The sequence below is a fragment of the Lactuca virosa genome, chromosome 2 (assembly GCF_052849685.1).
Source record: "Lactuca virosa cultivar CGN04683 chromosome 2, Lactuca_virosa_CGN04683_v6, whole genome shotgun sequence".
Classification (NCBI taxonomy): domain Eukaryota; kingdom Viridiplantae; phylum Streptophyta; class Magnoliopsida; order Asterales; family Asteraceae; genus Lactuca; species Lactuca virosa.
In genome coordinates, this window is record NC_136427.1 from 75,962,193 (window position 1) to 76,034,281 (window position 72,089).

At 35.2% G+C, this 72,089-nt stretch overlaps 1 protein-coding gene across 1 annotated transcript; it reads left to right on the top strand.

The window, feature by feature from the left end:
- Nucleotides 1-31,664: 31,664 nt before the first annotated feature.
- Nucleotides 31,665-33,893, top strand: LOC145159186 (dof zinc finger protein DOF2.1-like). The gene is made up of 2 exons (XM_079078120.1): nt 31,665-32,067; nt 32,628-33,893. The coding sequence occupies exons 1-2, from the start codon at nt 32,002-32,004 to the stop codon at nt 33,657-33,659; spliced, it is 1,098 nt and encodes a 365-aa protein (XP_078934246.1). The 5' UTR covers nt 31,665-32,001; the 3' UTR covers nt 33,660-33,893.
- The last annotated feature ends 38,196 nt before the right edge of the window (nt 33,894-72,089 follow it).

Consider the following 72,089-nt stretch of genomic DNA (forward strand, 5'->3'; position numbering starts at 1 on the left):
CCCATCTCCATTTCATAAATCCAATCCATTACTGCCACATGCATTAGCTTTCTGGAAAGGCTTGGCGGTTGGGATGCCGTGAAGTCTTCATACTTGCATCCATCACAATCAACATCTTCTTCGATATTGTACTTTCTACTCCTTTGTGGTTCAGCCTGTCTAACGGCTCTACTACAGTTTCCTTCTTATGATTATTCCTTATTCAACTTAGATGGCACAACTGGTATAGTAAGTTCATCTTACTCTCCCAAAGTAGTTGTCTTGTCTCCTCTATTTTTTTGGTCTAGCATGGTTCGCATCATTTTCTGAACTCCTGCCAACGTGATAGGTTCGGGAGCAGGTGCAATGACTAGTGCATGCCCATTCATATGCTTAGGCTCAAGCTGTCGACTTCTGTTGACATTTCCTATTCCGCCACAGGTCTTCACCATAACGATCTGTACACTAGAATAATCATTCAGGGTACGCGAGTTTATTATGATAGAGAAGATTTTAGTTATGTTTAGACGCATAATCCTCCTTATCACTCCAAAAAGGTATATGTCAATTCTAATACTGTAATTACATGTTTAAAAGCTTGAACGCATAAAATTTCTTTATCCAAGTTATGGTCGGCAATAGGCCTTTCATTTAAGTAATAGAAGTTTGGCAACCTAAGACATGCTATAATATAAATCATTTAGCACATAAGAGCAAATTAGACATCTCATCCTAAAGTAAGCTAGTGCTAGTGTCAATTCAAGTATACTACCTAAAATAAAATAGATATCCATCTCATAATCATTGCTTAGCATTTTAAGTTTAAGTCTAGAAATTCTCAAAATTCCTAGTTCGCTTAAACTAATGTTTTGATACCAACTATGTCATCCTCAGTTTTATGGTCAGAAAACACCTTTTTATTAATGCTTATTTTAAAACGAAGTTTATTTATAAATGTGGAATTTGTCCCATAAAAAGTATTTCCGAAAAAATGTTTTTTTCATTGATTATTAAAAACTTTGGGATGTGATAACTGATACAAAAAAACATAAGCATAAGCAGAATCATTATTGTCCTTATAATATTTAATGGCCTACGTTTCCTTTAATCTTTCATCAGATCCAAACATCAAATACCTTCGTATTGATACCTATGACACAAAGAAATTGAGTGGGTCAGGTTGGGAAACCTGGTGAATACACAGGGGTTTCAACCTATAATAATATGGTTAATATGTTTAATTATCAAATAGTTAGCCTGATTAACCATCCCCATTTTTCTTTTATTTTTATTCTTAGGGGTCTATCCTAAGGATCATCATAGTCATTGTCCTTGCCATTTAGGGTCGGAGTTGGGTGTACCAACTCTAACCGCCTTTTACCCATGGGAAATTGGTTTGCTTCTTCTTAACGCTTCCATTCTAAATAGCAAATATAGGAGCGTTAAAGTCGAGTTTCTATGCAAGGCCATGTTAGGATTAGAGGTTCTCAACATGGTATGTAACTCCATGATGGATCCTTCCAAGTTATTCATATAGAATCAGAATGAACCGATTTCATGTACATGTCAACTAGCTGGTTATGTTACCCATAGTCAACTCCTAACATTATGAAATTCTATGTTGCTTTGATTTGCAATGTATAGAGTACACTTGACATGTGTTCTTTCTAACAGCTAAAATTGAATAACATGCGGAACCTTAGGAAGAGATTCAAGGAAAAACCTTTCTTTTCGTTCATGCGAACTACTCTCAAACTACGAATTTAGACAAGACTGATCACTCCTATTAGCCTATCCTTTTAGAGGATTTATAACAGTAAAATTTTAGTGGACAATTTTCATTTATAGACATAATTCAATAAAGTTCCATTCTAGTTTTTTTATATGTAATCGTTAGAAAAATAACAATCCAATTCACTAAAATAATTTAAATAAGGATATGATCTATATTTCACTCCAAGATGTGAAAAGGTTTGTTGTAATCACACCAAGAAGCTATTTAGGTTGGCAAACTATTTGCCAGATTCAATTTTCTAAAACTCCTAGACCAGTTGAGATTTATTGACATATGTCACTAGAATGTTAATCTTTTTCCATGCTCATTTAACATTCATGACTGGTTTGACGAGGATCATGAATTCAGATGGTAAATCAACCATGCAATGTCATCGTGATATCCAACCCAAGTTATGCTTCAGTTATTACAAATATTCACCACTTATTTATAATCCAACCAATGTATTTACCTATGTTAAAAGATTATAACGAAGTTTTTCTTTTCATTGGTAACGTGAGATTTCAAAAAAATGGATTTTGTTTAGTTCAGTTGAAACATTTTAACTTGATATTTTGACAAACATTCAAATTTTAGCCATTTTTATAAAACTTTATGAAAGCCTTTTACTTTGTCAACTTTTAACGGTTTGCGTTTCTAATTTTATAAGATAACCATGTAGAATAAAATAAACACAAAACATACAATCACAATCATATTGCAAGTAACGATACCACCAACCTTGATCCTATACACCTCCCATATGAGCCATAAAATGAGGGACTAGTCCTATTAAGGACAAAGAGACACTTCAAATCTCCCACTCGAACAACCACCAATTCTTGATGTTAGAAAGAGCATCATGGGACTCCAAACTCCTCCGTCCTTCTGTTGATCTTCGGTCTTCAGTAAGTTACAAAATTTTCTATTCTAATACAAATTTACTAAACTACTACAATTTAAAAAGAAAATTACATATTACAAACAACAAAATGAATACATAAAGGTCACAAAGACCAAAAGCACAACAAAAAAAATAACATATAGGTCAAGTAGAGTTTAGGTGTATTAGATCCATACAATTCAAATCATATAATTATCTGAACTTGGATTGCACCTTTTAGACTAAATTAACAATCATAAAGTTCAAAGCAAGCTGACATCCACTAGTACAAAAATGACTTACAGACACACTATAAAAGTGTGACCATATTCGAATAGTGACATTTTATTTTTTCACTGAAACTGTGACGGAAGGTAACACCTTCGTATGGGTCTTATGGTCACTTTAAAATGTAGTGTCCGTATGATATGAAAAAATTTGGCCGTATTATAAAAATGTGACAACTGGGTAGGGAATTTTGTTCCTAAAATCAATCATTTTATCCAATATTTTGGCGTTAAACTGTCAGTAGACATATTTATTTAGTAAATACAGTGACTGTATATCACCAACTTGCGACTTGCATGTTGTTTTAGTGTGTTTTTTTTCTAATATATTGTCACACGGTTTAAAGTTTATTAAGACTATTGGGTATCTTTTGCAAACATGTACTTATGGTGAGCATGATCATGTTCGCTAAATGGGCACATGTAATTAATTCCATAAGTGGTGATTTGCTAATATTTAGTCACAAAAACAATCAATTTTGGTGACTATTACCTATCTTATAGAGACACACAATCAAGTGAAACACGATCATAAGTATTACAAAGACACACATTTTATTAACAATAAGGACTATTGGGTATCGTATAAAGACTATTGGGTATCTTTTAAAAACATGTAATTACGGTGAACATCACCATGTTCGCTAAATAGCCACATGTAATTAATTTCACAAGTGACGATTCGTTAATAATTAGTCATAAAAACAATCAATTATGATATTTATTTTCCACATCAATTTTTTTATGTTGTTATTGTTTAACTTATAGTCACAAAAACTTTAGAAAAACATGATTTTAAAACAATTGTAGACTCATAATTACTTTAGATTATAGCTATTATTATACGTTTAGCCACATGTCAAAAAATGATGTAAAGTCACTATTGTATAATTTTAGAGACATTGAAAAACTATAAAACATAGCCAAATTTATATTAAAGCCACAATAATTCAATTTTTATTGTTACTTTTTTTATATTGTAGACACATCAAAAGAGTATAAATTAAAGTAACCAAACCCGACAATATGAAACAATATCAAAATTTAGAATTTTATATTTTAATTATTGAAATCCAAATCCATACATTAAATTGGTAATTAAACTACCAAAAAATTGTACTAATAGCAAGTATTAAAATATGGTAAATAAAGCAAAAACATCATAAACCAAAAACTAGACATAACTAGACATTCATCTTGTTGTTACTGCTCCTTGTCTTCTAGGGTATCAGATGATATATTAGTTGGTTTCCGTTTCTTTAAGTTTTGAAGTTCATGGTCTTGAGGTGATATCAAATTTGGTACCTATACCAACAACATTGAAACAAAAAATGAGTTCATTAAAAACTTAGTAAACTAGTTTATGAAGGAAAAAAGTGTAATGCACAAAGAAGTGAACATAAACAAACCTTTGAATTGGCTTTGACAAGGTGTTTTGGCCATGGAACAAAAATTTTATATGTCTGCCCAACTGTTTTGAATTATGCAGTTTCATGGGGTAAAAATGAATCTTTTTTTACCAATTCATCAATGGACACTTTATAGAAATCATATTGTAGAGGAACTCCATGAATGAATTGTCTTTCTGATGATAAGTGAACGGTACCACGAGCAACGATGTTCCTTTTATCCGGATATGATAGACTACACTTGATTGGCTACAATGATATGTAATATTAGAATCATAAAAAAAGAGAGAAATATATAATCAACATGTTAAAAAACACTGACATGGTGAAGATATTTTTTTGGTGAAACTATTGGTATCTCAGGATTGATAGTGGAAGTCTTAGACTCAACAACTTTTCTAGTGGCTTTTGTATTTGCCTAATATAAAGATTTAAGACATATATGTAAAATTATATTTTAATATAAAATAGAAATTAAAATTAATGAAAACTTTAAAGTTAGTATGTACTGGTGTTGTAGATTTCAGGGAAGGCAATTGTGTATCGGGAGTTGCAGTCGTAGATTTAGTTTGAACTGTTTTCTTGGTGGGTTTTGCAATTACCTAAATAAGTTAAAGTCCCAAATGAAAAAGCAGAAATTAGTACAAAAAATATAGCAATGATGATCTTGTGAGGTGATGACATACTGGTGTTAAGGGTTCTGATGGTTCCTTCTTTGTGAGAGTATCAGGAGTTTCACTACTTTCAGCAGTCTTGTCAATTGAAATACCCTAGAAAATACAACGAAAAAAGGAAAATATATATAAGAAATGCAATTTACAAGTAACATTGCCATTTGATGTTGTTTATAAGATGACTTACAAGTGTTTGAGGCAGATTTGGAAAGTCGGCTCTTTTTGCAGTAAGATGAGCCAAAACTAGTTTTAGTGTTTGATCTTGCTCATTAACCATTGTAGACAAAGCCTTGAGTTCAACATCTTTTTTCTCAAGATCAAGTTTTCCATTCTGAAGTGCAAATTTAAGATCTTTAATTTCCTCCTTAGATGATCCTTTGCTGCGAGGAACATTGAAATGTCTGTTGTAAGTGACTCCCGTGCCGACACCCTTTAAAAATCTTCCCTTTTGCTTGCCAAAAATTAAGGTCATGGAATTCATGCCCGGTTCAAAATTTAGGTATCCATCTTTTATATGCTTTTCATGTTCCATCTAGCATACAAAATATGATTAATTATTGTCCTAAAAAAACTGATTCAAATCCTTAAAATAAAAGTAAGAAAAAAAGTTTAGTGAAGTTACTAGTTTATCCGCCATGAGTTTAACATTTCATCTTTAAATTCTCCTTCTTTACTTTCACGTCCTTTACACCACATAATTGACCTTGAGGGCATTTATTCTTTTGAAATCACTTTCTCTTCAATCTTGATAAAAAAAAATTTATAAACAATATAAAGCAAAATCCAGTTAACTACATTGCTATGAAGTTACTATAATCGGATCATATAGCTAAAGACCAAGCTCACCAACTTCCTTCTTAGAGTCGTATACCCCCCTCATCCCATGCGATGAGCGTACTTTGACATCTTTCGCACTTTGATAGTCCTTTGTGACACAACCTGTAAAAAAAAGGATTTATCAAGAACTTTTTTGTAAGTTAATGATAAATAAATGAAGAGGTTTTGGAAAAAAAAATGTAACATTAAACTCTTCAGATTGCGTATATGTCATGAATTTGTTCCAGTCATCTTTTTTCAGTAATTAGTGTATGATAACGAACGAGGATTTTTGCAAGCTTTTCAGGACTGCTTAGATGTGGCTTGATGTAATCTGCATATAATTTCCTTTTGAAGTTTTGTAGAAGGATACCAAGCCTGTTCATCACAAACTGTTTTCCAGTTTCATCAGCTTCAAAAAAGCGCTAAAATAAAAAATAATAACATGTTAGTAATACATGATTTACAAATATAATATTAGATGTAGTTAATAATAGTGAAAATAGTATTTACTGTAATCTCTTCCCATAGTTTCTCCTTCACTTCCGAGGTTACTTTCTTCCAACCTAAAGCACTTAATCTCACTTTCTCCCGGACATGATCTCTCAAATATATAACGAACAATGCATTATGCTTATCAGAAAACTTACCCAATTCATCAAACTTTACACGTTTTTTTTTGCCACCATAATTGACATAGTCAGTCTTAAATTTTGGCAATCGAGTCATTCCCCTCTTTCTATTTGATCTTGTAGGAATTGGGTTTTGGATATCTTCATCAGAATCTAAAATGCTATTATAGTCAATGTTGTGTCCTTCCCTATCTTCGGTTTTTGAATCATACACTTGTGTTCCATCATCTTGCTCATATTCCAGATCATACTCGGGCATATCTTCATGTTGTTGGTTGTTCATCTCCATGATTCTTTGGTTGACATGAAACATAGTAAACAATTTTTATTAGTGGTATGTTAAATGATACGGTATGAGTAACTTATATTGCCGACAAATTTTTCACAAAGGCATTTCATCGAACACTTGGTGTGCAACAACCACAATAATATGAAGAATGAAATATTTTTTGTTATTTATGTATAATACACCAATCAATACAATCAAGAACATTGGCAGTTGACACAAATAGTATACTTACAGTGGAATTCGTGCAAAATGTGTACCGACTGTTGTGAATTGATCAATTGAGAAACAATAAAATTCTGGAATAAATCAATGTGATTTAAAGAGTAGAGAATCAGTACGCCATAAATGGAGGTTTGTTACCAAAATTACCAAAAATTCCTTGATCCCATGGATTGATCTTCACAGTTTTGGCAGTGAGATGGATGAAAACTTTCCGCCTTGATTTGGAGCTAAAACATGATATGGAAATATGTTTGCCTTCCATTGTAATTGCGTAATTTCCTTAACATAATCAAATCTTTTCAAGTTTTTGATTTGACCCTATACCAAGGGAACCGTAAAACCATTTGGAAAGATGGACTTCTGGCAATTGAAACCTTATAAATGCGGGTTTTTTTTAAATATAAATATTACATATTTGGTCCTTGTATATTAATAATTTTACTTTAAGATACAATTATATGAGTATTGAAAATAAAAAATATGTAACATTTATATATATATATATATATATATATATATACACACACACACACTTTAACATCCAACCCCAATTCACCCGTACCACTAACCTATCCAGCTCTAACCCATACAGCTAACTCATAGATCCAACCCTAATTCAGACGTACCACTAACCTACCCAGCTGTAACTGGTCCATACAACTAACTCATACATCCAACCCCAATTCTTTCGTACCACTAACCTACCCAACTCTAACCCATATAGCTAACTCATAGATCCAACCCTAATTCACCCATACCACTAACCTACCAAGCTCTAACCAGCCCATACAGCTAATAATAAGTTATGAGGTTTGGGTTTGAGTCAATGGCTCTATATAAGTCACACGATTGACTATTCAGCAAACGATATTTTGATGAAGATTGTTCTTTAAATTTATACCTAAACTAATACAAAAAGAATGACCATTACATAATTATAGTCACACATTCAATGACCATACTATAATTATACTGATCAGACATTATATTTATTCTAACTAGATTTACTTATAGACACACATAATAATTGTACACATAACCAAATGCAACTTACACTCATAATATTTGTTTTTTTTCATAGCCAATTCATCATATTTTGTCACACATAATAAAAGGCACATAACCATAAACCACTAAAATTAACTTGTTTTCTTGCTTTTACTTAGTCATTGCTAAACACCACCCAATGGACATATAAATACTTAATGTGACCATATGTATCTCCTGTTAGCTACATTGGATTTCATGTGTCAAAATAGCACCATGATATAGAAACATATACAATTTTCTCATGTCACCAGATATCTATGTATTGTCTCTTATATAAAAAGCATCATAATGTTAATCTATAAATGTGGCTAATAGTGAAATATGGCCACAATCTTCGAGTGTCACTAATAATTGTCACAGTTGGTATAATTAACCGTGGTTTTGTTTATCTATACAATGGACACACAAACTAATGTAAATGTATCCAAAAACAATCTCTAAATTTTTTTAGTAACCTTTTTAATAAAGAGTGTGACATATCGTTTTTCGAAAAGTGTCACCGCAGGTCATTTTTGTACTAGTGATACTACTGTTTCTATGATCACACATGCGAGAGATCATCCAAAAAATAATGCCAATATTTTGTTATGAATTAATAGTGAATATTAAACAATTAAAATAGAAAACAAAATGATATAAAACTTTTGTAAAATCAACATATTTGCATGAGATTCGAGTCAGATGTATTAGTGTGACCAAAACATACTAAAAAAAGAACAATGAAAATATGTATCAATGAACAGTGATCAATACGCCGCATAGGAGAGCTGTACATGATGCATCCCACTAACGCAATCGTGATATGTCCATTAGGGTATATGACATTACGCTGCTTATTTTCCGCACATGAGGACCATACGCCCCGTGTAATCGCAAAAACCCAAAAAAAACATAATTCATTTTCAGTATAAATCTAAGCCACTTAAATGAGTTTAAATTTTTTTAATGATGTAGTGTAATCTGATTACTAACATATAAATTGGTTAAGACAAACATAACAAAAATCTAAGTACAATAGATATGAACAACTGGCTCTTATACCATTGTTGGGTTACAAAGGATCTAAGGCGCCATAAAGGCGCACAACGGAAGCAATAAATGCAATAACCTCATAATCCAGAATGGGAACCATGTTCTACCATATCTATTGCCCTAAAATAAACAAGAAGAATCTAGAACACATACCCTTGTAGTTCCATGTAACCTTTGTAAATCTAGAACTCCTCTTCCATAGTCGCATTGTGACATCCCGCAATTTTCAGAACTGATTAAAACTTTTTATTTACTCTTTAATAATTGAGATGCGAAAATTCCCAGTTATATAAAACATATTAAGATAACAAAAGTTATTTCGTTATATTGAATTCCAAGGATGTCATCGTTCATATCGAAATATAGATCACAGTGTAAATATATAAAAGGTCCTAAAATACTATAACATGCTCATCTCTTATTTCACTGGGCATCGTAACTAAGCTTCAACAGTCTTACATCTGCTACCTGTGATGCACATAAAATGAGTGGGTCAGGTTTGTGAAACCTAGTGAGATGCATAGGGTTTTTAAGCCCGTAATAATTTAATGATAATAATTCATAGTATCATTCCTATAAAACAATCATTGACAAATAATATAAGTATATAAAATCTGACATAAATATCCATAAGACATTCTACCAACCCTACTGGTTCTCACAAATCATAATTCAACGATTATTTGGAGGAATCATCCTACCTAATAACCCGTTTGAGTATTTGGTTGACTACATAGCAAGGGGAGTCCATGGACAGTGTAAGTAATATAAAGGCAACCTACGTTCAGAGTTATTGATAAATATATTCTCTATGTTTGTGGGTTATAAGTCCATACCAGCAACGTAATAAACTAGAGTGCCTAGAATAGTCAAGTGTTATCATATACTTTGGTCGATGACCGAGACATACCTAACGGTTGTTTGATCTGGACCCACCCTCTCTGGTCACCCAAGAAAGAGGAGAAATAATACACTCTTCTTTGATCTCACACTCTACCCTCAGAATGAGTCCTAATCAATGTCCAACTTACTTAGAACTAAGTACCTTTTATAAGTCCGTAACTAACCTAGACTATATCTAAAGGCAATTCTGATTCCGAAATAGTTCTTAATAAGCGGTACTATTATAAGTATACAAGTGGCACCGAGTATAATTAAAGAAATAAACATTTAATAAATACTTTTATTAGTTGATGCTCTTGAAAGTAGCTATGCACTCACCCGATAAAAGTAGGTGTCTCGAGGTTAGGGCAGCGCTTCGCCATAACACTTCTCAACGACCTAAACATATAAAGTACTAACTCTTAGTCTAGTTTCATAATCTTGGCGACTATATAATGATATCCTAGATTCCTCAACAACCTAATGTCTACATTAAGATCTATAAAGTAAGGAATAACCAGGTAGAATCATATCGGAGGTAGGGTCCGTCTGGTATATATAGTGTACTGTTTGGAAATCCTACTTTAAACACCTCACTAAATTCAGCCCATACATTACTCCCGTAAGTAGATTAATTAGTATAATGACTTGGAATCACTGATAAATGTTAATTATAGGTTCATGATAATGACTATGACTATAATTAAAAGTTACACTTAAAATAAAATAAGCGTAGCTTAACTTACAGAGTAATCTAGAGAGAACTGGGCATTATGCGGGAAGAACTCTGACTTGGGGCATCTATTCACCGGCTATATGACACCCACGACTTCGCTAAAGTATCCGGGTGTGACAACCGAGAGGTTTCCATCACTGACCTCCATTAGGAAAGAGTATGAAAAACAATAGATGTAATAGCTTAGTATTGGTTAAAAACGTCTATTAGGCTAAAAAATTTGCGTCTGAAAAGTTGTACCGTTTTCTAAACTGGTTAACATACTTGAATAGCACTCGTTAACGTGATCTCAAGGATATAAGATTCGTAAAAATCTGACTCCAAAGGATAGAGTTATGGATTTTATAGAAATAAAAATCAACTGCGTAATTAAAATTAATTACGTCAAAATGGTACTTAGAGATTGGTTGAGTTTTGACTAAAGTGCAAAAAAGAGTTTTGTAGTACTCGTTAAGATATAAACGTTATGACAAAGAGTGCCGAAAACGGAATCCATATGAGAGAGAGAGAGAGATATGATTTTTCAAAAATTATTTATTTTTACCCCCATTAGGCACAAAAATGAAAGTCAAAACGAGCTAAAACAATCTAAAGGAGAGTGGTAGTACCCATTGAGATCATCACATAGATATAGAGAGGGCGTAGAAAGAGTTATGATTTTTACAAAATCATTTCGTGCGCACGAGGTGCGTGTTTATGCCTTTCGCACACCTATCACTGGATTCGAGTAGATTGCGAGTGACATGGCCAATTTGGGAAGTGACATGTGGCCTTCTCTAGATGGAGCCACGATGATCATGTGCGACACACGCATATATTTGTACCGCGTGCACCTCAAATCCGTGACTGTAAATAGAGGCTATGCAGAACTCCTTTCTCAAGCATTCAATCATCACTCACTCTCTCTATCACGAAGCTACTACCTTTGGAGCGGTCCCTAAAGTCCCGAGCCTGATTCAACCCTACATCAAAGGTCTCAAGCGATTAGGGTTAGTTTACGGCCCTAGTTTCACTATTTTAAATGTTTTATGTAGGGAATAAATGCTTATCAAATGGTTTTATAAAAATATATTTATATTTATAAATATCAATCGCTTTATAAAGCTTAAAGCCTTAGGATAACGTAGCTATAGATACTATGACTAGTTGAAAGCTATGATATTTTGCCTAAGAGTTATGATGTCTGATAGTCTAGGAAGAGATAATACCTAGATGTTATAATGACCATATCCCTAGGATAACATAGTACCTAGAAGTTATGCTGGTCAAATATAGGGATATGCACTGTACCTAATCGTTACTCTGCCCAAATATCCAGTTATCAAATTAACCATAATTAATGTATATATGTATGATATATATATATATATATATATATATATATATATATATATATATATATATGCACACACACACACACAAAATAATTATAAGATCAAAAGATATAATTATCAAATATAAAATAAAAGGTGTTTATATTAGGATAATTATAGGAAAGATAAAGGATAAAATATAAATGATAAAAGATAAAATACCTAAGGTTGATGCGTTAGTGAGCTCTAAATATTCATCCAATGGCCTTGATTATATTTGGCTTCCTCGGTACCTATAATCGTTAATATTGCGAGAGCTAGAATGATATGTATAGATCCATGTGGGGATTGACAACCCCACCTACGATTGCTAGCTACAATCCTCACATGATAAGTTTCTTATTAATCATTATTTGACGTCCAATGTAGCGTCGTGGTGGGGAAATTATTATTCAAACAATGTCGATTATGGGGGCTCATGGTAATACATTACAAACACCTTAGAGATCCGACGAGCATTAGGGACGCATTAGAGTGGTAGATAAAATACGTTAGGATTGTTAGATATCCTGCAAAGATAGAAAATTAGAGTTAATAAAATATCGTAAAAGATAATAAGATATGATCGTTAGATAACCTAAAAAGATAGTAAGTTAGGGTTAATAAAATACTTTAGGAAATGTTTTTCTAAAACGAAAAAGGATTCTTAAATTAATACAACCAAATAAAAGCCGAAAACTATAAAAACATGTGCACTCACCAACATTATGTTGACATTTTCAAAATACATGTGTTCTCAGGGAGATGAGTGTGGAGGATGGTCGTGCCGAGGTGGAGGAGATTTTCAAGGAAGCTTGCTGGAGTTTAGTTCTGTTTGTTTATCTTTTGTAGTAATGTTTAGGATGTGTTCTTGACTTTTAAACATTGTATCACAAACAATTTATAATAAATAAAAATTAGTGTTTGTGATATACTTTTGTGTTACATTTTATATACATCTGTGTGCCTTTATCAATTTCCCCACATTCGCACCGCCTGACGTTTCCGCCGCTTGCTAGAGTGTGACATCGAGAAGTAGAGAGTAAAAGGGCTAAAAGGCTACAAGATAACCTAGAGAGAATCAGAGAAGTGGTATGAAGAAAATACTGAAAATTATGTCTATAGATGAAAAATGAGTGCACACCGCGCCCTTTACCCATGCACGTTGTGTATGCGGTTGACCATGAACAAGTGTCGTCCAATCGCTGGTGCCACATATCGCATTTCTGTGGAGCATCAGAAGCGTGTCGCGATCCTGGCCATTGTGCGCGGCTGTACGAGGAATTTTTTTTCCTTAAAAAATTCTTAACTTGCTCATATGAGCTCCGTTTTTGACGGGTCTTATATCTACACGTAGTTATCGTCGAGATCTACAACTTTTGTTTAGACTCCGTCGGCTAATTTTAAATTTATTTTTAAAGTTTTATTTTTACAGGCTTAGAGTGTTAAAGTCTTTGTAAAAATTATAAGTCCCTCAAAAGATATCCCTTCTTGAATGTCTTTATATTGATGGATAGGTATGGACAACATCTTCAATTTTGGTTTAGATTGTTTTTCCAAACATTCAACCGTTCTAAATTTCGATATCAGTGTTGCACACTGTTGCGTTGAATTTTAGAAAGATCATAACTTTATCATATGAAGTCTGATTTGGACGTTCTCTATATGCACGCTCTCGGTTTAACGACTACTACAAATTTCATTTAGATCAGTTAGGATAATAAAAGCGATCTTTCTTCGATTTACTATTTTGCGACATTCGTAGCCGTATTAGATTTGACGTGAAACTTTAACGTACCATAACTTCTTCGTTCTAAGTCGGATTCGAACATTCCTCATATGTCCAGAATCCTTATTACGTATTCTATAACTTAGGTTAAGATTATTTGTCCAAAATAATATCTTATTTTCGACGCGTATTTTAATCTTATTTATTTTATTATTACATACTTATATAATTTGCATAGAATATCGTATAAAACACATAAGCACATAAATATATGAATAATCATTTCTTATTCTTTCATAAAATTATTACAATAGTTGATCAAATTGATTATATTCTATGACTAATATAGCATGAAACACGGGCGTTACACACACCCAAGGAACATATCAACAACATCGGACGTCACTCCGACCAACAAAAACCTTGTACGCAGAGCACAAAACTGATCTGTCGACGAACTGTTTTGTGCTAGTAAGAAGGTGCTCCATGCCATTCGTGATTTTTAGGGATTTTATGTTTAGGTGAAGGCTACCCAATTATTGGGAGAATTTGTAAAAAAATCAGCATCTAATCCAACATATGACCGTCTATTAATAGGGAAGGGTTTTTGAACACTTAGGGATAATTACTTGGTCACTAAGTAATTATCCTAAAAAGATTTGACTTTCAAATCCATACACTTAAAACCCCATCTACAAGTTTCCTATTAATTAATTAACAAACTAGACCCCAGTAATGTTATTGTGTCATTAACAAAAATTAGCAAATAATGACACATAATTAAACCATGGATTCTTGTGTCATTAACAAAAATTAGCAAATAACGACATAGTATAATAGATAAGCATCAGTCTTTTTATCCCTTATCCATACTCTACTGTTAGGAAAGTTGAGTGAGTCGAATTTTAGTTGAGAATCCATGGTTGAAGCTTCCAGCAAGGGATCTGAATGAGACTCAAGGGATTTAACACCTAGAAGGGGAAATATGGTATCCTCCTCCTCCTCCTCCTCCTTCTTCTTCTTCTCAAGTTCTTTAGTTCAATAATCGTAGATATTGAAAAAAATTGTTAGAAATTGCTTCATATCACTAAAAATTAGTATAATGCTGTAGTGAGTATTATGATTATGATTTCAAGCTCATTGTGTTGAATCTATGGTAGAAATCATAAAATTGAAATTTATAAGGTCAAACCCTAGTTGGGTGATTTTAGAGTTAATGGAATGATAATTTTATATCATCAAATTAGTGACTTGGTGATGATGGATTAAGATTGAGTTCTTAATGGAATGATTTATGTTAATAAGAACTTAATATGTTTACTGAATTGGGATTGAATGTATTATAATTTAAACCCAAAAAACCCTAATTCGTTTCAGTATAAATCTAGCTATTTAAAATAGTTTATACCTTTTAAATAATCGATCTAATCATATTACAAACATGCAAACTAGTTTAACACATATAGAATGAAAATATATGTATAATAGACATGTACAAGTGGCTCTTATACCACTGTTCGGTTAGAAGGGATCTAAGAGGCCATAAAGGCGTACAATGGAAGAAAAAAAACAATAACCTCATAAGACAAAACTGGATCCATGTTCAATCATATCTATTGGACCTAAGGTAAACAAGAGGACTCTACAAACACATACCTTGTAGTCCCTTATAGCCTTCTTGAATCTAAAACTCATTTTTCATAGTCACACCCAAGGAACATATCAGTAACTTCTGACATCACCCCCAACAAACGAAAACCTTGAATGTAGAGCACATAACAAATCTTTCGACGAACCGTGTCAGGCTAGTAAGAGGGCACTCCATGTCGTTCGTGATTTTGGGGGATTCAGGATTTGGGAGGAGGCTACCGAATTTTGGGTAGGATTTGTAAAAAAAACTTATCGTGTAATTTGGACTATGACCCCTCTATTTACAGGGAATGTTTTTTTTTAACTTTTAGTGATAATTACTTGGTCACTAATTAATTGTCATAAAAAGATTTGACTTTCAATTCCTACAATTTAAACCTCGTCTACAAGGTTCTTATTAAATAATTAAACCTTTAATTAATTTACAAACTAGACTCCAATAATATTCTTGTGTCATTAAAAAAAATAAGCAATTAATGACACATAATTAATCCATATATTCTTGTATCATTAAGAAAAATAAGCAACTAATGGCAAGTATAAAATATAAGGATCGGTCTTTTTATCCCTTATCCATACTCTACAATTAGGAAAGTTGAGAGAGGAAAATTTTAGGTGACAATCCATGGTTAAAGCTTCCACCAAGGGATTTGAAGGAGACTCAATGGATTTAACATCTAAAGGGTGAAACGAGGTATCCTCCTCTTCCTTCTTCTTCTCAAGTTCTTTAGTTCAACAATGGCAAATATTGAAAGAAATTGTTAGAAATTGTTTCGTATAACTAAAATCATTATTATAATTTTGTAGTGAATGTTATGATTATGCTTTCAAGCTCATTGTGTTGAATCTATGGTAGCAATCATATAATTGAATTTATAAGTTCAAACCCTAGGTAGGTGGTTTTATAGTTAATGTAATGATAATTTTATATAATCAAATGAGTGAGTTTGTTAAGGATGGATTAAGATTAAGTTCTTAACAAAATTAGTTATGTTAATAAGAACTTAATATGTTGATTGAATAGGGATTGAATGCATTCTAGTCATGAGCACAAGTGAAGAACAAGAATAGTAATTAGTTTTCACTAACTACCTAAGGTGAGTACATGAGCATTTTAAATAGTACATAGCAAAGCAAGTCTTGTTATATGAATTTGTTTGATGTAAATTATTTGATATTTGAAGTATTATGTTCATACATGAAATGAATTAAGGGAAATGCTAGCAATTTACTATAAAAGTTTTAGAATGCCATATGTTTGTTGAATGGTTGTTAATTCTATGTGTTATGTTATGAATGAATTCAAGGTTAAGAAAAATATATGGACATGTCCCTGTAACGGGACGAATAAGACACTAATGGGTTGGCGTTGGATTAAGGTGCTTAAGTTCCTAACTAAATTGTTATAACTTTATGGAATAAATCCTTTTCGGGTTGCCCTCAAAAGTTAAAAATAGCTATAAATGATTTTGTGAGGAAGATAAAATGATTTGTTAATATATTATCTTATTAATATATTAATTAAAAATAGTTAATAATTAATTATTAATTAATTATGGATCATAATTAATCTGAAATTAATTCGCGATTAATTGGAATTAACTAAAGGTGCTAGGGGAGAATTGTAATTGTTTAATAGTTGAACGAAAGGTAATTCTAGAATGATCCATATCATGGACGGTTTTATGGGAAGTCTAGAATGGTACTAGAATTATCTTGGTAGCTGATAAAAAGAGATTTGAACTGTGGATTAAATCTTAATATTTAATTTTTCAAATTTGGATTTATCTACAAGTTACTTAAACTATAAATAGGACCCTTAAGGCACCAAATTTCGTTCATAACCTTCATGGAATGATGAAATATAAATTTCATCATTGTCTCCACTTTCCTTGTCGATTTCAAGTATTCTAGTGTTTTGAGTGTGAGCTGTTAGAGGGTTCACATTATTGGCGCTTGCTTTCCAAGACTTTGAAGATCAAAGGAGTTTGACATATTAGATTATGGTATGTATTCTAATCTAATATTTTCGATTTCATTAGGTTCGAAACTTTGTTTCATAAAGTATGTTGCTATAATAGTTAAAATGTCATAAGTGTTTATGTGAAATTCTGCAAGTACATTGTTTTGTAACCTAAAAAACCCATCAGTGATATTAAAGCATAGGATTTTCAGTTATAAGTGCATAACGATGAAACTGGAAAACAAAAAAGAAAGAAATCTGTTCTTTTGCAGAGCACGACACGTATGTAGAAGGACGCGATTCATCCTAGAGTAAATTTTATTTCCAAAAAACTTTCCTTTTTCAAGTTTGTAGGATAATTATTAGTTTTTAATATTATTTTAAATGGTTGAAATTTGATTATTAAAACTAGATAATTAAGATATCATAATTTGAAAATAGGAAAGTTTTAAAAAAGTAATTATCCAATTATGAGATAATTAGATAATGGAATTATCTTTAATATGATTTAATATAAATTAATTAATAGTTTAGTTAAATGATAAATGATAAATATGAAATCCAAATGGTTTAAAAGATTAATTAATTAAATTTAAATTTTGGATTTTTAAAGGTTTTAAAATACATCCTACATATATATAAAAGTTATAATATTATATATAACGTGTAATGTCAGTCAAATCGAGAGCATGACACATTCACGAGGCCATGCTATAAGAGAGGCATAAGAAAATAACGTATAAAATTACCATTGAATGGGTGTCCTTTTCACCTACCGCTTCTTTGTGTGGTGGAGAGTCGTTATCCGAAAGGGTGTGATAGGACAATAATCACATTAAAAGTATAATGTTAAAGTTCTAGAACATTCTATAAAAATATCACTCTAGCTAATTTAGGAAAAATATGAATCTGTATGTTAAACCATGAAAATTCATGTTATTTCTTTGAGACTCGTTAGTGGAGCATTTGTGGTTAACCGACACACAAATGTCGGACTACAAAGTGAAATTGATGGTACATTCTCGAAATTCATGATTGTTGATGGAGCGTGTGTGGTTAACCGACACGCCAATGTGAGATCTTAAACAATATCGAGGATTTCATGCGGGTTTTCATGGTTATTCACAACTTGTTTGTGACCCTCGGAATCCCAAATCAAAAAGTCTAGTAGTTTCATTGTGATTGAAATTGGTAAAATGCTTCACCTACCTAAAATAGTTTCGTGATGTGACTACGATATCACTCTTCATAATACGAATCGTATTTTTGGATCCTAGCCTTAATTTAAAATTAGGTTAATAATTAAGGATTGAATCTACTTATTTAAACTTTCTCTCTTAGATTAGAAGAAAATCCTTTCCCACTTCATTGTGCACTTTAAAATATTTATCTTCTCTTAGTTCACTATTGGGAATAGCTCATTTGCTATGGAATCTTCCTTAATTTCTAGATGGGGAAAGATGTCCATGATGAGCATCTCCCTCAAATCAATAATACATCAACTTTGAAGAAGTTGTTATTCCCATAATCAAGTAGATTTGTCAGAAGTGTCTCTTGCATCATTATGTCTATGTCCTCAATGTTCCAAAATGATTGTTGTGAACATGTGAGCATATGAGATGAATTTGCAATTGTTTCACTCAGAAGGCAATGCAAGGGTGCTTCTTGAACCTTCTACAAACTGAGGAAGCTGGAAATGAATTAGATTTCTCATCCAATTTTAGTTATCAACTTTTTGAATGTTCTTGGAAAAAGGAGGAAACATTCAAATCCTAAATGAAAAGGAACAGTTTCGTCCAAAACTTCCCAGTATGAAGGAATAGAATTGGTATGTCCTCAAATCCATGCAACCATGATTCAGAATAGGAACGTTCCAATTAATGGAAAGATAAGGATCATAGAAAACGAAGTTGCCCTAAGTACTTTGAAGGTATTGGAGATGGTAAAGTCCAATGTTTGACTCTACATCAAGTAATGGAATGATCAAGCTCCAAATACATCTAAATCATGGTTCCTTGATGCATGATGTGGTAGTCACATTTGGATGGCATTGTAGGATCTAAAGGAAGGAAGGAAACTTAAGCATCAAGAGATAAATCTAATCATCAATAGAAATTTTTTTGCATGTTTCGATGATTGAGGATTTTGAGCTTGTGCTTAGTAATGGAGTTAGGATAAAACTATTTATTTGATATTATTCTTTAGAAATGTGTAGAAACCAAATTCCGTCTTATGTGTTGTATAAACATAAATATCAATTTTCATTTGATAATGGAAAAGTGATAATTCTAGTATAAAGGTGGTTGTTTTATGTTTAAAACATCACCTTGCAATTGGAATTCATGAAATTGTAGTTTTTGTAGTGATAACTTTAGTATTGATTCCTCTAATAGTTTAGATATGATCATGCTTGTGGCATACTTTCCTTGACCATATAAGTAAGGATCACATCACCAAGCTCAATCTGAGTCGAACTTAGAATCATTCGAACTTGAGTTGGATGATATATGCGAGTCGTGTATGTTGGCAAGACGACTTAGTCAACTTTTACATGGACACATAACAGAGACAAAGGATTGTTGGATCTTGTACATGCTAATGTATGTGGAGCCATCAGATCCACCACAAAGGACGACATATACCACTACATCATATGTATTTATAGTTTCAGTAGACATGGTTATGTCTATATGATTAAGCACAAGTCTAACGCTTTGAAAAGTTTCAAAGGGTAACAAAATAGGGAATCAATTGATCATGAAGATAAAGGGTCCTTAATCTAAAAGGAAAGAAAAATGCCTTAGTATCGAGTTCAATGTTCATCATAGAGATTTTGGAATAGTTTCCTAATTGGATCCTCTACGAACATCGCAATATAATGGTGTTGCTGAAAAAGATAATCAAATGTTATATGGTTCGATATATGATGAGTCGTGCTTCCCTACCATTCACATTTCTAGGGAATTTACACTTAAAAAATTGAGCATTTGTGAACCTTGTAACCGACTAATTCTGTTTTGAATACACCTCATGAAATTTGGAGTTAGAAAGTTCCATCATATTTAGGTCTGGTGTTGTGAGGTATTTTATTAGATGATCTACCAATGACCAAATTGAATCGAGATCTGAGAAGTGTTACATTGTTGGGTATTCACTTGAGAATTTTTATATTTGTTGCTTTTAGCTCAGAAAGAATTGTTCCTTAAGAGAAAGAATATATATATATATATATATATATATATATATATACATATATATATATATATATATATATATATATATATATATATATATCATGAAGTCAGTGGGAGTCATATTGATCTTGGAGAAATTCAAGGTATGACAAACAATGAACCTATAGTTGGCACTAGCTCTCAAACTGAGGTTGAAATACTAGTTGAGTCAGATGACATTGCCTTACCTCTTCACAAGATCTAGTATAACTATAACACCTCCTAAGTTTTAGGAGTTTCATATAACTATGGAAGGAGATATGTTACTTAGTAATAAAATACTAATCAATTCGGACATGTCTAATAACTACTAGGAAAAAATGGCGGGACCTTGGGCTGCTAGTGAGAAGATTCTAAGGATAGAGAAATTCATTCCATGAAGGATAACTAAGTTTGAAATTGGTTGATCCAATGCATAGTCTTATGATAATGGGTTAGAATACGATCTTTGTTATGAAGAATAACATGGATAGGAATGTACATACATTAAAAGCTTGTATGGTAGAAATGGATTTCGCTCAAACTCAAGAAACTGATTTGGAGGAAATCCAAATTTCATTATTGTCTTATCTCTCCTTGTCGGTTTCAAGTGTTCTAGGGTTTGATGTGTGAGCCATTAGAGATGTTCACATTATTGGTTCTTGTTTTCCATGTACCCATAAGTTTTTATGTTAAATTCCGTAAGTACGTTGTTTTGTAACCTAAAAAACCTATCAGTTGGTACCTCCCATCATGAAGTAGCTTTCGACGGGTATAGACTCGCTATCGACAAATAATATTATCTCTTCTATGCCAGTAAAGAGCCAATTATGAATTGGCGAGTGGTATGAACTCCCTATATGTACAGGTAATACACAAATGGTGGTGTTGATTTTTTTTTATGAAATGTTGAAGTTGTTATGAAATGTTTTGAAAGACTACTTTAAATTATCTTTCTGAGTCTAAACCCAAGTATCTCATGAGTCTTTTGACATACATATTTTATTTTGTTGAATTGTTATGTACTCGGGACTAAGAGATAATGAATAGGAGCTCATATGTAGTAAGGATATTTTTCAAGATTTAGAACAGTCTTGGTTATACATATCCCCTTACCTTATGCTATGGCTGCGATTATATTTTGTTACATTGAAGTTTATAAGCTCTGATAAACTATTGAAAGTTTTTGTAGAACCATATTATGAACATGACTCCTTTTCATGTTAAATGAATAATCATAATATTTTACTCGTTTTATATATACAAGTGTTATAGATTTATTTTTCATTTATGGTGTTCAACCAATTAGAATAATGTATAACTTGTAAATACGAGTAAGGGATATGTGAAGTATATTAAGTGTGAATGGTTAGGCGTTAAATAGGTTTTGAGAAACCATTTTTAGCACATATGGTCATGTGGTGAGGAAGATGGAAGGTAGAAGAGTTAGGCCGATGTATATGTTCTATATTAGAGGTTGGAGGAGGGGATGAGAGGTGACGATTAAAATGGTTTTGGGTTTTCTATAAAATAAAAATAGATATACTAGGATGGGGATGGTACAGACCATAGGACGAAAGAGGAGTAGGTAAATAAGGTTAAGTATATTGGACAAGGTTCGTCAATGATATCAAGCAACTCACAGGAAGGATGACAAAACAGAAGGGAATAATGTTTCATAAAAAGCAATATGGCATGATATTATGATTTTACAAGTAGTAGAAAGAACTAGGAAATGATAAAAGCTGACATGAGGGTGCATGTTGATATTAAGATGAATGATGGACTTCCTAAATTCTTAATAGAGAATGTGTTGGAAGATAGAAATGTAAAATTAATTTAAACTTGTGATATGGCATAACAGAATGGTGAAGTTAAGACTATATGAGTATAGTGTGTATACAATATTATGGGTACATATCAGTATAAACACATGATACTCATTGTAGCTTGATCAAATCATAAAGTTCTATGAGAATCAAGTTTGGAATGAGAAAGAAACTATTGGGATAGTATTTCCCCCTGAAAATTACTTTCAAAGATGGTATGAATTTCCCTAATGACTATTATGGGATTAGATCTCCCATGGTACACAAATAATAGTAGTTAACTAGTTGGTCTAAAGGTCCACATGAAGACTAATTACAAACCTTACCGAGATGATTGTTCTCTAGTAAGGATTAATGTCTTATGTATATGACTTTACTAGGGGATTTACTTTCCCAATATTGCAAAGCATTTTGGGATACTTAATGTGATTGATTTGTTTCGGATGTGATTTATAAGACCTTGTCTGGATGTTTTCTAGCAATGGTCAGTGTATTAATTCATAGAATATAACCAAGGTTATATGTGATAATGAGAAAAATTACGATATCCCAAGGAAGGATAGGAGACAAGTCTACATGGTACTATATATCCTTTATAAGGTAAAAGTCAAAGGATACCTTAATGAATTCATTTATCTTATCATTTGAAAAAGTTTTATAGGGTATCATTCTGTTTGATGAACCCTAAGGCTGATCGGTAAGTAACCGAATCATTATATGTATGATATTTAAAAAATTATGTAAAATTTATATAGAAGGGTAAAAAGGGAGAGTTTCTTTAATTAGAATAAAAAAGAGGTCAAATGTATGACTAGATAGCATATTGGGTAGTTTACTCAAATTATGATAAGATGTTGGTTAGGAATGGTTACTTCTTGGTAAGTGTATTGTTATAAGGGTTACTATTAACAATAATTGATGCTCTTTTGGGAGGGTTACTTCCAACAATTATTGGTGTTTGTTTATGAGCTTCATTAGGAATAGGGTTACTTTCTAAAAAAAGTGTAATGTTAGAAGAGTTATTCTAATAGTAATTAATGTTCTGTTGGAATAATTATTCCAATAGTGATTAGGAATATGCTAGAAGAGGTACTTCTAACAAAGATGGTGGCTTTTTTAGGATGGGGTCACTTTCTAACAAGGAGATAAATCTGGAAGTAGAATACTTTCTGATAAAAAGGTTTCTCTATTAGGAGGGTGTACATCCAGCTGTAATGTTTGCTCTGTTAGGAGGATGTATGTCCAACAGTGATGTTGGGAAGGAGTACTTCCAATAATAATGGTTGCTATGTTGGGAGGATGCACTTCCATCAATGATGGTTTTTTTAGGTAGGTGTACTTCAAACAATGATGGTTGCTCTGTTGGGAGGGTATACTTGAAACAATAATGTTGATCTATTGTGAGGGTATACTTCTAGCAGTGATCTTGCTCTATTGGGAGGGTGTACTTCTAGCAGTGATAGTTGCTCTTTTGGGAGGGTGTACTACCAGCAGTGAAGGTTGATCTATTGGAAGGATTTCTTCCAACATTGATGAGCAGTCTGTTGGAAGGTTTACTTCCAATGGTGATAAGTAGTTTGTCCGAAATCTTACTTCCAATACTGATGAGTAAGTGATGGTAGTCTGTTGGAAAGGGTTACTTCTAGTGGTGATGAGTAATTCGTTGAAAAAGATTAATCTAATAGTGACTAGTGTCTTCTTAGAAGGGTTACTTCTAACATAGATTAGTATTTTTATCATGAGTATTAATGGGGAAAGTTTACTTCCTAATATATTCAAATTGAATGTGACATTTAGGGTCATGTAATATTCCATAAAAGAGTATGATTTAGCCATGGTGATCATGAATTATAAAGAGATTCTATCAGGTTGATGGAATATGGAATTAGATGACTTCAATGAAAAGACATGATTGAAGAAAAGCTCATGGATATAGGAAAAAGACGAGCTTATAGTTGAGTACATCAATTAAAATGACCATGGAAGTTGGCTATTTATCTTGAGCTCACAAGAAAATGTTAAGTTACTTTAAGTATAACTGGAGTAAACTATTGGAGTTAACATCTGAGTGTTGTTTGATAGATGGTGACATCGTATGTAAAAAAATGATGAAGATTGGTAGAAAACAATAAAGTTTTCTTACAAGGCCCTCAGTTGGGAATCAAAACTAGAATCGATGAGGGGTGTTTATGGCTTAGAGACAATAATCTTGAAGCCAATTTATGAGGGTATGACCATTAAATGAGATAAGGTATCATCTCGACCAACTATTATGTAATTGTGTTTACATAGCATAAATCATATAGGGTTGTTAGAACCCAAAGTAATTAATGGAGCTCAAGAAATGGTGTTGTATTGAACTTAATGTTAAGGTTGACAAAGGAATTATGTTATAGGATTCTTGATATGTGTGACGTGGTTTATGAACCCTAGTCTATAGAATGGTTATACATGTAAGATTGGGCTAACCACTTAATGGGTTAATTCGTCTAGCAATTGTTTTGTGGAGCTTAATTTGCCTGGTGAAAAATGGTTGCCAAATCCAACTCCTAGTGAATTGGGACAAGTCCTAAGGAACTTGGTATACTATCAAAACAGGTTTGGAAAAGTGGTTGAGTTGCTAGACCAGACAAACTAGGGCCAAAGCAGCAATTAGTTTTCACTAACTGGCCAAGTGAGAACATGTGGATATTTATGAATTTCTAATAAACAAGATTTCTATGAAAAAAGAATGATACAAAATGTCTTATCACTTAAATGATTATGTTCTCATGTTCGATATTTAACTGATATGGCTAGTAGTTTTAATATGAAAACTTTTTCACACATTATGTTTATTGGTTGTGAGCATTGGTATTAGTTCTATCATATACATTTTAGCATGCCATACGGTTGATATCAATTTTGGGACAGTTAATGTTTTTTATGTGTATACTTATGAATGGGTTTATTAAAAAGCTATAAGTTATTGGGCATTAGAGTGCATTATATGTGGTAGTGGTGTGATATACTCCAAAGTGAGTATTGGAGATCATAGCTTGGGATACATGACAACTATCAAGATTATATTTCTTGTAAATAGTAGTTGTTAGTGAGTGTATTCATATTACATGACCTAGTGACAAGTTACAGTTACAAATTGACTAGTGGCAGGCTGTGGAAATAAATTCTTACAAGAAAACCGAGTTTATAGGTTCCAGTAGCAGGATATAATGATAGGAGGTAATAATTCCTCATCAGCCTCAAGATGATTTTGTATTATCGTGGATAAAAAGAATTTGGTTATTGACTAAATAGAGGTATTGTTTCCCTTTATGTCCAAGTTTATGTCTTTGGACATATACTCCTAATGTGTACAATTTTATTAGTGTAAAGCTTCAAGAGATGTTGCTAGATAAGGCTTATAGAAGACTTAGCGAAGTCTTCAGGTTGTATGATCCCTTCTCTTGTAACATCCCAAAATCATAATAATATTTTTCAGTTTTAATTAAAGAGAAATCATTATTTTTAATCAACCTAACTCATAAAAACACACAATTAAGTAAAAATGTACCAAAATAAATGTACCGTAACATCTCCAAAACATATCCCCAAAGGATGTGTATGATCACGCCTTTGCTTTCCCTCGATCATCTAAAGTACCTAAAAATAAAACTTAAACTGTAAGGAAAATCTTATTGAGTTCCCCCAAAGTACCACACACAACCAAAACAGATAACAGAATGCATAAGTGAGCCTTCAGCCTGATTGGACCGCCTCGCAGGGCCTTCAGCCTAGTACCATCTCAATAAATAATCAGTTATCTCCCACTTGGGGTTCGAAATACCACCTGTTGCCCCTCACAATCAATCATCCCACCAAACCTACTTAACCAATCCATCCTTATTATCATGCACACATCCCCCATGGGAATAGGGATCAGATCAATCGGGTAGGACACCTTGAAAATCTCCATGACACAACCTCGATAAATGCTCGATGTAGAAACCCCATGCTCGTTGGCAATGGAACTCACAACGGGCACTCCAACTCTCCAAGGGACATACGAAAACTCCTACTAAAGGACTGAGACAAAAAAGACCTACTTGCACCCGATTCAAAAAGCACAAGAGCAGGAAGGGAATTAAGTAAGAAGGTAGCTAGGAGAATCATAAACATAAGGATACCATAAAATAATTTGATAGAATAAAAAATGAAAACATACCAGTAACGACGTCCGGCGCCGCCCTGGCCTGCTCTGCTATGAATTGGAAAGCACGACCTTGATCCCTCGAGGGCTCCGTCGTGCGTTGACGTCCATCCATGATCCTCAAAGTATTCGGGGATGGAGCCTGCACCGGCTTGGCAGTAAGTAAGGGACACTGGGCCTTCATATGGCCCACCTGATCACAATGGTAACAAATCTTGTTGTTCGGTACCATGGCCTATTGGTGACAATTCCTCGCAGAGTGTCCCTACTTGCCACACTTATGGCATCCAAAAGAAGATCAACATACACCCTCATGAACCTTGCTGCACTTGTCACAAGTACGACCCCTCTGACCTCCTAATTGCGAATCAGCGGGCTTGAACTCCTTCGCTGCAGGCTGTGACAGAATGGAAGCCTGTCTCTACTCCCTATTCTGAGTCTCAATCTCAATCTCTCGCCTCATCGCGACATCCTAATGTTCGGAAAAGGTATTGTATCTCTGGGTAGACATAAACTCCCGAATTTGGGTCTTGAGCATGCTCAAGTATCGTGATATCTGAACCTGCTCTGATGAAGCATATTAAGGGCAGAAGAGAGCCCTCCCAGTAAACATCTTGGTGATCTCCATCACCATCTCTGTTGTCTGTCACAAGGAGAGATACTCCTAATGGGTCTTTTGATAGTTGCTAACTGGGTTAGAACTGACTGGGTTAAAAGTTGACTGGGTTAGAAGTTCTAACCGAGTTAACTTCTGACTGAAACTTGATGTTTGATTTTGCATCCGACTGAATGTGAAAAATGACTATATTACCCTCATATAAACATTTTTACCATTTTATTTATAACATTACATTTTTAGAGGACCATCTTTACTAATCAAATTCATCCTAAAACTACCATTTTGATAAATAAGATAAAGAAAACACACATATATACACAACACCCTAAAAATGCATTTAAAGTCCTAACTTTTGTCTTCATTCTTTTCTCTTACCTCACGAAGCTGCAAGTTGTTCGTTCTTCAAGGCTTGTTGAACCAGATTGCACATAGTCCCAATAACATGTTGTGAAAAGGGATGACTAATTGCCTATGAATCATTGCTGCATAAAAAACACAATCACAACTTATAATAAATACAATAAATGATCCAAGTGCAAACAAATACCTACAAATAGGCCATAAAGGCTGATGAAGTAATTGAGTGGCTGTCATGTGCTTTAGATGAAACCCACTCAAACGATTTATAATAAACACAATCATCAATCAACAATCAACAAAAACGGATTCAATGAATGAAAGGGAACAGGAACAAGGTTTTTTTAATTCAATCGACATCACTAAGCAGGAACAAACACCAATTCAATCATGATTTCTTAATTTTGGAGTCACCTACAAAACCTTAACTCATTGACTTTCAAATCCAAAACAAATTTAAGTTTCAACATTAACCATATCAATCTTCTTCTCCGGTTCTGGTTTTCTGTGGAGTCCAAAATTGAAAACTGATTTAAGATACCTGAAATCGATCTTCAAATCCAAAACTGATTTAAGATACCTAAAATCGATTTCCCTTTCGAACCAAGAACGAAGAAAGATGAAAGAAAGCGTATGATCGATTAAAGGAGACGAGGACAAGGCGTGTCATTTAGGGCCGACTGACGACCAAAACTCGGTCAGGAGGTTTTGAGATAAATACCGAATCCTCGGATTTCTTTGGACCGAGTCCGACGATAAATCACCCAAATCAAACACAACACCGAGTCCCCTTTTCTAACCGATTTATAATCAATATCAAACAATCCCTAAGCCAACCTCTCTCTCTCTCTCTCTCTATATATATATATATATATATATATATATATATATATATATATATATATATATATATATATATATATATATATATACCAAGGGAACATACATAGTGTGGAACATCTCAGATAAGTACTCCCAAAATCACAATAAAGATTTTCATTTTTAACTAAAGAGAAATCATTGTTTCAATCAACCCAAGTCATAAAAACCAAAGATCAAGTACAAATGTTCCAAAATCAATGTATCATAACATCTCCAAAACATATCAATAAAGGATATGTACGATCACTCCTTTGCTTTCCCCCAATCATCTAAAGTACCCAAAACATAAAACTTAAACTGTAAGCAAAATATTAATGAGTTCCCGCAAGTTACCTCACACAACCAAAAAAAATAACATCATGCATAAATGAGCCTTAAGCCTTTATGGATCGCCTCGCACGACCTACAACCGATCTAGACACCTCTCCGGACCTTCTGCTTGACTGGACCACCTCGTAGGCCTTTAGTCTATCCGGACCACCCCGTATATCTTGGCCTTCAGCACAAAGTAGGACTACCTCAACCCAGCAACCATAACATATCCATATATACAATAATAACCAGCAACACAGGTAATCATACAGATCTACCAATCTAATGCATGCTCAGTGAACGCAGGTAATCATATTGATCTACCAATCTAACACATACATAGCATAATATCAATCCAATATACCAGGATACATAATCAAGTGTGCCGTCATTGGTGCCTTCGACCAATAAGTATAGTAAGGAAAACTCATCTTAGAGTCTGAAAAGATAGCAGAAAAGAAAGTTGCTCCAAATGCCAACTTTACAAGTCACCTATACAACAAAAAATGACCTATACTCAAACTTCAACTTAAAATACCCAAAATAACCCTAATTCAAACTTGGTCAAACTCAACGATTAATGGTCAAAGTCAAAGTCAACTCCAGCTAGCCGCCATGCAGTGGCTGCTAGTCGATAAAACAGACGGGTCTCGAACTAGTCACCATGCCGTGGCAACCTAAGCCACGTCGTGGGGACTGGTCTAAACAGCTTAAACCATTAAGTCATTTTTCTCCAACCTTAAGAGCTTTAAAGCTCAGATCTGGTCCTTCCCATTGTCTTGATGGATAAAGTTTCCTAATTTATTCCTCAAGACTCCTCAATAAGTCAAGATCCCAAACCCTAACTTCTAAGGACAACTTAATACATCAAAACTCTTCTTAAGCATCCAATCCTTAGAGTTGCACTTCTAAAGTTTCCAGAATGACTTTATACTCCTAATAAACCCTAAAGATCGAGGCTTTATGGACATGCATGTCCAACGCATATCCTTTCCATTTTAGGTCAAAAAGTATGGTTTAATGACCAAAACTCCATGCATGACACCAAAACTCATTCATAATTAATATCCAAGATACCAAATACTCTATTTGACCTGGAGATTCATAAAGTTACAAACTTTATGAGATCCCACCACTCAAATCCATCAAGACATGATAAAAAGGGACAAAATCAAGAGATCTAATAACATGGCAAGGAAAATGTTGGATCTTGGACACTCACCATGGTCCAGGAGATGTACTGGCTGAAGAAAAAGATGCTTGCTAAGTAACTACTACACCAAGGGTTTCCTTCTCCTTCAAAAATCACCTAAAAGTACCAAGAATGAGCTCATAACTTCAATGGAGGCTAGGATTAGGGTTTCTGAGTTTGAGAGGGAGATGGAGGCTGAATGATCACGAAACCTTAGCCTTAATGTTATTTATATAGGGCCCAAAGCCCGAAATTAGGATTTTTCACTAAAAACACCTACCACGATGTAGCACCTAAGGCCACGTCATGGCAGGTCATTTAAGTCTCGCGGTCCAAAACATTCTGCCATGTCGTGATGATGCTCCACCATGCTGTGGTCACCCAATTTAAAGTTAATACATAAAAATGTTAATTCATACCTGGAACGGATGTTACATCTCTTTTACTTGGTTGTTGATATTATTGTTGTAACACTAAACAATTGTAAACTCTGATAAGTCAATGAAAGGTTTTGTAAAACCATATTTTGTACTATGATCCATTTTCACAGTAAATATACAACCTTGGTAAATTATGAAAGCTAAAAAGTGTGGTAGTTACAATAGGTTTCAACTAATTGGTTTGCAATGTCGTATCTAATGCAATGGGAAGTAAAAAGTACCCTACACGTATCATCATTAAGTCGTTAGCAAAATGGTATATACATTAATATTTTTTATGACAAGCTTTGTGTGGTGGACGAACACCATTATCACCGGCTTGGTAGGGTCATGAGAGGGAGGGGACAACAACTAAGAGAGGAGAGCAGAGAGACTATATAGGAGAGAGAAGGCGATATCACGAAGAAGAGAAAAGAAAAGAAGAGCTTTTATGAAACGATAGATAGAAGAAAATCAATTTGTATTTTATATCACACTAAATGATGTTTTTTTTATTGAATCTCCACAAAGGGATAATGAACATAATATATAAAAAGCAATGAAACATTATAAGCTATGATCCGATAAAATATATTAGGCGTATGAGAAATTAAAAATTCTTCTACATTTTATTCCTACTATCTTCCTACCCACATTAAATGGTGACAAATGAACTAAAACATTATCAATTTCACTAAATGTGTCATTAAATGACACATATCAACATTTGATATGATAGGATGATTAGTAGAAATAAAATGTAAAAGGATATTTAATTTCTCTAGGCCTATACAGTATTGGATTAAGCTAATTACATACACAATTAAATAATATACTCTAACACAATTGACATAAACTTTTGAATACGACGTTCTCTCTTTTATCTTTTATTTATTTTTATTTTTTTTTAAGACTCATTGACTTAAGAAACCTACTGAAAAATATTTAATTTTGTAATCAACATGATTTAATAATCTTTCCGATTTTCATACGAAAAACATTCTTTGTTTAGGATGTGAAAACTCTTATTTGTTCAATTCTTGTGTTCAAATCTCGAAGATACAACTCATTTTTATATTGTATAAACATAATACGACAATTTGTAATTATAGAAAATTGGCTATGGGTATAGAAGCAGTACAAGACAATATAGGCGACGTGGCGGAAGGAAGTGGCGTATACCGATAAAACATGTGGGTCCATGCGTAGTTGCAAATCCTACGCCATATGGTCCCACAATCCCTCCACTATCATCCTCAATCTCTTGCCCCATTTTTTCCACTCTCTCTCTAAAAACTTGCTTTCTCTGCGTGCAAGGGTTACCACAGACACACATCGATCGATTCCCCGTACACCATTCTCATTATTACAGTACATCTCTCTCTCTCTCTCTCTCTCTCTCTCTCTCTCTCTCTCTACATATACGTACATACACTGTGATGTATGTATAGGTTGGGTGTATATATATGTATTATGTGGGAGGCTGTTTGTAACCTTGCATGACTACCTTCCTCCCCTTCTCTCTCTCATTCTTTCTCTCTAAGATATTCATATCTTGAAATCTGTATAAGTATAACACCTTCAATCTTCTCTCCCACACACAACAAAACAAGAATTTAATCTTGAAGTGCATGGAAGTGGAAATGGATGCTTCAGGTGTAAATCATCATCATCATCTTCATCATCATCACCATCAGGTAAATAACTTACTGACACTTGTTTTGGTTTCTGACAAAACTAGAAAAAGAAAAAAAGAAAAAAAAAACAGCAAGTGTTTCATGAGTTAAATATGAATTTGTTTTTGTCCTTTTGGAGTGGCTGGACGATCAACTTTTGACGACTTTTAATTTCAAAGTAGATATCACTATCTCGAATTGTTCGAGTATAATGATCTTTGTTTCTTCAATTGAATTGGGAAAACATAAAGTTAGTTTTTTTGTAGCTGGTTTGGGTTTTTGAATTGATTTGGAATTTCTTAAACAATTTCATCTATTCCATTTCCTATTTGGAAGAAGCTCAGATTAAACCTCATTACAAAACTGGAACACCTTTATTCATCTTCTTATCAAATCTTGGGTTTGAATCTGAGTGATAATTATGATGCAGTGGCTTCCATTATTTCAGGAGATTTTGCATTAAAAGAAAGTGATTCTTGCACTTATTACACTGATGTACATATGAATTACCATATTTAATAATAGATTTATGCCAGAATAAGATCTATGTCAGTGTCTTATATAATACTTTAATCTTACAGGAATTGTCTTCAGAAACACTAGAGAGCATGTTGGTATGCACAAAAGCACAACAAGACAAAAAACCAAGACCAGCTGAACAAGCTTTAAAGTGTCCAAGATGTGACTCCATTAACACCAAATTCTGCTACTACAATAACTACAGTCTTACTCAACCAAGGTACTTTTGTAAGTCCTGTAGAAGGTACTGGACAAAAGGTGGGACCTTGAGGAATGTTCCTGTGGGTGGAGGGTGCAGGAAGAACAAAAGATCATCATCTACTTCATCTTCAGCTACTTCCTCTACTTCAACATCATCATCTGCACTCTCAAAGATCAGAGGAGCCCATGATCATCTCCTCAATCAACATCATCATCATCAGCAGCCACTTAGTTCCAGTAACCCTTTGCTTTCAGGGTTAACTCACTTGCCCTATGACTCTACATGTACTGATCTCTCCCTAGCTTTTGCTAGGCTCCAGAGTCAAGCAAATGGGCACTTGGGTTTTGATCGTTTAGATCATTTTGATCAAAATGAACATCTCTTGGGAAGCAATAACCCTAATTCTTCCAGTCATACCCCTACCAGTCATGGCGATCACCTAGGGTTTCTTGATGCGATAAGAGGTGGGTTTCTTGGGAATGCCCCTAATGGGTATCATAACGTGTTGTATAGTGGGGGTAATGTTGGAAATGGAGACATTGGTAGTGTTGAAAATGGTGGAATCTTGATGGGGATGAGCAATGCTAGTAGTGATCATGATCAAGAAATCATGAACCCAATGTTCCAAAATCAACAACATCTGATCAACAACAGTACTGGAGCAGCGACAACAGCAGTGACAATGTCTGCAATGAAACAAGAAACATGCCATGAGTTAGGGGAGAATAGAGGATCAGGAGGGATATTATGGGGATTTCCATGGCAGATGGGTGGTGGAGATCAAGGGGTGAATGTGGTTCATGAAGTTGAGTCAGGGAGATCACAGATAGCGGGATGGAATGGACTTGGTTCAACTGCTTGGCATGGACTCATAAATAGTCCCCTCATGTAGTACTAAACACATATGGTGATATGGTTTAATTAATTAGTAATATGTTAGAAGAAAATTTTAATTTTTATATATTGTGTTAGAAGAGGAAAACAAATAGGGGCGAAAGAATAGATTTTTGTAGTAATTAAAATCTTTTGGTGTTTGTTTAGTTTTTTTTTTTCTTTTCTTTTTTTGTGACTTGAACTAAAAGAGGCTTGTACTCCTTTCATTAACTAAATGGGTTTCTATATGTTAGTTTCTTGAGCAAGAACAATACAAGAATATCTTAAATATTAGTTTTCTGGTTTTGGAATCATACTTAGCTAGAAACGGAAAGAAAGAATCAATTCTTTGGGGTGGACATTTTGCTACTATGAATGCCTGTTTGATACTTTACTAAATTTGTTAGGACATCTATTCAAAGTTTAAATTGTGATGGTGGCTAGTTTGAAATCATTATGCTCTTGGATTGTCTCCGTCTATGCAAACATTCTAGTTTGGTAATAAAAGATGCACATCTTCTCTAGTTTTGGGTGGATGTTTGTCTTTAGAGGAAAAATATGATATCAACGCTCATTAAGTCATAACCAAGTCATTACGATCTACATTACATAGCACCCGCTGCAAATAAATAATCTAGCATTTGGATTTAAGTAAGGGACAATGTCATTAAATAACAATTAACTACCATAGCTCCACCTAAGTCACTTAAAACTTTTAAGAGGTTTAAACACCCTCGTTTTTGTTTCTTATAGTTACTGTGAATTTTATAGGTTTTTCAAGAATTAACCGGTTTCATCAATGACTCAACTTTTTGATATATATGATGTGGACTAGAATGGATTTGACGTTGTAGGTTGATTGAGACAAGTTTTATTGAACAGTACCAAGCTTTTAATTTTATATGAATGTTGTAGGTTGATTGATACAACTTTTATTAAATAGCAACAAAGTTTTAATTTATAGTGAATGGTGTTAGAATCTTAAAACGATAAAAGCCAAGAATACATGTTTCACATGTTTCCATGATGCTTTTTCTAGGATTCCTTTATGATATTCCTTAGGTATGTTTAATAAAAATTTGGGGGTAAATTTTATAGCATCTAAAGAATTATGTTTACGCTATGTGCATATATAAGATGTTTTGGTTATTGATTTTGGTTATATTTGTGGTTGATGTTTATGTAGATTTTGGACTTCTTTTAGTGGATTGATGCGGCTATTTTAAGAAACATTTGGATTTTGAAGATAGAGTTGGCATTTGACATGTGTAAATGTCTTGATGCGAAAATGTAAGCTTCTCCGTGAAAGACTTAGAGGTCATGCCTTGTCATGGTGGACCATATTGAGAAGGTTGATTGATATGGCTATTTTGAGATCATTGACAAGGAAACCATTTTTTTGAGAAACTTTAAAATACTTTTATGCACGGCTATGGAGGTAATGCAATTGAAGAACGACTTTCTTGTCATGAAGAAAAGAGATGAAATTATAACGGGGTATTACACAAAGTTTTTAGATTAGATCGACTTCTCTCTTTGTGTTGGGCCCGAGGAAATATCCGAAGAGATATGTTTATAGGTTGTCTTGGGACTACCACATGCATATGAAGACTACAACCACACTTATCGTGACCACGTTTGTGGTGAGAAACACGTGTAAACATCTTATCATGAGAGATAAAGATAAGAAGAGTGTCGGTGGAAAACCCAAATTTGAAGAGAATATGAGTCACAATAAAAAGATAGAGCTGAGAAATGTGGACACGAAAGGAAATTCTAGTAGGAATTATGATCGGTGAGTAATGTAAAAGCCCCATTATTGGAATGTAACAACCAAATTGTTTTCAAATTAAACATATATATAACTTTCATCCATCATTAAAATAAAAGAATCATTTGATACAAAGAATTCGTCTCAATAATACGGAAGTCAAAAACCTAGGTTACATCATCATATATATTATAAATGAATTAACTTAAAATCATAATAATCTTTAATTAAGTATGTGAGAGTTTGTAGCAGTACAACCGTGTCATTTCCCGGAAAAATGTTAATAAACAACGGATGAGCGAAAACGCTTAGTCAGCACACAATATCTACATATTTCACTACATGCAATGAGGTATACGATTACATACAAATTAGAATGATATAGTCCCTACAATAGCCTTACATCAAGCTAAGAATGCTATAGACCCAGTTATAGTCTTATATCAAGCTGAGAATGTTATAGACTTAACTATAGTCTTACATCAAATTGAGAATGTTGTAGACCCAACTATAGTCTTACATCAAACTGGGAATGCTATACATCCAACTATAGTTTTCATCAAACATGAAAATGTTATGGACCTAACCATAGACTTACATTAATCATGAAAATGCTACGAACTCAACCATAGTCTTACATCAATCATGAAAATACTATCAAACCAACCATAGCCTTAAATCAACACCCTACATGATTCATACACCCAAACCTTACTTAACACTTTTAGAGTATTCTCCTTGGTTATATTGTTGGTATAACAGTCTGTTCATGGACTGAGCTACCCCTTTTATCCCCATTCATTTTGTAAGATAATTATTTATTATTTTAGAATACTCTCTTAGCTTTTCGTGGATATAAATACACATTCTGACAACTTTTCTATAAGTTTATATAGATTTTACAAGTTGATTATAACAACTAGTCAACATTTCAAGAAGAATATGCATAGTGACCGAGGTCGTTGTCTCGGTCAAAAATAAACCAACTAACCTAAGAAGATAGGGTAAGTCGGGTCGAATCCACGAGGAGTTCGTGGTTAAACTTTGTGTCAAAATAATCAACAAAAAATGTATTCCTAGCAACTATCACGAAAAAGATTTAAACAAAGATCAAATAAAAAGCTTGGAAATTTATTAATTAAGATGAAAATATCAATGAGAAAACTAGAGTACTCCCGGTTCAGTTATAGATAGTTTAGATTCAGAAACTTTCTTCCCTAGAATCCTAATTCAGCTACTTCGATGCAATTGGGGTTTATTAACTTGTAGCACAAAGTTTTGGGCACACGATATGTTGATTCAACTAGTTGTCTTACTCCTTATGTCTAAATGGATTAGGAACAATTAATGAACTAGCAATAAAGTGTCTTACAACTACTTATTACCATATTAAGATTCAATATCATAAGTTGGAATAATATATGTTGATTCAATCACTTGTCTTTATTCCTAAACTAATTGAACTTGGAACAAATGATGAATTGACAATAGACTATCTTAATTATGACATCAAACAAATTCATACAATCCAATTTCAATTATCATTACCAAAAGATTATCATATGAAACATAAAAGAACAATTGAAATTAATTAGAACCATGTAATAATCAAGTGTGTTCACCCAAAAGTCCTAAACATCCCCGGAAGTAACCTAATGATTTAGCCTTCCATTGAATTCATAAAAACACTAACTTGGATGAAATAAATGAAATGACTAATAAAATCCATACACAAACTTAGAACCATCAAACAAATGTAGCCTAATGATTATCAAAGTATAGAACAAATAAAACTTAGGGAAGAAGGAATAATTTCTGCAAAATAAAGAATTGATGAAGATTAACCAATGAAATGATATTCACTTATAGCTTGATGATGAAATCGATGAACTCTTGCCGAATCCGGATTGAAAGTGACTGGATTTATGTTTCCAAGGGTTTTAGAAGTTTCAAAAACGCAGGAAAAACTCTTAAAATAGGTGGTGGGAACCCTAAAAACGAATGCATAAGTCCCTATTTATATTATTTGGCAGAAAATAGTGAGACTGGGCCATGTGGGACGTTGGACGTCCTAGGAGACATTTTAGACGTCATGTATAACGCCTAGTCGTTCTTTGTACGTCTTTGCATGCCTTCTAATGTCCTTGAATTACACTAAAAATTGGCCAAAAACGCAAGACGCCTTAGGGGACGTCTTAGACGCGTTCTAGGACGTCCTTCCTTAATTCTTATGCTTTCCGAGACACACCATTCCAACACGGGACGCCCCTAAAACGTCAAGATGTCCTAGGGACGTCTTAGACGCCATGTAAGACGCCGACGGGGTCGTCCCTTTTCCCTGTTCCGAAATTTTGCTCAGGTGCTGACCGTTTGACTTGGGCGTCATAGGGGACGTCTTTGACGCCTGGAGGCGTCCTTCACCTTCCATGTAATTTTTGGTGATCAAAATAACATAACTAGCAGAAACGCAAAACACGAAAGTTGTAGAAAATATTGTCTAGTTACCAGAACTTCTTTACTCATGTCAATCGAAAATTCAGAACTTGAGATATGACCAAAACATTGAAGCATGGTCAATTTTCCCAGCAACGTTTCTTCATTCTTTTAGCAATTTGTTTTACGTGCAGGTTCCGCCCACTTTTAGTATAATATATTGACCTGCATATGAAGTTTAACAACTCATCAAAGTAGTGCCATTCTTGGAAAATTGTACATCAATTCAACAGATTTATGACAATTTAGTACATTCATAAAATAAACTTATCAAACCTCCCCAACTTTATTCCAAACTCGTCCCGAGATTGGCCAGAAATAATCAGCGTAGGCTTAATCTCTCATCCTAAGAAAAATTCAATGGAATCACGAATTCTGTACATTTTAGCATAATATTTTCAATAGCACGATATATTGATTTTGGGGATTATTAGTTTCTTATCCGGACTTTTAAACTCAAAATACATGTTATGCTTATTTTACTTTGTTGTTTGAAGCCCTCCACTTTTTGAACCCTTTCCAATAATCAACCTCATGAGTAATCAGTTGAACTCATTGCCAAAGTCCCGTTTTCAAGGTTCACTAATATAGTTATCGCGGTCAGTAATACTTAATGGACCAACCCATACACTCCCTCTATCGAGGGGTCACATATTGTTTCACACAATGTCTTCAACTTGAACTTTTCTTCATATTCATCTTGATTGTGCATTTGTAACATCCCAAAAATCAAGGATAAAAATTTCATTTATATTATAATCAAAACATAGTTGTAACTTGATTTAAACATTTAAAAACGTTTCTAAGTAACACAATTATCAGAGTGGAATCCCAAAATCACGTATTGCGGAAAACACGGGTGTATGCGCTGCGATCGCCCTGAGATCTTTCATTTGAAAACTGGAGTACCTGAAATATAAAATGAAAACCGTAAGCACAAAGCTTAGTGAGTGCCCCAAATACCACATATAATGCAAACATATTGTCAGGCATATCTGGGTGCCCGACCTACCCCTTCAGTCTATTTCAACCGGATACTGCCGAGTATATCTGGGTGCTCGACCTACCCTTGTTAGGCATATCTGGGTGCCCGACCTACCCTTGTCAGGCATATCTGTGTGCCCGACCTACCCTCCGGTTTATTCCAACCGATTGCAGGGTCTATCTCACCCCTACCACTACCATATAAAATCATGCATATCTCACATAAACATCAAACAATACATACCACCTTAATAATTATCACAAACACAATCATCAAGCTATATAAATACTAGTGGGCCGGCCTTGGTGGCTTCGACCCACAGATTCTACGAAGGGAGACTCACCTTGAATGCAAAAGGTCACTGAAAGGAATCCCTAGTTGCTGCTCTTATGCCTTCCCGAGCTATAAATACTAAAATAACACCCAATTAGGAATTGGGTTCCCAAACCGAGATCCATAATCCATACTTGGGGTAAAATGACCATTTTACCCCTGACCAAAACTAAAGCCCAAGCCCAACTCCAAAAAGGTCCAAAACTACAAAATTCATAAAACCCCATTAATGGCACAATTTTCCAAATTGAGCCCAACCCCATATGGGCCTTATCCTACAGCCCAACAATTTCTGGTCCAATAATATATCTTCGATGGCCCAAAGTGTTGGATTAGTGTTTAAGCCCGTAACTATATTTGATAAGTATTTTACCCGGTTATGCATGGTCCTTTTGGGTTGCCTTCACCAAAGCAACTAGATATGATGATTTATGAAGAAAGAGGTTAATTATGGTTTATATATATATATATATATATATATATATATATATATATATATATATATATATATTATAAGAATAATATATTAAAAGAAAAATCATATAGTTTAATTAATATTGGACAAGAATTAATTAAGTAATTAATTCTGTGGCTAAAAGAGATTAATTAAACTTTGGGGACTAATATTGTAATTATAAGATAATTGCATTGTGGGCTCTGGATTCCCAAAGGGAAGGGGATTAGACGAAATCTATGGAAAGCCCATATGATTTTCGTCCAAGGGCCTTCTAGAAAGGTTCCATGGGTTGCTTAAGGCTTAAGCAGAGAATTAGGGTTTCTCCTGAAACCCTAGCAGCCCACACAAGTATAAATAGACCCCTAGGGCTCCCAAAAATGTGGCTAAGTGTTCTCTAGCATATCTTGGACGTTTTTGGTGCTCCTCCCCTCTTTCCAATATCATCCTCTTGCTTGTGGTGTTTGTAAGCCATTAGAGGAGTGACATTTGTGACTCTAAGCTCCAAGGAAAGAAGATTCAAGCATTCTTGAAGAGATTCAAGCCATTATTGTAAAGGTAATCATCTAGATCTATTCTTATATGTTAATTTCGAAATATATATATGCTAGATCTAGGGTTCTTAAGTCTTGGATGAATTGCATGTACAATAGAGAAACCTAGATCCAAGCATTAGGGTTTGCATGAGCACATATGATGTTCTTTTGGCTCAAACCCATCAGTGGTATTAGAGCTTTGTTTGGTTACTTTTGTATTGATGCCTTGCTTGTTCATCCACTTTTGAAAAATCGCGTTTTCGTGTTCTCTGCCTGACGAACTCGGCGAGTCCCAATGTGGACTTGACGAGTAGGACGAACTCGACGAGTCCATAAGGGGACTCGGTGAGTCGGAGCGTTAGACAGAGGGATTTTCGGGATTTCTTGCTGTTTTGCTTAAGGATAATTGCCTAAATTATTTTTGACTAATAAAATCCGAATTTTATTACTGTTTTATGATTATCCTTACCAAATCAAAAGATAATTACCAATAATAAATTCCTTATTTGATAATATTTGATTATTTGAATTAATTGTTGAATTATCTTGTAAATAAAATTGATTAGATCAAATTTAGACAATCATTTAATTAAATGTTTAATTTATATTATTTGCTGTTTGATCCTTTGTATTTTGAAAAGTTCAAAACTTGTCCTCAAGTTTTGAAATTTAAATTTTTTATTAAAAGTTTAATTTAAACTATTTAAATTTCAAACCCTATAATTTTACAAGTTTAAAATTCAACCTTATACTTTATAATATTATAAGATTAATATATATATATATATATATATATATATATATATATATATATATATATATAGCTAGGTTCAGATATTTAAAGTAATTATTGTATTATTGTATGCATAAATGTGGGCCAGTCAAAATTTAAAATAAAAATAAATAATTAAATAAATAAATAAGGGTAAATAGGTAATTTGATAATTAGTTTCCACAAATAATATCCTATAATTATGGTAACCATTGACTTTTTAAAACCACCTCCAATGTAAACCGTAACCCTAATCAAACCATCTCCAGCCGTCACCACCATCCTTATGCCTCCCACCACCGGCCGCCACCCTACCCTCTTGCTCCTCCGACCACCGTATCCACCACCATGTTGAGGGTTGTTGTTGCTATCTTTTCGTGAAGGCTGAAGACAGAGACCGACGAGGGGGTGCGCCATTTCAGTCGTGTCTAAGGAGGAATGCACCAGAGCCGCCTGGCGCTGCAGTTGCTGCCGCTCGGAGACGCGTCCATCGCCGGACGCCGAGACCTTCTTGCCTGAGAAGGGAGCTGTGGAGGAGTTGCTGCCATTGGTCGAAGTCCGCTGCCATCATTCTTCTTATTCTCTTCTTCCGCTAGCTGCCACCTGTATCAATGACCTTCTTCTTATATGTAAAGTACAAAGTCAAGGTAGTTTGTCAGTATTTTCATATCAAATTTACTTCTTCTTATATGATAAAAATCAATTTGTTTATATAGATGATTCAATGGATGATATTGGTGAGATTCCAATTCTATTGGAATGGAATCAGGAATTCCAATTCTGTTGGAATGGAATCACGAATTCCAATTCTGTTGGAATCACAGAAGTTGATGCTTGAAGAACGGACCACAAAATTGAAAGTGATTCTAAGCAACATTATTCTTTTAGAATGTATTAGTTTCGTTGTTAGATTTTGATGTTTTCTTTCCCGTTTTGAAAGTTTTTTTTGTTTTATTCTTTAACAATAAATGTAATTCTTAACAATTGTTACCCGTATTCTATAAGAAATAATGTATTTTTTGTTTTTATTCTTCAATTGATTGTTCAAGAATTTGTTATTCTACAAGAAGTTTTTAAAGTCATGATCAAGAAATAGGTTCAATAATATTTTTATTATTTATGGTTCAAGAATATTTTTATTTTTGAATATACTCATAAACATATTCTGTCAGAATGTCCGAATTAAAAGAATTATAATTCGTAAAATCGGATTTTTAAAATTAATAGAATTTATGATCCCTTAAAAAATGCAATTTTCCTTTATTAAATTTATATTAATTGACTAAATTACCCTTGTAATTAATTAAGATGATATTTTTCAATTATATTTAATTCAATAATATATATTAATCACTTTCTTAAAATAAGTAAATTTGATTGGCCCACATTTATGCATACAATAACACAATAATTACTTTGAATAGAATAACCTAAGCCTATATATATATATATATATATATATATATATATATATATATATATATATATATACTATAACTTAAATGCTAGTCTTACCGTTAGTAGGCCTCATTCACGAAACCGATCTATAAGGGGGGGGGGGGTATAAGGTTATGGCCTATAAAATGGCCGTTTAATGGGTGTCCACTCTCACCTACCGCTTCCTTGATTGGTGGAGGGTCGTTATCCGAACAGGTAGGATAGGGCAACTTTTCCTTATTAAGAGTATAATAAATCTATATAAAGTAACTAAATGTTTTTAAAAAAAATCCCAATCTTAGTTACTTTAGGCAAAAGTGAATTGATGCAATTCCATGAAATTACACTTTGTACCCTTGCTAAGACGTTAGTGGAGCATGTGTGGTTAACCTGCACACTAATTGGGTTCTAAGCAAAGGTGGCAAAGGGTGACTCATTGTTGGTCATAGTTCGATGGAGCGTGTGTGGTTAACCGACACATCGAATAGGTGACTGTAACAATGAGGGCACCATGTACATTTGCATGGTTATTCACACCCGATTTGTGATCCTTGGCATCCCAGTTACAAACTTGAGGGGCATATCGAGATTTAAACATGACATTCAAAAGTTCAATGAATCTCAAAGGATCTAGGAGTTTCAATTCATTTAAAACTTAAATTCTTTTTCGTTTTTCATGGTGGAAATTCGTAAATCGTCATTTACCCACCTTCAGATGTTCTACAATTTGGATTACGGCATCCCTCTTCCATATTGTAGGATGTTGTGTTGGATCCTAGCCTTAATATTTCATTTGGGGTGTTATATTAAGGATTCCAATCAACTAACTTGAATTTCTCCCATTTTCTAGATGTCTGATTCTAACTATGGTCTTCCCAAATCCCAAGGAAAAGGCTTTCCTGATCCAAGTAAAGGTCTGCTCAACAATCAAGGTGAAAGATCAATCGCTTCGTTGTGGACTAGTAGGACCGTACTTCCTCCACCTCCTAAAATTGTTCTCCCCAACCCACAAGATCGAAGACTTGAAAGGTTCAAGATCACTGAAGCCTTGTTAGTAGGGATGAGCATATGGACCGGGGAACCGGCCGGAACCGGTACCGGAACCGGAACCGGAACCTGATGGAACCGGTCGGGCCGGGACAGGGACGTTATTTTTATGGATTTTTGGAACCGGGAACCGGTAGGAACCGGAACCGATATAACCGGAACCGATATAACCGGAATCGGTAGAACCGGCAAAAACCGGTAGAACCGTCAAAAACCGGAACTGTATGATGCTATTTTTCGAGGACCGGTTCCAACATTTGAAGACACGACAAGAACCAGTAGGAACCGGGAACCGGTAGAACCGAAACTGGTAGAACCGCCGGGCCGGTTCGGTTCTTGATTTTGGCCGAAGCCGGTTCCCGGGTCGGGTCCGGTTCGGGCCGGTTCCGGCCGATTCGGTCCTTTTGCTCATCCCTACTTGTTAGCAATGAAACATGAAGATGGTAAGCCCGTGTGTGCTCACGTCCTAGAGATGAAAGCTCACATCGATAGGTTAAGGATGTTGGGTGCCACTTTCCCAAGGAAGTTGGCTGTTGACTGGGTTCTTTAGTCACTTCCATAATCATATAGTAAGTTCATAAGAGAGTACTATATGATGAACCTTGACGCAACCCTCATCGACTTGACTTACATGCTTATTGCTGCTGAATCAGAAATGATTTGGCAAAGTGGTAAGGCATATTTGTCTGGTAATTCAACCCACCATGCTTCTGTTGACGCTCCTGAGGAGTCCACCTGTTTCTGTTGCCAAGAAAAAGGGCGTTGGATACGAAGCTACCCTGGTCACCTGAAGAATCTAAGAGATGGGAGAGTCAAGATGGATGGCTCTGCTTCAGGTAAAATCCGTTATCTAACTTTGTTAAAGTTCCTATTCATTGATTCTTAATACGTTATGTGATAAGATTACATTTTGATGTTTTGCAGGATCGAAGAAAGGAGAGGAAGTTTGATGAAAAGCAAGATGGGTCTAATCACGATGAAATGGATTACGATCGCATGGATTCGAAGATCAGATTTTGAGCTATCACTTAGAGAGTTATGATAAATTTGTTAGGAATATTTGATTACATAGTTTTCAGTTGATTTTGCATTGTAAGGACAAGTTTTCCGCACCTTTTATAAATAAAATAAGTTTTGTTTTGTCTTATTTATAAATATATCCTTGCAATGAAATCATTATGATAATTGATGTTTGTATTTCTATAATGGATGCGATTCTTAAATATGTTATGGAAGTGTCAAAATTTTTATAAGTAAGGAAAGATTCCCATCACCCAAGTTTCAATTGGACAGACACTTGGAATCATACAACTTGTATTGTGTGATGTATGGAAATCTTGATACTTAAGTAATCAAGACTAATTCACTATTCACATAAGTATGTGAGTTAAGTGAAGGACTAAAGGGTCTAGTACACAATGTTGTGTACTGGTCGGGTCCACCTTAAATAACAACGAAAGCTATTCGTCATAGTGAATATGGTTATGCTTATAAGATTAAGTGTAATTTCGAAACATTGAAAAGGTTTCAAATGTTTGGCAGAACGAATAAGAAGAATCAATTAGGCAGAAAGATAAAAGGTTCTCCAATCTGAAAAGATGGGAGAGTACTTTAGTATCATGTTTTATGATCGTCTCATTGATTGTGAAACCATATCACAATTGATGCTCTAAGTAAATCTTAGTGCACTAGTATGGCTAAGAAGAGGAATAAAAAATTGTTGATGTATGGAAATCTTGATACTTAAGTAATCAAGACTAATTCACTATTCACATAAGTATGTGAGTTAAGTGAAGGACTAAAGGGTCTAGTACACAATGTTGTGTACTGGTCGGGTCCACCTTAAATAACAACGAAAGCTATTCGTCATAGTGAATACGGTTATGCTTATAAGATTAAGTGTAATTTCGAAACATTGAAAAGGTTTCAAATGTTTGGCAGAACGAATAAGAAGAATCAATTAGGCAGAAAGATAAAAGGTTCTCCAATCTGAAAAGATGGGAGAGTACTTTAGTATCATGTTTTATGATCGTCTCATTGATTGTGAAACCATATCACAATTGATGCTCTAAGTAAATCTTAGTGCACTAGTATGGCTAAAAAGAAGAATAAAAAATTGTTGAAGTGGTTAAATCAAAGGATGAGTCATACTTCGTTCCAAAATCAAGTCCTAGAATTGTACTCCAAGATTATGTATTAAGTGATATGTCTTAAGTAAGTAACACGTCTTGAATAGGTTTATAACACTCGTCAAATATAGAGTACAAAAATTTCTTACTCTTGTACATTTGAAATTGGTACGTTGTGATGTCTTGGACAAGACAAAGACCAACTAAGACCAATGTGTGTAGTGTTTGTCTTGATGAGAATCCACACTAACTCTAGAGTATTTGTTTGTCAAGAAATGTTCCTTGACAAGAGAATCTTATATATCAAGAGGTCAGTGGGAGTCTAAATGATCTTGAAAAGGTTCAAGAACTAATCAAGAATAAACTTATTAGACACTAGCTCACGACTTGAGGTTTGTGACCTATCGTGTTAAAATATTCTTGTTTCTATGCCATTCCAGTTAACTTAACTATGCATGTGAGTTCTATGAGTTCTTAATATATTGAATAAGGCAAAGCACCTTGATCAATGGAAAGCACATTGATATATAGGGGTGAGCTGCTCAATAACTTGGAAGAAATGGTGGGACCCTTGATGGCAAGAAATTAAGAATGAACAAGTTCTGTCCATAAGAGTTTGGATTTGTGACAAACATTATCTTATGATTATGGTTATGACAAATTCACATGGATAGGAACACATACACTATAAAATCTAAGTGTCATAAGGTTTCTCTCCTTCATGAAAATGATTGTGAGGAAACGCTTTCACTAAGAGAGATTTTAAGGAGATAGCAATTATGTAAATTGCATTCTCAAATTCGATTATGATTACGGCATCCCTCTTCATAGTTCTAATTGTGAGAGTTAGCAATTAGTTTCAACATTTAGGACTTATTTCTATAAGTTCTAAAATGGTTTAGACACACACATGAGCTATCTAAGGGAAGGTGTATGAGTTTGAGAAGCTTAGATAAAGGCTTATCGAAGCATATCGTATTAGAAATATGAACTTTAGACGTCAATAAGTATTGCTTTCTAGAAGTCTAACTGTTTTCTGAATACGTGTCAAAGCTAGTGGGAGCATAAATGTTATGTTGGGATGGATATAATCATCATGTTAGTGGGAGCATGATTATTATTTTAAGTATTGCAAGTTAGCAATATTAATTATAGAAAACAAAAGGTTCACTTTGCAAAGTTGCAAGGGTTGAAAAGTTGTTTTGCTATAATTAAGGGAGAGAATATTATATTTCGTTTCGAGATCTAAAAGATTAGATCGAGATATTTTAATCAAATTTAGTCAAAAGATATATGAATGTTATGTTGAAAAGATTCAACATAAGAGAATTCTATATATGGAAATATTAGTTGCGTTCTCAAATTTGATTATGATTGCGGCATCCCTCTTCATAGTTTGAATTGTGAGAACATGGCAAATAGAAAATAGAAATATTATGGCAAAAGACTGGTAAAGTATCATGTCTTTATGTAAGACATTATGAATTATGTCACATACGCTTCTGGTATAGGATCGATTGCATATACTGTAATATTTGACCGTTCTAAAATTTTCCAAATGCCTAGGACATTAAGAGTGAAAAAGGACTAGAACCGGATTTGACTAAAAATAAATTAAACAACTGTCAAGGACAATCTAAGGTTCGCCAAGGATTGGTCGCTTGTGAGTAGTTAGAAGTATAGTAATGGATACACCATATTGACGTTATTATGAATAGGTAAGATTCTATTTAAAATGAGTTGTTGTATGGAAAATATGGAAATTTTTCCATATTGGGAGTTGGACGTTAAGAATTTATGTCTAGATTAGAAACTTTTATGCAAGAAGGATGTTCAAAGGAATGTACTTTGAAAGTGAGACTTCACATCTATGGAATTGTCTTGTAACAATCTCCAATAGAGCATTTTGTAATATCATTGGCCGAGTCTTGGTGACTTTTGTGCCGTGAAATTACGAAAGGACCGTTACATAAAATGTTAGAATCTAACATATTCTATTAGTGGCGAGAGTTTTGTATTCTTACACTAATGATTAGGATTAGGAATTGTTAAATGAGAATCATTGGAAATGTGTTCAATTGATCTATTTCACAATGTAAGGACCATAGGTAAACATAGTGTACATGCTTGGTGCATGGGACAACTGTTGTTATAATTCAAGTAAGAAGTTGATTACCCGAAACAACAAATAATGAGTAATCAATATGGTGATTAAATAAAAATGTTTTATCTATACTCAAAGGTTTGGGGCCATATAGGATTAGTATTATTCTTGTGTTTCACTTTGCATGTTTTGACTTCTTGAATGATAAGATTATTCGAACGTTCCACAGTCGCTCATACTTTGGGAGTAGGTATGAAAGAATATTGTCATGAATTGGTTTGTAGATTGTCTAAAATGTTTTAGACATAGCAAAAGTTTGCTGGAAAGTTCATGAGTGCTTATAAATAAGATTTGAGCATTGGATTAAACCCACGCTCACTTGAATCACTTCATGGATTTTATTATCACCGGTGATTAGTGAGACGATAATATCTTATATTCTTGAAACCGAGATGTGTGAGTTGTATTCTGCAAGTCGGTTGTAGATTGATAATATGTAAACGCACCAGTAACTTAGTGTTATAAAACATATTATTATATGTGATTCAATGAGTAGGTACAAGCGAGCATTGAGTGAAATTTTATCCGTTCCTTTTACCCAAAGTGGGATAAAAGCGATATATGTGGGCCCCTCGATGATTTAGTGATGACACCCTAAGCGCTTGGCCAAGCCGGGACTAAGTTGATGTGTTCAATTATAGTCTGTTGCCAGTCGTCATAAATCGGAAATCGGGAAACAACACATAGATTGAGAGAATGATTATAATCCATGTCTCATGTCTATACGATATCTAGAATGGAGGAATATATGATCCCTTATCTAAAGGACAGGTTACTGATAAGATCAGAGTTCGACAACATCTTTGAGAGCTACGATTGCTAATCGGTTAATACTTGCATTTATAGTTACTAGACTTATCCAAGTGGGAGACTGTTGGATTAGTGTCTAAGCCCGTAACTATATTTGATAAGTATTTGACCCGGTTGTGCATGGTCCTTTTGGGTTGCCTTCACGAAAGCAACTAGATAGGATGCTTTATGAAGAAAGAGGTTAATTATGGTTTATATATATATATATATATATATATATATATATATATATATATATATATATATATATATATATATATATTATAAGAATAATATATTAAAAGAAAAATCATATATTTTAATTAATATTTGACAAGAATTAATTAAGGAGTTAATTATGTGGCTAAAAGAGATTAATTAAACTTTGGGGACTAATATTGTAATTATAAGATAATTGCATTGTGGGCTATGGATTCCTAAAGGGAAGGGGATTGGTCGAAATCTATGGGAAGCCCATATGATTTTCGTCCAAGGGCCTTCTAGAAAGTTTCCATGGTTTGCTTAAGGCTTAAGCAGAGAATTAGGGTGTCTCTTGAAACCCTAGCAGCGCACACAAGTATAAATAGACCCCTAGGGCTCCCAAAAACGTGGCTAAGTGTTCTCTAGCATATCTTGGACGTTTTTGGTGCTCCTCCCCTCTTTCCAATATCATCCTCTTGCTTGTGGTGTTTGTAAGCCATTAGAGGAGTGACATTTGTGACTCTAAGCTCCAAGGAAAGAAGATTCAAGCATTCTTGAAGAGATTCAAGCCATTATTGTAAAGGTAACCATCTAGATCTATTCTTATATATTAATTTCGAAATATATATGCTAGATCTAGGGTTCTTAAGTCTTGGATAAATTGCATGTACAATAGAGAAACCTGATGGGGTTTGAGCATTCTAACACTCCTATGGTGTACATACAACCCTAGAAACCTTGGATCTACGTTTTACTATGATACATGCAAATTTTGATTTCCAAGGTTCATAACCTATCTAGCATAGCATGGAGAACTTTTAAACATAAATGCTAGTTGTAGAACATACCTTATGTTGTTTGGGTTCCTTGAAAACCTTGTGAGCGTAGCACCTCAAGTGTGATGCCTCAAATGTCTCACACAACACCACAATATTTGGAATAACCTTGAGAGAAGTTCACTAACACCTCAAAATTGGCTAGCCCTTTTCCTTGCTTGTACAAGTGCCAATTTTGCTAGTCTAGGGGTCTTGATATAGTTTTGGCACAAGTAGGGTTACACCATGTAAACCCTAATTGTCATGGCTTTCTATATTCCATGATCCATGGGTTTGTAACCTCCATGGACTATCCATGGAGCATCTTATGGGTTTTAACCCAATCTATACAAACCATGGATCATTAGACCACTATACAAGAATGGATGATTTACACAATCAACCCCATATATTTAATTAGTCTCTTTTTGATCACTTAATTAATTCCAAATTAATTCTTTGATCAATACTAATTAAATAATATTATTAATATATTAGAACTTATAATATATTAATAAACCTTAAGTGTCATTTCTCTCATTTTGGTCTATCCAAGCATTGCAATGCCATGCAACCCAAATGGACCATGCCGGGCCGGGTCAAGTACATACCATATATAGTTATGGACTTAGACACTATATCCAACAGTCTCCCACTTGGATAAGTCTAATAACTATAACTGCAAGTATGACTTCAGGAACCGATCAGTAATCGTAGATCTTTCAAGGTCTCGCAGAACTGAGATGATGATGATACACCATTTAAGATAAGTGATCATATAATCATCTGTTCTCAAGATATCAGCCAGAAAAATACATGGAACAATGTCTTACTTATTGTTCAGTAGTTTGTTTCCCGATTTCTGATTTGTTTGACATAGAACTTAATCGAACACATCAATTTAGTTCTAACCGGGCCCGGTACATAGGTCAAAACAAAATCATCGAGGGGTCCAGATATCGCTTCTAATCCTAGAAGGAACAGATAAACTTCGACTCATATGCTTGTACTGACTACTTGTTGAATTATGCACAAAAGCACGTTTTATAACATTGAGTTACCAATGCGTTTTCGTACAATCAATGTATAACCAAATCATAGTCAACAACTCATATCTCTAGGTTTGAAGATTTGTATGATATTACCGTCTCACGATCACTCGAGATAAATTCCATGAAGTGATACAAGTGAGCGTGGGTTGAGTCCAATACTCAAGCCTTATGAGCACTCATGAATGTTGCAGCAACCATTGCTATGTCTAATACACCTTAGACAATCTACAAACCTAATTCATGACAGTCTTAATTCAATACCTACTTCCAAAGTATGACTGACTGCGGAGAGTTTGAATAATATAATTATTCTGGAAGTCAAAACATGCAAATTTGAAATAATAGTAAACGATTAAACATAAGATAGTAACACTTTACTCATAAATAAATAACAACTTTTATTTAATCATCAAATGTCAATTACATTTTACAAGTTTCAAAACTATCTAATTATTAAAACTAATATCATCCTTCAGCCCGATGCGTCTCGCATGCTATAAATGCTTAACCCTATTCAGTCTCTTCGTAAGGGGATCTGTTGGGTTCTCATCTGATGATACGCTCTTTGCCACGACGAGTCATTCTTCTATTCGATGTCTAATGAAATGGTATTTTCTGTCAATGTGTCTGGATCTCCCGTGATCCCTTGGTTCCTTAGCTAAAGCAACCGCACTTTCACTGTCACAGAAAATTTCCATTGGCTCTTTTATAGCTGGTATAACTCCAAAGGCTCCAATGAAGTTCTTTAGCCATATCGCCTCTTTTGCTCCCTCGCTTGCTGCTATATACTCTGATTCGCAAGTTGAATCAGCTACCGTCTCCTGCTTTGAACTTTTCCAAGTAATTGCTCATCCATTTAGGATAAAGACCCAGCCTGACTGAGAGCAGAAATTATCCCTATCAGTCTGAAAGCTAGCATCGCTATACCCTGCCACTCTCAAGTCATCACTGCTGTGACAACCTGAAATTTCTATTATGTACAACCATTCATTTCAATGGAAGTCAAAACTGTTTCTGCTAACTGTTAAGCATTTTAGAGTCAGTCTGAGTGTTTTAAAGTTAGTACTCCAAGAGATAACAGGAGAGAGGATACCCTAGGGTTTATTGTGCAACAATAATGTCCCAAAACTCCAAGAGTTGGGAGTTTACGGCCTAAACAAGGTGTTTACGGCCGTAAACCCCAAGGGGTATAAATATGGCACTTAGCCATTTTATTCACTTTTTCACATTTTTGAAGAACCAAGACTCAAATCCTCTCAGGTATCATCCGATTTCCCTTCTTGATCTTCAACTATCTAAGTGTTTCTTGCCCTAAAAAGTTGATATCTTACTTAATCTAGTGATCTTACGTGATTCTATCCGTAAAATCATTCCATTTGTGTAGATCTTCAAATGTTCTTAGTTTCACCAAGAACACCAAGAACACACACTAGTGTTCTTGGACTTTTAACACCCTTTCAAGCTTCTACATAGTAAGTACTCTTACCTTGGCTTGTTATAAGGCTTATTACACTTCTTAATCATCTAGAAAACACAAGGAAACACAAGATCAAAGGTGTTTACGGTCCAACAAGTTCTTGGACCGTAAACCCTAATGAAGGGGCCAAAGTGTGCCCTAGTCCCTTACCAAGCCTTGGATACTAGTCTAGATCATATCCTTAAAGTGCTTAGGACCTTAAACATCAAAAAGGCCATAAGCCATTAGGGTTTACGGCCGTAAACCCATGGAGAAATGGTCCATGGGCCGTAAACTCCACAAAGGGGTGAAATGGTGCCCTAATCACTTCCTAAGGCTTAGACTTGAAGTAGGAATGCTTCTTTAGGACTTATAAGCTTCAAAACACAAAATGGTAAAGGTACCATGAGTTTACGGCCGTAAAATCATGGGTTTACGACCGTAAACTCCAAGGGAGTTGGTCCCAAAACCGTAAACTCATAAAGAGCTTACCCTTGGACCCTAAACTCAATAGCCAAGTCCTACAACCCTTAAATGCAATCCTTAGCACTTATAGCACTTAAATCAAGTGTTTTACATGTCTTAGGATGTCTTAACTTGGTTAATTAGTTGTTTAATGACTAACTGGATCCATATATGTGTTATTATATGTTAACTAGGATCCTTGTGTGTGCTCAAGTCTTCACTTGGCACTTAGCATCCTATAACAATCCGTTCATCCAAACCACTCACTACAGGTGAGTTCATACCCCTTAATTAACCTTTTAAATGATTTTAAATGCTTTTATGGGGGGGGGGGGGGAATACAATTTGAACTATTATAGTTATTAAATCAATCACATGTGATTAATAACTACCAAACAAGTGGATTTCTTACTTTTCAAACTGTGTTATCAAACTGTTTTACTTCAAACTGTTTTACAAACTCTTTTACATGTCAAATACTTTTATTAAACTCTTTTAAACTTATATTCTGTTAAATGTGTATCTATATAGATATAGTTATATAAGTAGGATTGAAAGGACTTAGGACTGATAACTCACCTTACTTCCTGTTCCTTGTTTGGTTGTGGACTTAGGGTATCCAGGCTATTTGTCCGAAGGTCGTTTGAATCCTAGTTATATATTATGTATATGTATATAGATATAAAAGTTCCTCTTTCATTCAGTTCAATAACTTTGGGTAGCAAGGGTATACAAACATGTTCCTACATTCAAACAACATTACTAGTAAGCTATAATAGGTATAGTTTAGGGAGATACTAATACTATTACTAGAACAGTGAAACATACAAAGAGTCAGTTCATACATGAGTCAATACCATACAGAGAGAACATAACATACAGATAGAGAATACTATGATGAGAAACAAACAATACCATACAGAGAGAACATACATACATGATAGACAGGGAGAGAACACACAATACAGCTAGCACATACATATACAAGAACATTAATAAAGTTATGTGAGCCACGTAACGGGGCATGGCATCACCTATCATGGCCCGTTTTGTATCCAGAATCTCCTTAAGTGGGGAGCGTATGAGTTTGTGTATAGATCTATACTGGATTGACTATCCTACACCTTGCTGATCGCTACAGTGGGACTTGCAAGTCTACGGGTGCCAAACGTCATTTCTTCCGACGTCTTACATCGTCATGTTTATAGTCGGTAGCAGGATACAGGCCGAGCACATGGTACTTTAAATAACAATTGGTTTAAGGTAGTTAGTACAGCTGTAGTCAGATTTGGGAAAATACATACTCTTTCAAGAGACACACACACAGATACTAGATGCCTTGGTAGAAGGCTACTTTTAGTAGGAAACATAGGGTTTTCTAGGAGAGTTCAAACAATTACAAACTTTTACAAACTTATACATTACAGACTTACAAACACTTTCATACAAATACAGACACTAATATACTTATGAACTCACCAGATTTAAAGCTGATAAACTCTTTCAAAATAACTTGTATTCTCAGGTTACCAGTAGGCAGGTACCGGAGCCAGGTTTTGAGAAGATGGAGCTCGTTCAAGACTCATCTTTCATTTTGATTTATATATTTTTGGTGTCTATATAACTTGACAGAACACACTTGTATTAAATTATATTATTAATGCAATGGATGATGTTGTTTCTTGTTTACTACTTTGCATTTTTGTGATACTGTACATGACGTCCTCCACCCCCGAACGTTTCCGCCGTTCCGGTTTTGGGGTGTGACAGATTGGTATCAGAGCATTGTTTATAGTGAATCGAGTGTATCAACCCATAAAAGATATACGAACTATAAACACAGCGGGATTAAAATACTCTGATAAAGAGTTTATACTTTTAAATAATAAAATATTTAACCAAGTATACATACCTGCATTCATACTAAAATCAGTGTCACTAGGACAGAACAAAAGTATTACGATTGTTGGGCAACACAATTAGACTTAGAGACATATGGTCAACCCTGGGAAGATATAGCCTGATCAACTATATTATCCGAGGAGTGACTAGCATGTGCCTAAAGTGTGGTTCTGAGGTTGCAACAAGTCTAAAAACTTACCAACACTACTACAACGAAAACACTAGAACAGAACATAAACTTAAAATACTATAGGAGTATTTTGTGTTACTATTAATTACTTATCTGAGAACTAAAGGTCTTTATTAGTATGTCAATAGTTGCTGAGTGGATACGCTAAGGTTAGATGTAACTAGGTTGTCATAGACTTAGAATCTGTGATCTTTGCTTTACTTCCTGTTCCTTGTTTGGTTGTGGGCTTAGAGTTAGGGTCACTTATTCGAAGGTCTATCCTGTCTTGGTTACATATGACTGGTATGCACTAAACAAGTATTGAAGTAACTGATAAAGATCATCTTATAATTATCTAATTAGTACGCCTATTTAGTTATTTCTTATATCCCTTTTCTCGCGTAGATATCATGGCTGGATTCCATATCCCCGCAGATCCGTACTATCCCAACGAAGGCAATGCTGGATGGCTTGGGGAAGAGCCAGAAGATGATCACCCAATACCTTTGGATGATCACAAAGCTGAAGGCTTTTCTGATGGTTCTGACTCAGAGCCAGAAGTCAACAACCTACCCCCAGCTGCTCAAGACCCAAATCCTCGTCCATCATTTTAAGGACCCACACCTCTATGGGCCACAAACTTGAATAGATGGAGTCAGGAACAGGGTCAACCCATTCCCTACAATGGAGACAGAAGCTTCTACAACCTCACCGAGGGAGGTTCAGCTGACAGGGTCCTACCCATCATGGTCCGTAGGATTGCTCGAAACACCGAGCAAGGTCGAGCAACTATCGACCGAGTCGTGGAGATTGACGCCAACTCTGGCGTTAACACAGTCCGCATTCGCTAGCTAGAGTCTGCTCATGAAAGGACTCAGGTCCGAAATGCAGCTCTGCAGAGGGAACTTACTGAAACCCGATCTGAAGTCAGAGAACTTCGAGCTCAGCAAGCAAGATCAGAAAGGCGTATGAGGGACATCGAACGTCTTCTGTCGGAGTCAAGAACTCACTCTAGTAGTTCTCGTCACCGATAGAGTCCCATCGACTTCTCTTTTTGATATAACTTAGTTTATGTAAAAATCTAGTCTAATTTCCTATCTTTGTAAATCTTAGACCTGTTAGGTCTTGATTAGGTCGTAGTTCTGTCAAAATTTTCCCATCTTGGTTGATGTAAGGCCTACTTCTAGGCCATTTCTCCCAAACTTATTACATCTGTAATACCAGTATTATTGACAGATATCTAACCTCATGGAAATTATATCCAAATGCTTTCATCTACAATCAATCATACTATTCAACTGTGCTGTTGGGCTATGGAGAGTTAGTCCATGGGTCATTCTGATCAGTTTTCCTATTAAATTCTTAACAATATCTTCATCTTTCTAAACTTATAGTAAAAAGATGCCTCCACGTCGATCAACGAGACGCGATCCTCTAATCACTGCGACCCCACCTGCTCCTCAAATCGATACGGTAGCTCTGAATGCTGCTGTAGCTACGACTGTGGCTACAACCATGGCTCAATATCACTCTTCTGGTTCCACTGGAGGAGGAACCCCTGTTCAATCTACTCTTGGTGAAGCTCCTGTACGCTTGAGAGAGTGCTCCTATAAGGACTTCACTAACTGCAAGCCCAAGTCCTTTAGAGGGACTGGCGGAGTCATTGCCCTCTCGCAATGGTTCGAGAAGACCGAATCGGTTTTCGAAATCTGCTCTTGTCCAGAGGGGAGCAAGGTCAAGTTCGCTGCTTGCACCTTTGAAGACAAAGCCCTGACATGGTGGAATAGCCATGTCAAGTCACTATCCCTAATAGTGGCAAATGCTATGGGCTGGGAAACTTTGAAAGACCTCAAGATTGAGGAATACTGCCCGAGGGGCGAAATCCAAAAACTGGAGGAAGAACTGTGGAGCCTAACCATGAAGGGCTCCGACATAGTCTCCTACACCGCCAGGTTCTGTGAGCCGGTGGCCCTCTGTCCCAACATGGTTTACACAGAGGGGAAGAAGATAGAGAGATTCATATGGGGGCTGGTGCCTCCATTCCAGGGAAATGTTTTGGCTTCAAACCCCACTACATTCGATAGTGCCAAGTGATTGGCACATCGGATTATAGACCATGGGGTTCATACCCCGGCCGCAACAACAACCCTGACCATCTCAGAACCCGCCAAAACCGCTGATTCCAAGTGGAAGTTCTGGGATGACAAAAAGAAGAAGAAGGCTGCCAAAAAGCAGCAGATCGTGGCAGTTCATGCTGCGATAGCACCTGCCACTGCTGCTGCTCCGGTAAAGCAGTACGCTGGAAGCTTGCCTAAGTGCAACCAGTGCAACTTCCACCACATTGGAGCCTGCCGGGAAATGCAGTGTTCGAACTGCAACAGGAAGGGGCACACCGCCCGTTTCTGCAAAGCTCCGGTTAGTCCACTCAACCAAGTCCCCGGCGCTGGCGTGGGCCAAGCTTGCTACGGTTGTGGCGAGGTGGGCCACTACAAGAGGGACTGCCCTAAGGCAAGGAATACTGGTGGAGTGGGAAGAGTTCTGGCCATAGGCCACGAGGAAGCGGTTGCCGACCCCACAGTGGTCACGGGTACGTTTCTCCTCGATAACTCTTATGCATGCATACTGTTTGATAGTGGAGCGGAGAGGAGCTTCGTGAACCAAAAATTTGCTCATTTACTTAAGCAAAAATCACGAGCACTTAAAGAACCGTTCACTGTAGAAATGGCTAATGGAAAGACGGAGAGCACTAGCAATATATTCATAGGGTGTACCCTAACTCTAGATAGCCATTCATTCTCGATCGACCTCATGCCGATCTCAATTAAAAGTTTCAACGTCATTATCGGCATGGATTGATTGAGTCTTCATCGTGCCGACATCATGTGTTACGAAAAGGCTGTACGCCTTAATCTGTCGTCTGGCGAAACTCTAGTAGTATATGGCGACAAACCCGACACGAACCTTCGTGTCATCTCGAGCATTCAAGCTCAGAAATTCTTGCGAAAGGAATGTCGCGCATTCCTTGCTCATGTGGTCGATGTGAGCCAAGAAACGAAAGACATTCAGAACATTCCAGTAGTACGCGACTTTCCCGATATCTTTCCAAAAGAACTCACAGGATTACCCCCGCAACGTCAAGTCGAGTTCAGAATCGACTTAGTTCCAGGGGCTACTCCCGTAGCCAAATCGCCCTATCGTCTAGCACCTGCAGAGATGCAAGAAATGTCCTGTCAACTTAACGAACTGCTCAACAAGGGCTTTATAAGACCAAGCTTCTCACCCTGGGGAGCTCCAGTCTTGTTCGTCAAGAAGAAAGACGGATCGTTTCGTATGTGCATCGACTACAGGGAGCTCAACAACCTGACCGTCAAAAATCGTTACCCTCTGCCTCGTATTGACGATTTATTTGATCAACTTCAAGGGGCGAACTTCTTTTCAAAAATCGACTTAAGTTCCGGATATCACCAACTACGAGTGCTAGGGGAGGATGTTCCGAAGACAGCCTTCCGAACTCGTTATGGGCACTACGAATTCGTAGTGATGCCGTTCGGATTAACAAACGCGCCCGCAGTATTCATGGATTTAATGAATAGGGTGTGTTGTCCTTACTTGGATCAGTTCATCATCGTCTTCATCGATGACATACTTATCTACTCTTTTAGTAAGGAGGAACATAGTCAACATCTTCGACAGGTCTTAGAAACGCTGCGTGCGGAGAAGCTCTATGCGAAGTTCTCGAAATGCGAATTTTGGATCCGAAGAGTCGAATTCTTAAGGCACGTGGTTAGCGAAGTGGGAATACACGTGGACCCTTCCAAAATCAAAGCCATTGAGAGCTGGTCAACACCGAAGACGCCTACAGAAATTCGTCAATTTCTAGGCCTCACTATCGCAGGTTCATTCAGAACTTCTCCCGCATTGCGAAACCTCTTACAACACTGACCTAGAAGGGCGTGGCCTGTGACTGGGAAGAGAAACAGAGAGAGCGTTCCAAACGCTCAAACGAGCCTTGTGCACCGCACCTATACTATCCCTCCCCGAAGGGATAGAAGACTTCGTTGTCTATTGCGATGCGTCTAATCAAGGGCTCGGATGTGTTCTGATGCAGCGAGGTAAGGTCATCGCCTATGCCTCGAGATAGCTGAAGACACACGAGGTCAACTACACTACCCACGATCTTGAACTAGGAGTAGTTGTGTTTGCTCTGAAGATCTGGAGACACTAGCTGTACGGTACAAAAAGCACTATTTTTACAGACCACAAAAGCCTACAACATATATTCGACCAGAAGGAGCTCAACATGAGACAACGACGGTGGGTCGAGCTACTCAGTGATTACGAATGCGAAATTCGTTATCATCCGGGTAAAGCCAATATAGTAGCTGACGCCCTAAGTCGGAAAGAATATTCTGGTCGTAGAGTCAAATCTTTGACTATAACTATCCATTCACATCTGTCCACGCTAATTAAGGAAGCTCAGCTCGATGCTTTGAAACCTGAAAATGTGGCGGGTGAATCCCTGAGAGGGATGGATAAGAACTTGGAAGTTAAGGGTGGCGGAGCTTATTATCTCATGGATCGGATCTGGACCCCGAAACTCGGTGGTTTCAGGGACTTGGTCGTGAACGAGGCGCACAACACTCGTTATTCCGTCCACCCAGGTTCAGATAAGACGTATCTGGATCTTAAAAAGCTATACTGGTGGCCTAACATGAAAGCAGAGATTGCTACCTTTGTGAGTAAATGCCTTACTTGCGGCAAGGTCAAGGTCGAATACTAGAAACCCTCCGGTCTACTACAACAGCCGGAGATACCGGAATGGAAGTGGGAGCGGATCACTATGGACTTCATAACCAAGTTGCCCAAGACAACGGGTGGACTTGATACCATATGGGTCATCGTCGACAGATTGACCAAGTCCGCACACTTCCTGCCTATCAAAGAAACATACAAGATGGAGAAGCTTACAAGAACCTACATTCGGGAAATTATATGACTGCACGGTGTTCCCATATCCATTATCTCGGACAGAGATAGTAGATTCACTTCTAGGTTCTGGCAGTCGCTACAAAGTTCCCTAGGAACTAGGCTGGACATGAGTACAGCCTACCATCCACAGAACGACGGGCAAAGTGAGAGGACTATCCATACCTTGGAAGATATGTTGCGAGTCTGTGTGATCGACTTTGGGAAATCATGGGATACTCATCTACCCCTTGTCGAATTTTCCTACAACAACAGTTATCACACGAGCATAAAGGCTGCTCCATTCGAGGCCCTCTATGGCCAAAAGTGCAGATCCCCTCTGTGCTGGGCTGAGGTGGGTGATACCTAGTTAGCTAAAGGACGAGTTCCTGAAAGCACTCTCATGGGTCCGGAGATCATTCGGGAAACGAGAGAGAAGATCGTTCAGATTCGTGAACGATTGAAAGCCTCTAGTGACCGACAGAAAAGCTACACTGATAAACGAAGGAAACCGTTGGAATTCCAGGTGGGGGACCGTGTTCTATTGAAGGTCTCAACCTGGAAAGGCTTGATACGCTTCGGAAAGCATGGAAAGCTAAATCCAAGGTACATAGGGCCTTTCGAGATTCTTGCTAGAATCGGCCCTGTAGCTTACAAACTTAACTTACCCCACGAGCTCAGTAACATACATTCTACTTTCCACGTCTCGAACTTGAAAAAGTGTCTGTCCGACGAGACTCTTGTAATCCCACTCGACGAGATCGAGATCAACGAGAGCCTCAACTTTGTGGAAGAACCAGTAGAGATCATGTACCGGGAGGTCAAGCAAACGAAACAAAGCCGTGTCCCGATAGTGAAGGTTCGCTGGAACGCCAAGCGAGGACCTGAATTCACTTGGGAGCGAGAGGATCATATGAAACTGAAGTATCCTCGTCTTTTTACTTAGTTATTTGTAACTACTTATTTGCTTAAACTCTAATTTCAGGACGAAATTCCTTCTAAACGGGGGATGATGTGACAACCCGAAATTTCTATTCTGTACAACCATTCATTTCAATGGAAGTCAAAACTGTTTCTGCTAACTGTTAAGCATTTTGGAGTCAGTCTGAGTGTTTGAAAGTTAGTACTCCAAGAGATAACATGAGAGAGGATACCCTAGGGTTTATTGTGCAACAATAATGTCCCAAAACTCCAAGATTTGGGAGTTTACGGCCTAAACAAGGTGTTTTCGACCGTAAACCCCAAGGGGTATAAATATGGCACTTAGCCATTTTATTCATTTTTTCACATTTTCAAGAACCAAGACTCAAATCCTCTCAAGTATCATCTGATTTTCCTTCTTGATCTTCAACTATCTAAGTGTTTCTTGCCCTAAAAAGTTGATATCTTACTTAATCTAGTGATCTTACGTGATTCCATCCGTGAAATCATTCCGTTTGTGTAGATCTTCAAATGTTCTTAGTTTCACCAAGAACACCAAGAACACACACTAGTGTTCTTGGACTTTTAACACCCTTTCAAGCTTTTACATAGTAAGTACTCTTACCTTGGCTTGTTATAAGGCTTGTTACACTTCTTAATCATCTAGAAAACACAAGGAAACACAAGATCAAAGGTGTTTACGGTCCAACAAGTTCTTGGACCGTAAACCCTAATGAAGGGGCCAAAGTGTGCCCTAGTCCCTTACCAAGCCTTGGATACTAGTCTAGATCATATCCTTAAAGTGCATAGGACCTTAAACATCAAAAAGACCATAAACCATTAGGGTTTACGGCAGTAAACCCATGGAGAAATGGTCCATGGGCCGTAAACTCCACAAAGGGGTGAAATGGTGCCCTAATCACTTCCTAAGGCTTAGACTTGAAGTAGGAATGCTTCTTTAGGACTTATAAGCTTCAAAACACAAAATGGTAAAGGTACCATGAGTTTACGGCCGTAAACTCATGGGTTTACTGTTAGATTAATGTCTAAGTCCATAACTATATTTGGTATGTACTTGACCCGACCCGGCATGGTCCATTTGGGTTGCACTTCACCGGCACAATTTATATGGATAGTCTTTTGAGAATAGTATATTTCTGATTTATATTAATATATTATAAGTTCTAATATATTAATATGAAATCATATTATTTAATTAGTATTGATCAAGAATTAATTTAGAATTAATTAAGTGATCAAAAAGAACTAATTAAATATGGACTCTTATATATATGGAATGGGCCAAGTTCATTTAGGTTGGGCTAAGCTTTCATGGATGGTCCATGGAGCTTTTAACCCATGGATCCTATGTAAATGAAAGGTCATGGGTATTAGGGTTTACATGGATGTAACCCTAATCCTCCATAAAATATAAAGGGGTCATTGGCTCACAAAATTGGCACAAGTGTGTGAAAATAAGAGTGGGCCGATTTTAGTGTGCATACATATTCTCTCAAGTTCTTCCAAGGTGTTTTGTTGATTTGTGATTCCATTTGAGGCTTCCACACTATTGGGGCTAAGCTCTTAAAGCTTGAAGACATCAAGCTACATCAAAAGGTATGTCATCTAACTAGAACTTTGTAGTATAGGTGCTTCATAATATGCTAGTTAGGATGAAACCTTGGAATAGTTAATATTTGCATGTATAAAAGAGAAAACATAGATCCAAAGCTTATAGGGTTGCATGTACACCATAGGAGTGTTAGAATGCTCAAAACCCAACAGTGGTATCAGAGCCATGGGTTGTTTTCTGTTATTTTGATGCAAAGGTTTTATTTTCAAGTTGGAAAAAAAAAGGAAAAAAAACATGACGTTTGTCAAATTTTAAGATAATTACTTGTTTTTGTGAAAAACTAATTATTTGTAAAATTTGAATCATTTGCTATATGAGTTGAATTAGGTCAAATTTAGTAAAAGATAAAATGATATGATTATTTTATTAGTTTTAAAAGTTTGATCTAAAGAGTTTTTTGAAACCTCCATAAGTTATGGATATGAAAAGGTTTTTAAAAAAAATTGATTCAAAGTTTTTTATGAAGTTACAAAACTTGGTCTTAATGTTTTAAAGAATTCCATAACTTGTTCTTAAGTTATGGAACATGAAAAGTTTCATCATAAAACAAGTATTTAACTCCATAAGTTATGGAATCCAAAAGTTTTCAAGAGTTACAAAACTTGCCCTCAAGTTTTGGAATTTGGAAAAAGTTTTTTATGATAAAAAAAAAAGAATTGAATTCTAAAACTCTTGGGTTCATAACTTAAACAATTAATTAAATGGTTTTAATTTTGAATTTAATAATTGGAATTATGATGTTTTTATTGAATAATTCAATTAACTCTTATGGACTTTATTAATAGATAATTAAAGTGTTTAATTAAAAGAGAATTAATAATTCCATAATGACATGGTTTAAATTTAATTAAATTAAGAGTATAGTTTAATTAATAGATTAAACCACCAAGTATTTTAAATGTCTAAAATACACCCTTATACTATTATAATATTAAAAGTTTAATATATTATATGTATAAGAGCAAGTCGTCTTACCATTAGTAAGCCTCATTCACGAAGTCGGTCTATAAGGGGGGTATAAGGTTACTGCCTATAAAATGGCAGTTTAATGGGTGTCCACTCTCACCCACCGCTTCCTTGACTGGTGGAGGGTCGTTAGCCGAACAGGTAGGATAAGGACTATAATTCTCCCTTCATTATAAGTATAATGATAAATACTAAGTAACTAAACACTTATAAATTCCCAATCTTAGTTACTTAGGAAAATGGGAATAAGGTGCTAATCCATGAAATTACACTTTGCACTTTGTTTAAGCTGTTAGTGGAGCGTGTGTGGTTAACCGGCACACTAACCTGGACTTAACAAGGTAGGCAAAGGGTAACTTAATGTTTATCATAGTATCGTTGGAGCGTGTGTGGTTAACCGGCACATCGATTGAGGGGTAAATATTAAGGGTACCAAGTATATTTGCATGGTTACTTCACACCTTGTTTTGTGATCCTCGGCATCCCAGTCACAAAACCTGAAGGGCACACTCGAGATTGAAACATGCCATTGAAAAGTTCAATGAATCTCAAAAGAATCTAGGAGTTTCAAAACCAATTAAAACCTAATAATACATTTCGTTTATCTTGGTGGAAATTGGTGAATCGTCATTCACCTACCTTCAAATATTTTATAGCTTGGATTACGGCATCCCTCTTCCAAGTTATAAAATAGTTTGTTGGGTCCTAGCCTTAATATATCATATTGGGTGTTATATTAAGGACTTAAATCAACTTTACGTGAATTTCTCCCATTGTTGATGTCTGGTTTAGACAACAATGATCTTCCCAAACCAAGCTTTCCTAATGAATATGACTTCTCGAGTTTGGCTCATGGAAGTCATACTTCTCTTCTTCCACCTCCTCCAATTATTCTCCCCAACCCACAAGTTCAAGGTCACTCAAGCCCTAATGGCAAGCAAGGTCTATGTGTGATCACATCTTAGAGATGAAGTCACATATTGACAAGCCGGGAGAGTTGGGTGTCAAAGTCTTGAGAAAGTTGGATGTTCAATCACTTTCTAAGTCACATAGTGAGTTCCTTTGGGACTACTATGAAACAGACTATGACATGAACCTTAATGATCATATCTATTTGCTTGGTGCTGCTGAATCAGCAATGATTTGGAACGATAGTAAAGAAAATTTGATTAGAAGATCAACTTCCAAAAAAAAATTATGGACAGTGACAATGGTGACACTGGAAATCCAGAAAAAAAATTCTCTTCCCAATGGAAAGGGATTGGCCATAATCAACCCGGTTGACCAAATGGTAAAGAGAAAAGCTAAGTCTGAGATAGTCCCATTACCAAAGGGTCCATATGTTTATTTTGCCAAAGGAAGGGGCGTTGATTGCAAAGCTGCCAAATTTACCTAAGGATGTTAAAGTCAATAAGTTTGACTCTACATCAGGTAGAGCCCATTATCTAACTCTGTTAAGTTCTATTCTGAGATCCTCATTACATGATGTGACTGGGTCACATGTTGATGTTTTAAGAATCAAATAATAGAGAGAAATCTTAAAGGAAGTATATGCTGATTCTGATCGCGAAGGTGGATTTCGATCGCATCAGAATTTTGAGCAGTTGCTTAAGAAGTTATGATATATTGCTAAGGAATAGATAAAAACAATTTTCCATGTGGATTGTAAGGATATGTTTTTCCGCAAAGTTTTAAAATAAAAGAAAATTGTTTAATTTTATTTATTTGAAGTATCCTTACAATGGCATTTGTGGAAAATTGTTGCTTATATGATTCCACTGACAGCAATATTGGAAAATGGATTTGATTCTTTCATTTGTGGTAGTGTCTAAATTTACCAAATCAGGAAAGTTCCTCATCACCCAAGTTTCAATTGGACCGAAACTTGGAATCATGCAAGTTGAATAGTATGATGAATGAGAACTTTCAAGCATTGGAAAATCAAGACTAATTACTTGTTCACATGGATGTGTGAGTCAAGTGAAGGACTAAAGGGATCGAGTACACATTCTTGTGCACCAGTCATGTCCACCACAAAGCTCGTTAAGACTATTTGATTTACTAAAGTTTAGTAAATATGGTTATACTTACAAGTTTAAGTATAATTCTGAAACATTGGAAAAGTCTCAATGTATCGCATAACGAATGGGAAGAATCAAATTAGGCAGAAAGATAAAAGTTTCTTAAATCTGAAAAGATAGGAGACTACTTTAGTATCATGTTTGTGATCATCTTAATGATTTAGAAATCATATCACAAATAGTCCTCTAAAGGCCATCTTAGTGCATTCTTATGACTAAGAAGAGGAGTCATGAATTGTTGAAATGGTTAGATCAGGAAGATGAGTCATACTTCGTTCCAAAACAATTCTTAGAGTCATACTCCAAGATTGTAACTTGAGTGACATATCTTAAAGAAAGGTTTAAAACACTTGTCAAATGTAAGAGTAAAAGTGTCCTATTTTTGTACATTTGAAATTGGTAAGTTGTGATGTTTTGGATAAAACAAAGACCAACTAAGGCCAATTGTGTAAAGTGTTTGTCTTGATAAAGAATCCGCACTATCTCTTGAATATTTGGCAAGATAGTCTTATATGTCAAGAGGATAGTGGGAGTTTTAAAGATCCTAAAAAGAATTTCAAAAACTAATCAAGAATAAAACCTCAGGTTCTTCACTAGCACACGACTTGAGGTTTATAACCTATCGTGTTGACATATTCTGTGCCCATTCCAGTTAAAGTTGGCTTCGCATAGGAGTTCTGAAAGTTCTCAATTAGTTGCATAACAACTTGGAAGCAATGGCAGGCCCTGTACTCCCAGGTGGCAAGAAGTTAAGATTGCATAAGTTCAGTCCATATGAGTTTGGATTTGTCATTATCCTTGTCTTGTGACTATGGTTTTGACGATTCACATGGATAAGAACACATACACCATAAAATATAAGGGTCATAAGGTTTCTCTCCGATTCATGAAAATGATGGTGAGGAAACACTTCCACCAAGTAGATTTGAAGCAGATGGCAAAAGGTCTAAACAATTGAGACTATGATTACGGCATCCCTTTTCATAGTTCTGAAATTGTTTAGACACACATGCATGCTATCTAAGGAAAGGTGTATGATTTTGATAATGTTTTATCAAAGCATCTCGTATCAGAAATCTGAACTTTGGTAAGAAAGTCAATAAAGTATTGATTTCTAGAAGTCCAGCTGATTTCTGAGTACATGTCAAAGCTAGTGGGAGCATAAGTGTTATGCTAATAATCATCATGTTAGTGGGAGCATGATAATTATTGTTAGTGTTGCAAGTTAGCAATGTTAATTATAAAAAACAAAAGTTTCAATTCGTGAGGCTGCAGGGATTGAAAAAGTTGTTTTGCTATAATTAAGGGAGAGGATATACTTCATTTCAGTTCTAAAGGCTTAGATTGAGACCTTAATCATCTTTAGTCAAGAATATATATATGAATTTCATGTTGGATTGGTTCAACTTAAGGAAATTCTATATATTGCGTTCTCAAAATTCGATTATGATTGCGGCATCCCTCTTCATAGTCAAATTTTGAAAACATGGCAAATAAAAATATTGTAGCAAAAGACTGGTCTAGAATCATGTCTTTATGTGAGACATCATGGATCGTGTACCATTTGCTTTGGGTACAGGATCGATTGCATGTGCTATAATATTTGTCATTTCTAAATTTTTCCAAATGCCCAGAGGCATTAAGAAGGGAAAAGGTCTAGAATTGGATATGACTAAAATGATTAAGAAATTGTCGAGGACAATCTGAGGTTTACCAAAGATTGGTTGCTCAGGGACAGGTGGAAGTATAGTGCTAATTTTGGAAGGACCATATTGACATATTCTGAAAAGAGGCATCTCTTATTCAGAAGTGATATTCAAAATGAGAATATGGAGTTGTCTCCATAGGTGGAAGTTATCTGTGTAAGATTAGAAAACTTAATGCAAGAAGCATGTCCAAAGCAATGTACTTTGAATATGAGACTTAGTTTCCATGGAGTTGATCTCCATTGGAATACCTTATAATGACTGTTGACAAGTCTTTGTGACTTTGTACATATTCATTACAGGAGGGTCAGTGCATATAAGTTTAAAATCTAAACAGATTTCGATAAATGATAGGAATTTGAAATTCTCACATTTTTCGATAAGGATTTGGGAGTGTGAAATTAGAATCATTAAAATTATGTTCAATTGGTTTATTTCACAAAGTAAGGATCATAGACAAACATAGAGTGCATAATTGGTGTATGGCAAAGCTATTGTTTAAGAAAAACATAGTGTACATGCTTGGAGCATGGGACAACTAGTGTTTTTAATTCAAGTATAAAGTTGATAAAACCGAAACAATGAATAATGAGTAATCAGTATGGTGATAAATAAAAGTGTTTATTTATATTCATAGGGTTTGATACCATATTTGATTCATTTATTCTTGTGTTTCACTTTGCATGTTTTGACTTCCAGAATAACTAAGTCGCTCTTCCTGAATGATTAAGTTATTCAAACCATCCACAGTCGGTCATATGTTGGAAGTAGATATGAATCAAGACTGTCATGGGTTGGTTTGTAGAGGTCCAAGTTGGTGGACAAAGTGGTGCTACAATACTCATGAGTGCTCATAAGTTCTAAGTATTGGATTCAACCAGCGCTCATTTGAATCACTTCATGGATTTTATCACGAGTGATCATGAGACGATAATATCTTATATTCTTCAAACCTAGAGATATGAGTTGTTACTATGAGTTGGTTATACATTGATTGCACGAAAACGCATTTGGTAACTCGATGTTATAAAACGTGCCTTTCTGTATGATTCAACAAGTAGTAGAACAAGCCATATGAGTCGAAGTTTATCCATTCCTTTTACCTTCGGGATAAAAGCGATATCTGTGGGCCCCTCGATGATTTAGCGATGACACATGTGAGTGCTTGGCCAAGCCTGGACTGATTTGATTTGTTCAATCAGTCAGTCATCATAAATCAAAAATCAGGAAACAACAAATGGACAGAGAGAATGATTATAATCCATGTCTCAGTCCATATGATATCTAGAATGGAGGAATATATGATCCCTTATCTAATGGACAAGTCATTGACAAGGTCAGAGTTCGACAGCGGCTTTAAGAGCTACGATTGCCAGTTAGGTTTTGAAGTCATACTCAATAATAGTTTTAGACTTATCCAAGTGGGAAACTATTGGATTAATGTCTAAGTCCATAACTATATTTGGTATGTACTTGACCCGACCCGGCATGGTCTATTTGGGTTGCACTTCACCGACACAATTTATATGGATAGTCTTTTGAGAATAGTATATTTATGATTTATATTAATATATTATAAGTTCTAATATATTAATATGGAATCATATTATTTAATTAGTATTGATCAAGAATTAATTTAGAATTAATTAAGTGATCAAAAAGAACTAATTAAATACGGACTCTTATATATATGGAATGGGCCAAGTTCATTTAGGTTGGGCTAAGCTTTCATGGATGGTCCATGGAGCTTTTAACCCATGGATCCTATGTAAATGAAAGGTCATGGGTATTAGGGTTTACATGGATGTAACCCTAATCCTCCATAATATATAAAGGGGTCCTTGGCTCACAAAATTGGAACAAGTGTGTGAAAATAAGAGTGGGCCGATTTTAGTGTGCATACATATTCTCTCAAGTTCTTCCAAGGTGTTTTGTTGATTTGTGATTCCATTTGAGGCTTCCACACTATTGGGGCTAAGCTCTTAAAGCTTAAAGACATCAAGCTACATCAAAAGGTATGTCATCTAACTAGAACTTTGTAGTATAGGCGCTTCATAATATGCTAGTTAGGATGAAACCTTGGAATAGTTAATATTTGCATGTATAAAAGAGAAAACATAGATCCAAGGCTTATAGGGTTGCATGTACACTATAGGAGTGTTAGAATGCTCAAAACCCAACAGTGGTATCAGAGCCATGGGTTGTTTTCTGTTATTTTGATGCAAATATTTTATTTTCAAGTTGGAAAAAAAAGGAAAAAAAAACATGACGTTTGTCAAATTTTAAGATAATTACTTGTTTTTGTGAAAAACTAATTATTTGTCAAATTTGAATCATTTGCTATATGAGTTGAATTAGGTCAAATTTAGTAAAAGATAAAATGATATGATTATTTTATTAGTTTTAAAAGTTTGATCTAAAGAGTTTTTTGAAACCTCCATAAGTTATGGATATGAAAAGGTTTTTAAAAAAATTGATTCAAAGTTTTTTATGGAGTTACAAAACTTGGTCTTAATGTTTTAAAGAATTCCATAACTTGTTCTTAAGTTATGGAACATGAAAAGTTTCATCATAAAACAAGTATTTAACTCCATAAGTTATGGAATCCAAAAGTTTTCAAGAGTTACAAAACTTGCCCTCAAGTTTTGGAATTTGGAAAAAGTTTTTTATGATAAAAAAAAAAGAATTGAATTCTAAAACTCTTGGGTTCATAACTTAAACAATTAATTAAATGGTTTTAATTTTGAATTTAATAATTGGAATTATGATGTTTTTATTGAATAATTCAATTAACTCTTATGGACTTTATTAATAGATAATTAAAGTGTTTAATTAAAAGAGAATTAATAATTCCATAATGACATGGTTTAAATTTAATTAAATTAAAAGTATAGTTTAATTAATAGATTAAACCACCAAGTATTTTAAATGTCTAAAATACACCCTTATACTATTATAATATTAAAAGTTTAATATATTATATGTATAAGAGCAAGTCGTCTTACCATTAGTAAGCCTCATTCACGAAGCCGGTCTATAAGGGGGGTATAAGGTTACTGCCTATAAAATGGCAGTTTAATGGGTGTCCACTCTCACCCACCGCTTCCTTGACTGGTGGAGGGTTGTTAGCCGAACAGGTAGGATAAGGACTATAATTCTCCCTTCATTATATGTATAATGATAAATACTAAGTAACTAAACAATTATAAATTCCCAATCTTAGTTACTTAGGAAAATGTGAATAAGGTGCTAATCCATGAAATTACACTTTGCACTTTGTTTAAGCTGTTAGTGGAGCATGTGTGGTTAACCGGCACACTAACCTTTTAAATGATTTTAAATGCTTTTATGGGGGGGGGGGGAATGCAATTTGAACTATTATAGTTATTATGTCAATCACATGTGATTAATAACTACCAAACAAGTGGATTTCTTACTTTTCAAACTGTGTTATCAAACTGTTTTAGAAACTCTTTTACATGTCAAATACTTTTATTAAACTCTTTTAAACTTATATTATGTTAAATGTGTATCTATATAGATATAGATATATAAGTAGGATTGAAAGGACTTAGGACTGATAGCTCACCTTACTTCCTGTTCCTTGTTTGGTTGTGGACTTAGGGTATTCAAGCTATTTGTCCGAAGGTCGTTTGAATCGTAGTTATATATTATGTATATGTATATAGATATAAAAGTTTCTCTTTCATTCAGTTCAATACCTTTGGGTAGCAAGGGTATACAAACATGTTCATACATTCAAACAAGATTACTAGTAAGTTATAATAGGTATAGTTTAGGGAGATACTAATACTATTACTAGAACAGTAAAACATACAAAGAGTCAGTTCATACATTTGTCACTACCATACAGAGAGAACATAACATACAGATAGAGAATACTATGATGAGAAACAAACAATACCATACAGAGAGAACATATATACATGCTAGACAGGGAGAGAACACACAATACAGCTAGCACATACATATACAAGAACATTACTACAGTTATGTGAGCCACGTAACGGGGCATGGCATCACCTGTCATGGCCTGTTTTGTATCCAGAATCTCCTTAAGTGGGGAGCGTATGAGTTTGTGTATAGATCTATACTGGATTGACTATCCTACACCTTGCTGCTCGCTACAGTGGGACTTGCAAGTCTACGGGTGCCAAACGTCATTTCTTCTGACGTCTTACATCGTCGTGTTTATAGTCGGTAGCAGGATACAGGCCGATAACATGGTACTTTAAATAACAATTGGTTTAAGGTAGTTAGTACATCAGTAGTTACTTAATACAACACTACAGTACTATTTCATTTTCCCATTTGCATTCAATTTGTGATCTTCACACAATAAACAGTAATGTAAAAACTATATTTTTGATAAATGATAGTTAGATTTGGGAAAATACATACTCTTTCAAGAGACACACACACAGATACCAGATGCCTTGGTAGAAGGCTACTTTTAGTAGGAAACATAGGGTTTTCTAGGAGAGTTCAACCAATTACAAACTTTTACAAACTTATACATTACAGACTTACAAACACTTTCATACAAATACAGACACTAATATACTTATGAACTCACCAGCTTTAAAGCTGATAAACTCTTTCAAAATAACTTGTATTCTCAGGTTACCAGTAGGCAGGTACCGGAGCCACGTTTTGAGAAGATGGAGCTCGTTCAAGACTCATCTTTCATTTTGATTTATATATTTTTGGTGTCTATATAACTTGACAGAACACACTTGTATTAAATTATATTATTAATGCAATGGATGATGTTGTTGCTTGTTTACTACTTTGCATTGTTGTGATACTGTACATGACATCCTCCACCCCCGAACGTTTCTGTCGTTCCGGTTTTGGGGTGTGACAACTGCCACCAAGGGTAAGGACCCAGTCCTTAGTCCTTCGCAGATACTTGAGAATGTTATTTACCGCAGTCCAGTGAGCCTTGCCAGGGGTCCCTTGATATCTACTAACCAAGCTCAAGGTAAAGGCCACATCAGGGTCAGTACAACTCATAGCATACATGATTGAGCCCACAGCGGAAGCATATGGTACATGACTCATCTCAGCTATCTCAGCCTCTGTACTCGGACTCTGAGTCTTACTCAGTTTGGCGTTACTCTGGATCAGTAATTCCCCTTTCTTGGAATTCTGCATACTGAACCTCTTCAGCACCTTATCTATGT

What these genes read in the sequence shown, in the direction of transcription:
- LOC145159186 (XM_079078120.1), top strand. Translation starts at nt 32,002, where the DNA reads ATGGAAGTGGAAATGGATGCTTCAGGTGTAAATCATCATCATCATCTT. An exon ending in TTCATCATCATCACCATCAG is followed by an intron (nt 32,068 to 32,627) that starts GTAAATAACTTA and finishes TTAATCTTACAG; the next exon opens with GAATTGTCTTCAGAAACACT.